The sequence below is a fragment of the Sander lucioperca genome, chromosome 15 (assembly GCF_008315115.2).
Source record: "Sander lucioperca isolate FBNREF2018 chromosome 15, SLUC_FBN_1.2, whole genome shotgun sequence".
Lineage (NCBI taxonomy): Eukaryota > Metazoa > Chordata > Actinopteri > Perciformes > Percidae > Sander > Sander lucioperca.
The window spans coordinates 27,211,561-27,283,649 of record NC_050187.1 but is presented as its reverse complement, the minus strand read 5'-3'; the positions used below and the strand labels follow the sequence as shown (position 1 = coordinate 27,283,649).

The 72,089-nt window shown below is 39.2% G+C and overlaps 1 protein-coding gene and 2 long non-coding RNA genes across 6 annotated transcripts in view; 2 read left to right on the top strand and 1 right to left on the bottom strand.

Moving 5' to 3' along the window:
• Nucleotides 1-2,070, top strand: part of LOC116061635 (bcl-2-like protein 11) — a 29,091-nt gene extending 27,021 nt beyond the window's left edge. For all 3 annotated transcript variants that reach the window (XM_031315942.2, XM_031315941.2, XM_031315940.2), the window contains one exon: nucleotides 1-2,070. This exon is cut by the window's left edge and continues 816 nt beyond it. The gene's annotated coding sequence lies outside the window, so the exon portion shown is untranslated.
• A 15,893-nt stretch (nucleotides 2,071-17,963) lies between these two features.
• LOC116061772 lies at nucleotides 17,964-21,772 on the top strand. The gene is made up of 5 exons (XR_004107809.2): nucleotides 17,964-18,071; nucleotides 20,935-21,014; nucleotides 21,241-21,311; nucleotides 21,461-21,543; nucleotides 21,654-21,772. It is a non-coding gene; the product is annotated as an uncharacterized LOC116061772 (long non-coding RNA).
• Nucleotides 21,773-55,518: 33,746 nt separating this feature from the next.
• The window catches only part of LOC116061688, an 85,440-nt gene continuing 68,869 nt past the window's right edge, over nucleotides 55,519-72,089 (bottom strand). Inside the window, exons 4-5 of one of the 2 annotated variants that reach the window (XR_004895188.1) lie at nucleotides 58,933-59,073; nucleotides 55,519-55,530 (exon numbers count right to left, since the gene is read on the bottom strand). This is a non-coding gene — a long non-coding RNA (uncharacterized LOC116061688). Of the gene's footprint in view, nucleotides 55,531-57,836; nucleotides 59,074-72,089 lie in introns of those variants that run through there. The other variant, XR_004107772.2, reaches the window with a different exon arrangement.

Below are 72,089 nucleotides of genomic sequence, written 5' to 3'. Positions count from 1 at the left end.
CTACATAGTAAGTTAATAAGAGTCCACTGTACACCAGGGTTTCCAGCCACAGAAATTAATTTTATCCTGATAATTTGAGAACTAAATGACACTGGAATCGACGTAAGAGATCATCAAATGTCATGACATGATTACTATTTCAGGGAGAGGTGAGGTGGGTAATAAAAAAGTTGCTGTTGTCCTCAGCAACAAAACACCTTGTTCTGGGTGGCAGTACAGCATTTGGATTGTAAAAGAGTGGAATGTTTTGAGGGAAAGTCATCATCAAGAAAAGCAGATCGTTGCTCGCAGACACAAGTATTTTGTACTGTTTGTACCAACACGTGGTAGGGGAAACAATGCACTCTGGACTGACGAGCACAAACAAGTAATTAAATTACCCAACTTTCCCTAAAGAAATCAATCCTGTCCGAATACAGTTTAATACTGCGTTTGTTTGCATTCATGAGCAAAGTGTCCATTTTGTTTTGTGTGTCATATTTCAATACCCTGGGTCAAGTTTAAGTAACAGTAGCTCCTCCCACCGGTTGGCTAATATGTAATCAGGTAATCTGTAATCAGGATTATGATCTCTTCAAAGGTACTTTCAATCGATGCACCAATCCTGCAGTTTAAAAAAGTGAGAACGCAGTTCTTTGAAATTTCCACTAGTTTTCTAAACATCTATAGACATTTCTTATCTTGGAATTGCAAAATTAATGTTTTATCTATGTATTTCATGACTACTTTAAAATTTTACAATTTACTGAACCTGCCCAGACAGATTTTAACCTCCGCATTGATCAGTTTTACACAAACAAAACCTCAAGCATTGATACTCGTAAGATGATACTGTACCAACTTTACCAAATGATACCATCCTCCCTCTGTACTGAAAGAACCTGTGTGTTTCTGTAACCCCTAGAGCCAGGTTGAATGGTGAAGACACGTCACTTCCTCCCTATTGATTTAAAATCTAACATGAGATAACCAAGCATTTTTATAATCATTTTTATCACCAAATACAGTCAGTATACATGGATTTACAGGATGGCTATAAATAACATAAAGCGTACTACTTTATATTTTCTACAGTCATCCTGTAAATCCATTCCCTCTTTGCTCTGATTGTTTTCAGCATTAAAACAAAGAGTTTACACAACAGCAGGAGCAGAATGCTTCAGCATTCTTACAATACTATGATTTGTAACTAATATGTTACTAAGCTGCCCGGTTAGTGAGTGGAACTCAAGAGCAAGATAATGAACAAAATAAATAATGGAATCATGTCAATCATTTAAACCATTAAACAGTGTCATTTCCTGCTGTCTTGTTTACTATTGTTCTGTTTGCATTGTTTTAATATTTAAAGCAATTTCCTGCAATACAGTGAGTGGTCTGTCACTGTTTTTTGTTTCAGCCTCTGGATTTAACATTAGCAACACAGACTGAATGTAGTTGGCAAGTATTGGTTTGTTGACAAGGTTATCCGTTTATTAGCCCAGTGATTCAGACCTGGCCAAGTCTCATCATGCCTGTCAGGTCATTAAACACAGAACAGATTTTTGGATGACAACCAAACACGGAATAATGCAGAGTCAAAGAGGGGTTTGTCACTGACTAGTTAGCCAACAGTAAGATATCAAACAGTGGTTATGCAGGCTTCAGATAAGGTCAATTTATTCTTATCTTTGAAATCTTTAGGCTTATTAAAACATATTGGTTCGGTTGTCATGTGAGGAACCAGCAAAAGAAGCTATTCTTTTTGTATGTTTTAGGTCTTGGCTTACTAAAATGCATGTTACCACTTACAACTGATTAAAACTGAACCGGAACAACTATATTACAGCCGAATAGCTTGCAAAGGTTTAAACGCCATTGCCAAACCAATCAGTTAATTGTCATCATTGAAGCCTTCTTTCTTTTAAAACCAAAACATACTATTTCAAAACACTTCCGATTAAGCAAAAATCTATGTGTGGCTTTGCCAAGTTTGTTCAATCAGTGTCAGAAAAGCTGTTTGACTGAGATCTGAATATAATAATGACCGCACTCACATTTAAAGCTTTAATCTTCAATGGAAGTTTGTCTGTTTCAAGTGAGTGTTAGCAGCATTGCATATAATGTGTTGTTATGTGTGTTACATGTGTTGAATTTAATCTTCTAAAACAAATTAGTTCACTGTTGCTCGCTCCCTGTGAGGTTATTCGACAGCAATTCAGAGCAGCAACAGAAGTTGGTTGTAATACACTTGATTTCATCTGAGTCTGTTTTTGAGTCATGCTGATGTTTGCACAGCTGTGTCAACACGAATGCAAATCAGATAAAGTGTGATCCTGGCTGTCATCATCCTTAAACTCTCATTTCAGCAACTCTCACATCTGTTTAATCTCATGTTTTAATAGTGTTAAATTAGTGGTTCCGCCACAAAGTTTCATTTTCAAACAATGAGGCTGTCTTTTCTGTTACTGTAGCTTGTTGACATTTGTTTTTACACACCACACTGAATCAAGACTTTTTTCTGTTTCTTCCTCATCCTAATCCTGTCTTCCTGGAAATGCACATGTCTCAGGCTCATCTTCCTGTGTGCCAAAGTTATCCACTTTGCTTTTCCTCCGCTGTGACTGCATTTTGATTTCTGATATTGTGCCATGTGAAACCTAAGACCTCATTTTGAAGTACTGTATTACAGCTGGAGTGTGAGAGGAGAGCATGGCAGGAAGGAAACCGAAAGATGAATTACCGTCTTCTGAAACTGATATGGAAACCTGGTGATAAGTTGATTCACCGCCTATCATTGAAGGTGTTACAGTTCAGAAACGGTTGTGTGACATTCAGGGTTTTACTGACAAAATCATATTGCATAAATATGTGTGTTTGAGCTTTTAGGATAATAACAACAGAAAAATCACTCAATATCAATGATCTATTAACAGTTTTTTTTTTTTTTTTTTTAATTGGAATTGTTAAAAAGATAAAACATAAAATATGGGGAACCCAGAGACACTGTGGTGTGTTGTGCTTCGCTGCAATTGCTGTACAGAAATGCATCTCTTGGAGCCTGTTTGTGCAGAAATGGAAACAAACTAATCTGAATGACTCCAAATGACCCAGTACAACTGTAGCAACATGTTGTCTTTTTTTGTTTATACTGTTATTGTACACTGAAAATATTGTAATTATACTGTTTTGATTGCTTTAAAATGCGTTAAACTGTTGTAAATAAAGCTTTTATCTTTTCAAAATTGCATGAGTGGTTTATAAATTGCTTTTTTTTTCAACAGAAACATTATTGTATTCATTAGTACTGTACTTATGTACAATTTTAATATAGTGGAGTATTCCCATTTCGTGCTACTTTGTACTTCTACTCCACTACTTTCCAGAGGGAAATATTGTACCTCACAACATTTTTACGACACATTGATGAAACCACTAAACAGTGATTAAAGTAGTTGAAATTAAAACTACTTAAGGTTGATACCTTAAACAGCTACAACTGTTTCCCTTAAGCCAATTCAATATCAATATTAAAAAAAAAGGTTAAATTTAAAAACACAAGTTGACCTGCTGCCTGAAAAATGTGAGTGAACTTTGTCGTTATGAATTTTGAAAATGCCAATTGAGTTAACTGATATTAAGAAAACAAGTTAAAAAAGTAAGTTCAATCAACAACTCCTCAGTCATACTGACATTACATATTACATTACAGACAGATTTGCTTACCTCATCGTCACTCATCTTCAACTGCTTATCCTCAACCGTTTAGTTGCAAGGCAACAGAGATTGGCTTACCATTTTACATTTTCACAGTTGGAGGAGTCTTCATTCATAAAGGCTTTACAATGCTTTAAGTTTGCCAATATGCTGATAATGCTTCCATCCATCCATCTTCGTCCGCTTATCCGGGGTCGGGTCGCGGGGGCAGCAGCTCCAGCAGGGGACCCCAAACTTCCCTTTCCCGAGCCACATTAACCGTGACGGGGGATCCCGAGGCGTTCCCAGGCCAGGTTGGAGATATAATCCACCTAGTCCTGGGTCTTCCCCAAGGCCTCCTCCCAGCTGGACGTGCCTGGAACACCTCCCTAGTAGGGTTGGGTATCGTTTGGGTTTTTCCCGACTGGTGCCTGACGAAAATCTTTAAATCTTTAAACTGACCTATGTCGATCTGAAATGAAGACAGATTCAGCAACTGCATGGCCTATTTCTCGCTTAAAAGAAACACGTTTTGGTGAACTATCTTCGTAAAATATGAGATTGTATTCCGAACGAAGCCGCCATTATGCTCGGTTGTAAAATCCGGGAGCAGCCAGACCCACGTGACGCGTTCGTCCAATCAGCTGCCGGTTTTCTTTTTTTGGGCGACAATACAGATTAGCGCCACCTGCTGTTATTGAGACGTATTACGTCTCGCGCACGCGCAGAACGTACGCTCAAGTCAGCGTCGCTTCGGTGTGTTCTGACTCTGAGGCACTTTTTTGACCAACTCGGGAAGGCAGTCAGTCCGACTGCCTTTTCTGCCGAAGGTTGGCCGTCGGGTTGGTGTGTCAGAGCCTTAAGGGAGATGCTAGCCAAACCATTTCGGCCGCTTGTACCCTGGATCTCGTTCTTTCGGTCATGACCCAGCCTTCATGACCATAGGTGAGGGAATGAAAATTGACCAGTAGATCGGGAGCTTTGCCTTCTGGCTCAGTTCTCTTTTCGTCACAACAGTGCGATAAATTGAATGTAATACCGCCTCGCTGCGCCGATTCTCCAACCAATCTCCCACTCCATTGTCCCCACAATCGCGAACAAGGCCCCAAGGTATTTGAACTCCTTCACTTGGGATGATAATGCTGTAAAAACTTCATTTAACGAGTTGACTGAACTCTCAGCAGTAGATTCCCTCAACTCAAATCAAAAGACTACAAGTTAGAAGAGTTGTCAAAAACTGTCCAAAAATTTAAAAAGATTTGAGCGATGACGCCATCTCCGCTGCCCTCCACCCAGCGCTCACCCACCTGGAGACTAAAGGCTCCTATGTCAGAATGCTGTTCATCAACTTCAGCTCAGCATTCAACACTCAAACACCTCCCTGTGCAACTGGCTGGTGGACTTCCTGACAGGGAGACCACAGGCAGTTCGGGTCGGCAGCAACACCTCCAGCACCATCACACTGAACACAAGGGCCCCCCAAGGATGTGTGCTGAGCCCCCTCCTCTTCACTCTGCTGACTCATGACTGCACACCATCATTCAGCTCCAACCTCTTTATTAAGTTTGCGGATGACACAACTGTGGTGGGTTCCATCAACAACGGCGATGAGACAAACTACAGAAGTGAGGTGAGCAGGCTGGTCACGTGGTGCAAGGTCAACAATCTCCACCTGAACGTGGAGAAGACGAAGGAGATTGTTGTGGACTTCAGGAGAGTGCACACCCAGCATACTCCACTAACCATCAACGGTGCTGCAGTGGAGAAGGTGAGCAGCACCAAGTTCCTGGGTGTGCACATCTCTGAAGACCTGTCCTGGAGCCACAACACGGCATCACTGGCCAAAAAAGCTCAACAGCGCCTGTACTTTCTGCGCAAACTGAGAAGAGCAGGAGCCCCGTCCCCCATTATGCACACCTTCTACAGAGGCACCATTGAGAGCATCTTGACAAGCTGCATCACTGTGTGGTACAGTGCCTGCACCGTGTCCTGCCGCAAGACTCTGCAGCGCATAGTGAGAGCAGCTGAGAAGATCATTGGTGTCTCCCCCCCTTTCGGACATCTATAACACCCGCCTCACCAGCAAAGCAACCAGGATTGCAGATGACCCCACCCACCCATCTCACAGCCTCTTCAGCCTGCTGCCATCAGGGAGGAGACTGTGCAGTCTCCGGGCCAAATCCAGCAGGCTCAAAGATGGCAGGCTCAGGCTTTTTTCCACCAGGCTGTCAGGAGAATCAACTCCCTCCCTGCTCTACCGTCACTCCCTCCCTACTCACTCCCTCCTCTGCCCACCCTCCCCCCTCTGCCCTCTGCCACAGACTAGGACTGCACCCCCCCACCTCCCCCCCCAATACCACTCACACACTCTGTACTCAGGGACTGCACATTTCACTTTCCCCTGTATATATTTGCACTACACCGCTCTACCTCACCTGTTAAAATACTTTAAATACTTTTTATTTATCCTATTTTATTTCGTCATGTAAATACTCAAGTGCCTTGATTGTGATTCTGATTGTTGATTGTTTATTGTATGTCTTGTTGATAGTTGATTGTTTATTTTTATGCCTTGTTAAATTGTTGATTGTTCATTTTTATGTCATATTAAACTGTTGGTTGTTTATTCTATGTCTTTTCTATTCATAGAAAACTTTTTTAAATTTTTTTTTATTGCATTTTGCACCGTGGGTCCGAGAGGACTGAAATTTCATTTGTGCCGTATGTCATGCATGTATAGCACATCTGACAATAAAGCTGACTTGACTTAACTTGACTTGATTTAATTTGAATTAACTTGAAATCAATAAAACCAATGTTAAGTTAATGAGAAAATATTATTTAATTCCATTAAATTCCTGTATAAAAACAAAACATACTATAACAAATACACTATACCATAAACTAAATGTCCTTAGTTTTGAGCCTCAAACAGATATTGGTAAAAAAAAAATGTTTAAAATCAATAGTTTTATTCATATGTTTAAAGAAAAAAGAATGCAATCAACACATTATAGGAAGAAACAAACATATTTGTATCTTTTTTAAATCTATGTATGGCCCAGCACCAGCGTTGGTTCAAGTTAGGTCATTGTACTTTGTTGGAATACAAGTTTATTTAGGTGAAATGAGGACAGATTTTCTTTTTCTTTTTTTACTCTGTCTGAGACCGACTCTCCCTTATTTTTTTTCTTCCTCTTGTCCTCTATGCATCTGTTTGTGTGTGTGTGTGTGTGTGTGTGTGTGTGTGTATATATGTGTGCGTACGTGTGTGTGTGTGTGTGTGTGTGTGCGTGTGTGTGTGTGTGTGTGTGTGTGTGTGTGTGTGTGTGTGTGTGTGTGTGTACTCGCTCATCTGCAGGACATGGAAAGTACGGTGCCTTCCACAGCTTGGCACAAACACATGCTCAGATAATTATGTCTTCCACACATAGTACACACACACACACACACACACACACACACACACACACACAACTCATTAACACATATACACATGATCACATGCATAAATGGCTCCTGCGTGTGCACACACACACACACTCACACATGTGCATGAGTCAAAGCAGCAGAGAAAGAGAGAAGTAACAGTTTTAACCCTTTGTGGTCTCAAGGTGAGAGGACAGAAAGACCCACACAGCAAGTTTGCTTTTGTAAAGGTAGTCTACTACAGTAAGTGTTTTCAGAAAATACTTGTTAGTAATTACCCTGGTGGAAAATATATAGGGTCAACATCGGCAGAGCATTCGAGTCATGGAGGGACCTTCGTTTGGTTTTTGGGATCAAAACTTTGTAACTTCTTTTCTTTTTATTTGACAGGTAAGCTAACATTACTAACATTACTAGAGAGCACTTGAAATATATCGTGGTTAGCTTGCCTACTAACGTCGACAAAATAGCAGCTAGCTTACCTAGCAAAATACTGTCTTGAGTGGATAACAGCAGCTAATTCATCCAGAATCCCAGGGCTGATCTGGCTGCTAAATTGGCTAGCTTGGCTACTTCATCAGCTAACTATACGAAGCAACAGCAGATCCATGCAGCTCTTAGCCTAGCTTAAGTTAAATTTCGCTAGTTGGCAGTAGAAGGTGACACGGGAATCAATTGTCGCTCCCATCCCATCCCGAGCCCACTAAAATACTCCCGTCATATCCCGATCACATGACTGCCCCAACCCCCCAAAAAAATCCTGTCCTGCAAAATCCCGAGAGAAAGACTCCCGAATCCCGTCCCACTCCCGTTTCATTCCCTATGTTGTCTAAAGTTATCAGACTCTGTTGCCCCCCGTAGCGGCTAGCAGACAGCAAGCATGTTTAGTTATGTCTGCTCCTCTCTGCCATTGTGGTTTTTCATAGAACCGGGCTGGTTAAAGTTAACTTAACTGACGTTATAGAGGTCCCCAAAAAACAAGCAGTAAAGTTAGTTAAATGTCAGCTATCGTAGCTAACGTTAGGCTGTGACAGCCAACGGCAGAGAGAAACAGACTTACTTTCTAATTGGGAGCTCCAGGTGAAGTCATGAAAGCCGTTGCTGTAGATGTAATGTTACGGTAAAGCCATAACATTTTTCTGTGCTGGTCAGCGTTCATCTTCTTCTCCAGCATTTAGCGGCAGACTAGAACACTTCTAGGCGTATAATGCCCCTGTCAGGTCCGGAAAAATTGCATTCCCCGCCGGTACCTAAGCATAGGCCTATATTCACCGCATTGCAGCGTCATTTTTTTATTTAATCTCCGGCTCCGTCCCGCTCCCGTTGATTTCTATGCTCTATTCCGTCCCCATCACGTTACCAACAGTGAAATTGACTCCTGTACCCCGGGACTCCCCTCAGACCGCGGAGTTAACACAACTGGTGGTAATATTATAATATTATATTAATATTATATTATATTATATTATATTAATATATAGTCATATAATATGGAAATCACCACGCCATGTGTTGATGCTTTGGACAACGATACAATATTTACTGATATCTTAAATAGGGATGCACCAAATCCAGATTTTTGGGGTTCGGCCGAATACTGAATCCACTGGTTAAGATTCTGAGTGATGCAAGGCAGGGGCGGCCAAGTTGGCCGCCCCTGCCTTGCATCACTCTTGGATTAGTAGAAAGCAATTGTTAGTTATAACGTTTTGTTTTTCACTGTTACATCATTTATTTTTGGATTAACATTAACACTGTTTGTCATATTACGCAAGTTAGTATCATGGATCGCGTTAGCTGATGAAATTATTTGGCAAGCTAGCCAACTAACATATCCAGTCATATTTTTGAGCGATAATGTTAGCAAGCAAGAAAGCTAAAGTTAGCCATCTAGCTGTAACTTAGGTACGCTGCATGGATCTTGCGTTAGTTGCTTCATAGTCTCACGTTGCAAGACCATCCGCACGCTGAGCGGAGGAGGGTCTGGCTACTCCACATAGCATTCCGGGATGGGAGAAAAATGTGCTCTGGGTTATTGGCATCTCTTTAAACCAATCACAATTGTCATGGGCAGTGCTAAGCTCCACAAGGAGCCGCTGTAAAATAGTTGTGCGAGAGAAAACTCAGATTGGACAGATAGTCTAGCTAGCTGTCTGGATTTACCATGCAGAGATCTGAGGAGCAGTCAACAATTATTCCTCATAAATCCATCGGAGTTTAAAATTCCAACACAAAGAAAGCGGAAGGAAATGGAAAATACATGCATCCGGCGGAATTTCCTGCGGCACCGGACTGATCCCGGAAGTGGAACGTCAGACTAGTTGCTACATAACGTTAATAGATAAACCAGAGACGGTTTATAACCGAGACACCCCAACTCTAACTGTTGGTTATTTTGTATTATATATTGTGTATTGTTTGTGTATATTATCTCTTTGATTTTGGACCTTGTTAAGCACTTTGGTCAACTATGGTTGTTTTTAAACGTGCTATATAAATAAAATTGAACTGAACTGAACTGAACTGAACTCTGAGTAGTTTCCTGTATCAGTGTCACGTGGGCTCCGCCACGTCTGGATCGATCGATGGCGGGGGGGTTATTGTTTGTTCAACAGTCTGATGGATGCTGGCACAAAGGTGGACATGGCTTGTTTGGATCATAGGGGAAGGGAACGGAATCTCCTCCCTGAAGGTAACAGATAGTACTGGTTGTTGAGGTTATGGGTGGGGTCAGATATGATGAGTTTACTTTTCCTGATGGCCTGTTTCTCAAATATCATTCATTTTTATGATTCTGTTGAGGGGACAATTTGTTCAACTCAGTCAGGGAACCAAACCATGCCAGTATGCTGAAGGTGAGGGTGGATTGGATGAAACAGTGTTGTTGACATTTCTTGAAGATTCGGTCGGTGTTACTTTTAAAAGTCAGCTTGTGGTCAATAATTAGACCAAGGTATTTATACTCTTCCAGTCTCTCTATTGTCTGGCCATCTACCTGAAGAGCAGGGGGGTTGGTGGAGTTGGTGGATGAGCGCCAGAAATCTATGAAATCTATGACCATCTCCTTGGTTTTAGAGATGTTCAGGGTTAGGTGGTTATCCCTGCACCAGAGAGAGAAGTTGTGCACCACAGACTGCAGTCGCTGCCCTGAGCTGGTGGTGTCCACGATGACTGTGTTATCAGAGTATTTCAGGTATACCATGTCTGGATTCTCACTTCTGCAGTCATTGGTGTATAGGGTGAACAAAACTGGGGAGATCACAGAACCTTGAGGACAACCTGTGGAGATGGTTCTGACTGAGCTGCAGTGGCCGTTAAATCTCACCAACTGCCGTCTGTCTGTGAGGAAGGAGAGAACCCACATAGTCACTGACACCCAGTTTCTGGCGCTTTTGGCCCAAGAGGTGACACTGCACTGTATTAAATGCACTTGAGAAGTCAATAAACACCAACCTGGCCAAGTTCCCTGGTTTCTCCAGGTGCATGTGGACATTGTGCAGCAGCGTCATAACTGCGTCATCAACGCCTCTGTCCTTCCTGTAGGCAAATTAAAGTGGGTCAGTAGTGAACGTGAACAAAGATTATGAACGATTCTTTCGCCCCATAGTCACCAAAGTATATTTTGGCCCATTTCTCAAAAGCCACATATCTCCAGGGCATTCTGACACTAAAATGGCATTTTTCAGACAGACATATCAGGAGAAAATTATCTTTGTTTGAGACCTGCTTCTGTGTCAGGACCAAACTCTCGTGAGATCTGGCAACACAGAGAAGCTTATCAGCTAACGTTCGTGAACGTCCTAAAAAAACTAATCTCTGTGATGCTAAATATGTCTTTTAGATTAAATATTATCTAAATATACGTTTAAATATCTAACGTTAGCAAAAGAACATACTAATAAATTATTTAAATATAACTTTTCATCCATCCACACGACGTTCACTACACGTTCAAACGAGGCCACATCCCTTTAGGAGACAGGAAGAGTGTACAGTTTCATACCATTGGTGCTGCTTGAAATGCGCTATCTTAAGTATAAAGGCTCTTTGAATAAACTAATTTGTAAACAGCAAGCTAGCCAATTTCGCAGCCAGATCAGCTTCGGGAGTCTGGATGAATTAGCTGATGTTATCCACTCAAGACATAGTCTCCCATTGCCAGACCTATCTTCACAGTGCTGTGTCAGCGCTGGAGTATGGTCTGGCTACAAGAGTTAACTTTTTTTTTATGGGAAAAAAATGCTCTGGGTTGTTTGTATTTCTTTAAACCAATCGCAATCATCTTTGGCGGTGATAAGCCCCAGATGCAGTGATAGTGCCCTTGCAAAAAAGATAGCAGAGATAGAGGAAGAAGAGGAGAATGCCTGACATGTCAGGCTTTATGCCCACACTGTACATCCGGTAAGCCAGACTACTCAAGACAGTATTTTGCTGCTATTTATTACATGTGTATGTACTGCTTATAAATGCTTAATAGGGGGGTGACGTACAGTTTCACCTCTTCTTCTCTATTTTAACAGCCCCTAATGTTTTACCTGTTCAATTTTTGCCATTGATGTACATCTCTGACAGTACAGTAAGTTGGGAAGATAAGCTGCCCAGCTCCAATCTACTGTAGTCCAGTGTGGGAGTGTGTCGTGTGCCCAGCAGAAGTCCTGCCTGTGGTGTAAAACTTAATAGTAAAACTAAGGCTACTGATTACACAGGAAGCACTTTTAATCATGGGTACACCGTGGTTTTCAATGGTTTGGTTGCAACCAATGCCTGTGTCCTCCAAACTATTGCTACCTACTGTGTAAAACAGAGCAGGATCCAGGTGTGCACATCATTTCCTGACTGACCTTTCACTCTCAACTTCTCCCTGTCACTCTCTGTCTCTACCCCCCCCCCCACACACACACACACATACATGCACAGTATGTGAACCGCCCACCGGCTGTGTGTTTAGTGTGTTGGGGCCAAGAGGAGACATATTCAGGATGCTGTGGTCGGAGACCTCCAGTCTATTCTCTTCCTCTATTGATTGCCGTTTGTGTGTGTGTGTGTGTGTGTGTGTGTGTGTGTGTGTGTGTGTGTGTGTGTGTGTGTGTGTGTGTGTGTGTGTGTGTGTGTGTGTGTGTGTGTGTGAGCCACAAATCGTGTAGGAAGTATTCAGATTCTTTACTTGAATAAAAGTACAAATACCATGATGTAAAAATAAACCTGCATTTACAAGTGCAAATAGTATGAAGTATGTATTATCAGCAAGAACACAAGTAAAAGTACTCACTTTGAGGAATGGCCTATTAGCATTTTGTTGTCATAATGAGGTGGAGCTAATCCTAAATACTTTTAGACGTTTCATCTATTATAATGCATCTATATAATGGACAATGGTGGCTAGAATACAACATAATGACAATAAAAGGCCGTCCAGTAAAACGTGCCGCTGATCATGATAACAAACACCCACACACTGACCTTTCTTGTGCCTTATGATATACGGTCTGACTTGTAACAAACATCTTAGCAATCCTGACACATCAGATAGTATCTTTTACTGGATATTTCACTCCACACGGCTGCAAGCATCACAGAGTTATCAGATCTCCTGTTGACAACCATATATTAAAAAGCAGATGTTGTGAAAGGCTTATGGAAATGCAAAATAGATGTTTGGCTTTTGTTCACAGGCAAATCACATGGTTTAGATTAAAATGTATGGACAGGTCAGTATTATCAGCTGCTATCATCACAGATATTGTAAATCAGGATCAGTGTATTTGTTGGCAGTAGTGTTGCAGAGTAAGTCAAATTTGAGGTACTTGAGTATTTCCATTTTATGTTACTAGTTACTTTATATGTTTAGCCCACTTCAGCGGCAAATATTGTGCTTTTGTTCACAGCTGTAACTTGTTGAATGATACATGTTTTATAGGCTGCAGGACATATTAAATTTTATATTTCAAGTTTAGATTATTTTTAATAGTATACTATTATTAATAATTTGATTCCAGTGTAGTCTATTTACTGTTACTGTCATCTTTTACAGTAATGTTTATTGTTCAGCTATCCTGCCTCAGTAACACTTATTTGTGTTTGCATCCCAACTCAAACAAAATAGAGACACAAAAGGAAGAAGAAACCAAACAGGTTAAGAAAACAAGTCTAGACATACAATTTATTTAAAAAAAGTGGTTTACTGCAGAACAGAAAATAGCCAAAGAGATGAATTTAGCAAGATGATGGAAATTATAATAATAGATGAAGTTACTAGGACAGCACTCCAATGTAATATTATTATTGCCACATAACGGACGTTTCGGGCAGCGCCCTTCCGTGCACGGGGAATTACATACAATACTCCACGCATGGGTTTAATTATATGCAACATAGGTGAAGTTAATCATCCACAACTTGCACAACAATTGCAACTGAGGGAGCCACAACCAATCCAGATCAGGGTTAGGAAACACAAAGCAAAACATAAATAAGTAGTGAAAAACAATTTTGGTACTTGAAACAGAATAAAATCTTCAAGAAAAAGCAAACTGAAACTACACTACCACGCCAAAGAAACCAACAAAAATGATTGGAAATTGAATATTATAATAAAGCAGAAAAAACAGTTTTGAAACTGCTGCAGTAATGCACAAATATACTGTATATTAATAACACAGGAAATGAGTGTATGATGCTTACAATATGTGCCTTGTATTAACTCTTACAAGAGATTGTTTTATAGTAGTTCTGCTTTTTGGATGGCTTTTGTGGCAATGGGTGATGAGAGGGATGACATGGCAAAGGTCACAAGACAGATTTCAACATTTCACGTCATTCTTCTCTGTAGGAGAGTTGTACCTCTTTTAAAGCTATAGTGTGTATTTTCTGTGGAATGCTAAGTAATAAAACACTGTTGACGCGTCCACATGATACAAGCCTTCTGTGATCTCACACAGCCCTCCCCCCCCACACTCCTCCACACAGTTGCTACTAGCCAAGGAGGACACGGAGGATTAAAAAAACATGATGGAATCTTCCGAAGAGGTAATTATCTTTACTCAAGTTTCTGCGCTCGAAAGTCGCCGGACAACACAATCTTCTGAACATAGCCATACTGAGAAATACAGAGGGTTGTGTGGAGCTGACAATCTTAATTAGCTGTGCAGCAACTCATTTGGCAATGGCTTGAATGTAACAGACATTCATTAATTTTAAAAAGTGACGCGCGCTAAAGCTTTAAAGACACACTGAAATAAAGTGTATTATCCTGTGTGCCTGTGTAAATTGTAAATTTTTTTTTTTCATTTTTGTGATGACTCATCCTACAGTCAGAGGCATAAACGTATCCAGTCAAATGTGTTACACCTCTGATCTTTTAAAACCATTCTTGACCGGTGAATGAACCATGAATCCCTCTATTTTGTCTTCCTGTAAAAAATTGTAAGTTTGGTTATTCATCTAGAACTCGGGCTGTATATATATATATATATATAGCCATACATTTATCCAAATAAATGAGATTAAGGGTGCCTAGCCAATCCCGCCTGTCAAATAAAACCACACCGTTAGCTTGTAGTAGCTAGCAGAGCACAATCATAGTAGAAGGTGTGTGTTTGCAGAGCATACATTACTTATTTCTCCCTCATCCTCTTTCTCCTGATCTAACAACATAAGTAAGGAAGGTGTGGGTTGAGGCCAGCAGTCATCAACTCCATAACTCACTACAGCTCTGTATCATGCTGTATTTGCTAAGCCACACCCACTTTAGTGATCCAATCAAATTTGAAAGATTTGATTTAAATTTCCATGTTAAAGTTTACCCAGGGGTGTGATTCTTCCGGATATATCCGGAATTCCGGCTTTTCCGACCTGAAAATGAGGTTCTCGTAAATCATGCAAATCCCAAAAAAAATTTAAAGGTGTGGGGGGGGGGGGGTGTTGCGGGTTCGCAAGGCACGGTTCTAAATGACCGCTCACCGCTGTCAACGTTTTGTGTGCCTCTGATTCATTCACTCCGCAAGTAGTCCATTTATTTGTCACGATGGAACTTCATTCAAAGCAGAGCTCCATCAAAGAGCCTGCAATCGTTGCGGAAGGTTATCTTATGTGTTCTATTTATTTCTTAGCTGAAGTCGACAACGGGACAAAATAAATGTAAAAAGAGACATAGTGGAGTTCCTATTTTCGTTTTGACAAGTATAATAAATTCTGTAGTGATGTAGCTACATGGATTCAGGTAGCAGTTGACAAGACGACAAACACGGATGATTCAGGTAGGCAAAGCCAATATTGTCTTTCCTTTTTATCTACTTAAACTTAAACAAGTGATCCATTGAACATTATTGCCATTAACATTAATGTAAAACGATTCTGGGCTAGCAAAGTAACGTTAAACCATGCAAGCTACGTTGGTTATTGCTTAGCTAGAAGCTAGCTATGCTAAATGGTAACCAGCATTACTTGAAGTTCAAGGAAGCCAACTTAGAAACATTTGCTTTATGGATGGTCTCTGTTGCTGTGAAATTGTTTTACATATATCATCCATGTATAGGTAGAATGGGAGAAGTGGCATATTGTTTGTTAAGTCTAGCTTTACTGCTAATGGCACAACAATGGCTAGCTGGTTTATAACCATAGCTGGGTTAAAAAACATTTTCTGAAGCCAACCAACACACTGAAATATGGCGTGACAGTGTTTCCCACAGATTAGAAAGCAATTTGTGGGGGGGATTCCTCCGTTAATAATTCGTTACACAGACGTTAACTCTAACTTATAACTAATCCCCAACACTAGCCTTTTTCAGTCGCGGAAAATACTTTTCAATACTCATCTGGATTGGAGCAGCAAACATTCAGCGTAAGAGTAAAAAAAATGACATAACATTAATTATAATAAGTTTATTTGATTCACAGCTGATACATATGGTGTTTTGACCTTGACAACCCAACTGCATTTTACCGCAAAATTGCGACTAGTTAACTTTCTAAAGCAGGCGTAATCGTGTATGTGTGTGTGTATGATTGGGGGGGTCGCGTGAGGCAGAGGGAGTGAGTGTGTGTCGCGTGAGGCAGAGGGGAGTGAGTGTGTGTCGCGTGAGGCAGAGGGGAGTGAGTGTGTGTCGCGTGAGGCAGAGGGGAGTGAGTGTGTGTCGCGTGAGGCAGAGGGAGTGAGTGTGTGTCGCGAGGCAGAGGGAGTGAGTGTGTGTCGCGTGAGGCAGAAGGACCCTACAGTCACATTAGCGACAAAAGAGAGCGACATGCACTCGCTTGTGGGCTCTCCTGGGCGTGCCTAGCTTACTCCTGGTTGCTTGGCAACAGTAAACAGAAATTCTCTGGTGCTACCTTCAACCACATCTTACAAGTCACTTCAGAGGTATTGTCAAGTCACAAGAACAATGTTTTTGGATTTAAAAGTATTTATTTATCGATAAAAGTAACAAAATATATGAGATAAAATGCCAAACATATCAGATATATATCATGTAAGACTCAATTTCTCCATTTCTTTGCACAAAACTCTCCAGAAAGTGCCATTTAATGGTTTATTTTTCAAAAATAATTCCTGGGGGGGCATACCCCCGGACCCCCCTAGGGAGAGCCCCCCCACATAACAAATCACAATTTAACCCCTGCATACAATGTTCTATGCAAGTAATATATTAATGATTACTTTCATTGAATTTTGGGTGTTTCATTCAATTTTATAGCATTTGGCATTTGGGGGGTGCTCTCGCATTGTCATGGGTTTGGCGTATAGTTTCCTGCTTTTTTGTCCGTTGCCAATCACACCTGTGTTTACCAAAGTTCATGGCAATTCCATTTAAAGGAATTGATATTGCTTTATTAAATGCTGGTGTGACATTAAGCTACAGCAGTGGTTCCCAAAGTGGGTCCTTGAGTGTGTTCCAGGGGGTCCCCATGCAGCAAACTATATATGATATAATTCTATCCATAAGTAACACAGTGACAGAATGTATGACTAATTTGGTCATGTGTTTCATACACTTTCTGTAATAACGCAAAAATCCTATCAGATGGGGGACCCTGGGACAAAATCTTATCAAATGGGGGTCCGTGGTCTAATTTGTGTAAGTTTAGGGGTCCTTGATGTAAAAAAAAACTTTGGAACCACTGAACTACAGGACAGGTGTGCAGTTGCTTTCTGGGAGATAATGGGGTAATGAGGGGCAGGCGTGTAAGCCATAGACAGTATATAAGAGTGGACCAACAGATCCCGTTGCTCTGGACGGAGACCAGTGAAGGCCGTTAGAAGCACTTTTCCGGTGAGCGCCAAGCGTTACTGCGCAGCCTCAAACTGAGAGAGACGACGTAAATGTGACGTGAGCAACCTGTCTGAAAGTTGTATGTCTTCTGATAGCTGTGCCAAGAGATTTCTCAATAATTCCCAATCTTGCAGAGAAGGAGAGCGTAGGTATATGTAAGGAGATAACATGGACACAGGCTAAATATTGCTAACTAAAATGCTAGTTAACATTAGTAATTAAACTTAAACAGCTAATGTGAGACGAAACTGTCTGCAAGCTTCTCCTGTACTATACGGTAATTCCTCTATGATGCGACAGTAAGTCCCGTGGTTATGACACAATCGTTAGCCTATTTTTACAAAAACGTCTGCTATGGAGCCATAACGTGAGATACAAGGTAATGGAGCCTTTATACATTGTTGTGTTTCTTTAGAAATAAACAATGGACTTTGAGTCTTTAAACGCTTCAGATGTAAAGTTATTCGCTGTCAAAGTGACGTCAAAATGAATGGCAGTCAATGGAATGCTAACGGGGGGGTGAGTGCTTATTAGCATCAAAATGGCGCCATAGGAGGTTCGGGTTGTGAGGAGACGCTTACCCCCTTGGTGTAAGCAGGTGGAGGATCAAATGATTGGCAGAAGCAGGAACACACTGAGGACTGGTCTGAAATGGCAGCTGAAGCAAATCAAGAGCCAACCACCACCTACCCACCCAAGAAAGTAAGGAACCCACATCCACCATATACACATGTAACATATGACACAACTTTCTACCCTAATTATGAGAAAACATAGCTACAATACAGTGCTTCGTCATACAACGGTATATATCCGTATATCTGGCACCAGAGAGAAAAGCAGAAAGAATAAAAGAAAAATAAATAAAGAGATATTTTATTATCTGTGTACTGTGAACATTTTAGGTGAGGGAGAGCCAGTCTCCTTTTTGAGGAAGTTGTCCTTTCTCTGTCTTGGGCCTCATCAACAGGCTGTTAGCGTAAGTGGAAATACCCCGCACGTCACCTACCCACAGATTCAAAAGCAGAACGTGGCCCAATGCTAAAATATAGTTTGAGTTGTTTGTAGGGAAGCTGGTTATTTGCATTTCTCCTTCAATATTCTTTATCTATGCCTCACACAGAATCTATTTCCTCACACAGAATGTGACCTTACGCCTTTCCTTTTTAAAATGATATTCAAATCTCCTCATTAAAATGGATTTCCTATGATATTTGCTGTCCCTTTGATGAGTGCTGCAAGAAAAAAGGCTTCAGAAGGCTGAGAGAATCTCTGTGTGTGCGTGTCCATGCACAAACAGTATATGAGCCTGTTTTTGTCCTGTATCAAAGCATCTCTATATGTGAGCTGCACTGCAGTGTCAGGCGCAGCATTGCAGCTCTTTGGCTCAGGGTTGCATCAGCCTCAGTGAAGCAGGTATGCAGCTCTGCAGCAGTTCAGACTGATGTTATAAAACTAGAGTCATGGAGGCAAATCAAGCCAGCCACTCCAGAGTCAACCTCACAAATCCAAGCTAAAGAGGGGACAAACCACAAGTGAACCAAAGTGAAGGAAATAAAACCAACTTAAACAACCCACAGCAAAGTGGAAATACAAGAGAACAGACAGACAAACACAACCAATTTAACTCAAACTAGTCCAAACTAATATGACCATGCGGCTTCATGAGACTAATCACAACAGTACCAAGCAAATGTGGTCAGGACAAAACATGTAAATCAAACTAAACCAAATCACATAACACTCATTGCCATAGAGCCCAAACAGGATCCAATTTAAAACAGCCAAATCAAAACACCCAACCTGGGCAATATACTGTAATCATGGTAAGATAGGCTAACCATAAAACATATACAGGCCAGCGGATTGAATTAATCCACGCAAACCAAATCAACCAACCACCAATTAGTCAACCATTCAAATGAGCCAACCACCCAGCCATCCAAATTGAGCAAAATACAGTAACTAATCTACTGACTTTCCAGCTAGTCAGCTTAAAGGAATAGTTTGATACTTTGGGGGAAATAATGTATGCTTATTTGCTTTCTTGCCAAGAGTTAGATGAGAAGATTGACACCACTTTAATGTCTGTGCAGTAAATATGAAACTGCAGCCAGCAGCCAGTTTCCTTAGCTGAGCACAAAGACAGGAAACAGGGGAAATCAGTCTGGCTCCGTCCCAAGGTGACAAAATCTGCCTTCCAACACCTCTAAAGAGCACTAATCACATTGTTACATTGGCTGTAGTTTTGTATTTAATGTACAAATATGAGAGTGGTATCAAACGTCTCATCTAACTCTTGGCAGGAAAAGGATATACACGTTCAAATAATTACACCAAACTCATCCTGCCACTCACTAATTAACTAACCAGACTAAAGGACTAAGCATACTAAGTCTGGTTGGTTCTTCCAAGTCTTTTCTGTATTCCAATTTCAAATTGTTCTTTTAATGATATCCTCTATGTTACTAACATAGGAACTTGGGACTCTGGATATTGCAACAATCCTAAAGGTTCAGTTATGGCCATCAGTTTTAATAATTTTAATTCAGTCTCTGAGAAATCCTGTTTTGACAGTTTAGCATGGCGGACGGGTCAAAATACCACAATACCCAACCTGACGTTGCCCAGGAGTAGAGGCCATTCGGAGACACAAATCGGAGCGTTTTTTGGAACAAAATACAACGCCACAATTCATAAATTAATTTTAAATTAAGCCAAGTAAATTCATGCACCACATCATCATCTTTGGCTTCTACCTGTCGTTAACAGCACATGGGACAGCGTTGTTAGGTTGGTGATTGGATGTTGCACCTTGGGAGACGCAGTTAACTAACTACCCCAATTTTTTTATGTTCACAGGCTTGTACCTTTCAAAGTTTTATCATAGCGTAGTTGTGAATCCTTTGTAAACGGGACAATTTCATGCTGATCTGAGCCATAGAAGTGCTCAAACTGTGAGTCATGTTACAAAAATCAATGAAACATCTACTCCATTCATTTCATTACTTTTCTTATCATCAGTAAATTCCACATATGTGTATTAATCTGTGGGTAAAGAAAATCCCCAACAAATGCACGTTTTACTACTGTTTGAGTTATGTTTGCTTAAACTACAGTGCTAAGACATTTTATAAAAGTAACTAACCATGACTTGTTTTTAAAGATTTACGTTTGAACCAATCGACTTGGAGTTGAGAGTCAAAGTCAAACACAAAATTGGATGAAAGTTGAAAAGTCATTATTCATTTGGTTTAAACAAATAAGGGATGATAAGTTAAATTGGATGGATTTATCTGATGTGTCTAGTTCATGAAAAAGTGACTGAGCCCTGAGAGAAAATGGTCAGAATTACCTATTCAAACTGTGTTTCATTAGCACTATTAAACAAAATGGAAACAACAACCTGCATTTTTTCTTTAAAGTGCTGCCCATTGTGTCTGCATACTTGCAACTTACTGTAAAAGGCAACAAACTGAACTGAGTTATTGGAAATGATAAATTGTGTTTGACTGATGCACTTCCTGTACTGGCTCACATGCTCAACTTTTCTTCCTGTTTACAGCTCCAACATCCCACAAACCCTTGCTCCTCTTATAGGAAATGCTACACACAGGCCCAAAGCCTGCAGCCAGCATAGTTTCAGTAAGTTACTTAGAGATTACTGTCATGGCATTTCTGTTTTACTGTGAAAACTGTGATTGAAGTATGGATGTTTGCACAGTATCTCACTTTAGTTTGGGTTGAAAAGGCCAACAATGAGTGCCCTAGTATGATTTGTATGTATGCTATTTTGCTTAAAACTACTGTCAGCAGCATTGTCATATAGCCTTAAAAGTATGATTTTGTTCATATTAATGTTCCTTTATAGGATGAGAAGCTTGTATAATCTTGAGGATCATGAAATCCTCAAGAACAACTGGATAAAAAGGACCATATACAGTATGTAAAACTGAAGACAACACACTGTTTTCTTTCTTTCTTTCTTGTCTTATAAACGTACCTACATTTTTGACTCTTGGATAAATGTACTGACGTGTTCAAACTCTTCCTGTAAAGATTCCCCTCCTGCCTTTATTTATTTATGACAGGAGGAAGACCATGCATGAATGCTAAAACAGTTGCACAGGATCTTTTGTCTTCAACAGAAAACAGCACATGGGGAATTTGCACGGTAAGATTTATATTTTTACTTACAAACACAGTTTCAAAATAACAGTCAGCCGCTGCAATGGTTTCAAATCACTATAGGCGTCCCTGGGTCATATCTGTCTGTGCCAACAGGGTGTTAGCTGCAAATGAACTGACATTACAAAGATAATAGAGACTATACAAGTGCTTTCTGCTCAGGCTTTAATGTACTTGAACTACTGATGTTATTGTTATTTTTAGCATGTACTGTACATGCTAAATATCTTAGCTTATCTGCCCTTTCTTACTACATATCCTGTGCCTCTTTTTTCACAGTAAATGTGACATGTAAGTGTGACAAATGTCATGCGACTCTGTGAGAGCAAAAGTTCTTGCATACAGTTTAGGAAGTCCATCAGTTCACATCTGAAATGTTGCTTATGAATGCTTTAAGTTTGTAATTTCTTACAAAAGATTAAGACACATTGATTTATGTTTAAGTTTTGATGTCACTCAAAGAAGACTGTAGAAAATATTGGAATAGTTTTGACTTTGTTCAGGGAAGTTTGGCGCTCAGCCTGTGCTGCTGCCTCTGTGCCCTCTGGGTTAATGACAGGTTTGTCTCACACAACATATAATCGCTGGCAGTTCGCAGAGCAAACGCGTCATTCAGTGACTCAGAGTGAAATTTTGTGTTCATCCGTCTCCCCTAGACAAAAGAAGCTGTTATTCCCCTTTGGTGTGAGAAAAGTTAAATGCCTCTTATTCAACCCTTTCCAGGAGTTTGATCTCTGATGCATACTGGATTAGGATGAAGATGTGTGATGTTTTACAGAGAAATAAAGTTTGCTCAAAATTGAATTACTTACTTGGAGAGAATGTCAAGACAATGTACAACATCAGATCTCTGACTGTCTAACTGCAGCAGCTCTTCATAAACTGGATGCAGGCTACGCTTAGCCTGTATGTATATGTATTTTGGTGGTTTGTGGGCTTTTATAATCTACAATTAAAACCTACACATGGTGGGTATTTTAGGGGCAGATTCTACTATTTCCAGATTCGTTTTAAAGCGACCACTACTAAAGTGGCCAACTAAAATAAATAAATTAAGAATTGTTTCCCAATCTCAGAATAGTATTCCGTGTGGAGAAAGGTTGGAAACAGCATTTATACTTTCACATTGTTAAATAAAATGTACAGAACATGTTCATAATTTGACAGTTCAGTAACTAAATAAAATATAAAAAAAGGTTACATTGGGTGGACTCAGACCTCAGCATATATTAAGCCCTGGCCATACGGCCCTGATAATATAGTGCACTGAGTGCTGTTCCAGACAAGTGGTGTTGTTGCTATTATTGTTGTTGAGTGATTTTCAGGTGACATTGAGAATAAGGGTTTAAAAATGTGTTTAATAGTGAAAGATCCACCCCATGTTGTATTGATAGCTTTTGCAAAACAGAGTTTTAATGGCTTCTGGTACTAAGCCATTGTACTAAATGTTGCAAAATGATGCCATAAATCATGGCACACCGTGAGGAGGACACATGATGTTTAACCAGAGAGACACTGCAAACTGTTGGAAATATTTTTCATTGAATGCACCCTTGCTGAATGGAGCCATTCCAGTTTAAATGCTGCTCTGCTTGGATATGAGTCAGTGATTTTTTTTAATGAAAGGGAGTCAAACTAGATCAAGTCCAGATGTGATGCATTTACTAGTTTATGTTTATCTGAAACTGATGTTAATATGAAATAACTTTAATTTTATCACAAAATAAAATGTTAACTGTCTATGGTAATGTTAAATCATGTTAAGGAAAGTGTGAAGATCCTGTAACAGGGCAGCTTTATTGGATGCAAATGAAAAACAGTAGAATGTATTAACAGCCTCACACTACATTTAAAGCTCTGGTTTAGCTTTAACACACATTAGAGTTTTCCATCACAAGATTCCCTCCTTTCCTGCCATGTGCCTCATCACGCCCATGTAATATTTCATCAGCCGTTTGACTCACTGTAAAACTGCAGACAAACAAATCTAATCTCCGTGAAAGACATTTTAAACCCCAGTTAAGTTAAATCAGGTGTTGTTGCAGAAAGTACCACAGGTTTCAGAATCAAAAGGTTTCACATCTTCCAAAACAAAGGTATCAAAGCTGCTCCATCTCCTCGGGCAACTAAACAGCCTCACGCTCCCAAAATGGATTTTTCTCACTGAACTCCGGGGAAAATGATGTGAGATGCACCTGACTAAAGTGAAAAGTTGAAAGGCTCGTGCAACATCCTCAATAAGACTTTTATTTACTTTGTGATAGCTACACAGTGTTGCTTTGAAGGTCTGTGTTACATAGCGTTGCGTTTCATTGTGCTGTTTTGTTTTTGTAATCTTGCTGTGTTGCTGCATCTCATTTGGTAACTTTCTGTTGCATTGTGTTGTGCTATAATGTGCTGTGATAAAATGCATAAAACTTTGAGGTAAATTCATTCAGGGAACAATAATTATAGAAAGGGACACTACACAGATTTCACTCATCAAGTTCAGTTTACTTGTCACAAGGAGCACAGTTTTATAATGTCTAGTGTTGTTCTGGAGGAGCATTCCAAAGATTTGGAGACTGTACATTTTTATCAGAAAGCCTGGCTCACAAACTGTGGGTGTGGACTTTGAAAGACACGGGTATTCACCAAGAAGGGAGATTCTGATGAAATACCTTACTGTGTTGCATTAGAATTCTTAGAATAGCTCTGATGGAGCTCAGCGCAAATTCTTTCAGGAAGACTTCTAAAACATAATCACTTTCTCTCTCCTCTAAATGGATCAGCTGTAGAGGTGTTCACTTTTATCTTAACCAATCAGAAGCGGCCATGAAAATCACGACCCAATCACTGCATGACATTCCTGTTTTAAACCTGTCTCTCTCTGCTGCTCAGTTGTCATTTCAGGATAAGAGCACAACCCTCCTCCTCCCCTTGCTCCTCCGGTCTTCATCACACACGGCTCCTGGGTCCTCATCCGGCAGGCCGCTACCGACGGCGCTTCAGTTTTGGTTTCCAGGCTCCTCGCACCACCATCAGTGTCTAGACTCCATCGGGGGATTATCTTTTGGCTTTCTACCCCTTTAAAAATTTTATATTTTTAAATAACGATGGAGTCTAATCTCCAAAGACTGTACATTTCAAATCATGCATATGTACAATAAGTCTTTGCATATCTGCAACGAAGTCTCTCCTGATTGAAATGCTTTGACAATCTTTTTCTGTCTCCTGTCATGGTAGTACAATACTAAATCACTATCTTTTTACATTAATTTTAACTAATGCTTTGTAAGCATGGTGTACTCATCTGGATCAGTGAGTCAGTTGCTGTGGGGATGACTTCACAAGGATATGAAACAGGAAATGCACTGACTCAGATCAGCAGGCTATACTCAGCACTAATATAGAACTATATTAATTAAAAATAGATGCTCAGAGAGGTCTCTCTATCAACCTTTAAATTCACAGAAATTAATTTAGGATGAGATATCTGCTTTATTTTCTTTTAACTGTCACTTACAGCATGTTCAACTCTTAACTTAATTCTGATTGTTATCTGTCAGACTGATCTCATGAAATGGCGTATGTATGACACGCCAATTCGTATGGCATTATTGGCGTGTTATAAAGACGCATACTCGCTTTTTAGCGTGTTTATCAACGCCGTTTGGCCTCCATTGACTTACATTACCTTGCGTTTGCGTGTGAATTTACGCCGTAGGCAGTAGTATGAAAGGGCGAAAATTCGCGTAGGGAGGTTTGTTGGGGTGGCAGACAGGACTTTCACCCAGGACAGCGGGGATCGCGTCCCACTTGTGGCGTTTCCTCGCTCAGTTTTTTTCCTAAACCTAACTGGTTCTTCTTTTCCTAAACTCCTAACCGTAGCTTTCTTTTTGTGTTATCGCGAGAAGAAATCTAATAACACGTCAAGACGGTGATAACATGCCACGTGGCGTGTATGTTTACGTCCGCTGTATACAGCGTAGACATACATGTGGATAGCTCAAAATGCGTACACGCCACTTGGCTTAAGAAAGTCGCCGTGTATGTTTACGCGAAGTCATGATGTCATGTTGCATCTGTTGAGAGCAAAGGAGGAAATGGTGTGATGTAGTTATAGAACCACACAGTCCACAGAGGCAGGAGGTCGTAGTGGTTGTATTAGACACAGGAGACCAATGTTTGCTTCCTGTTGTAGTGCCAAAGCTGCACTCATTGTTGGTTGCTTTTAATCATTTGCCATTCTTCTCCAACCCTAATCAAGCAAATGAAGCTCAGCGTAAATTCTTTCAGGAAGACTTCTAAACTTCATCCACCTCTCTCTCTTCCTAAAACTGAACAGCTGTTTTGAGGCATTAACTTTTCAGTTAAACCAACCAGAATTGGCCATGAATTTCACGAGCCAATCACAGCATGACATCCCTGCTTTAAATCTGTTCTTCTCTCTGCTGCTGTCAGTTGTCATTTCAGGCAAAGAGTGCAACCCTCTTCCTCCCCTTCCACCTCCAGTCATCGTCACCCACGGCACCCTGGGTCTTCCTCCGGCAGACCGCTCACGTTGACTCCTTCGGTCCAGTCTTCGGGCTCCTTCACCACCAACACCAGTGTCTAGACTCCATCGGGGGGGATATGTCTTGGCTTCTCTACCCCTTTTAAACAATTATTTTTTACGATGAAGTCTAATCTCCAAAGACTAGCTGTTTCTCCATCTTCGGCCTATACAAGGCAGGATTAGCCGGGAGACGTCTTGTAAACAAGGGCGCACTTCCAACTTTGCATGGAATACCTGCAGAACAGGGACATGTAAGTAGTTCTACACAATTTATTTTGTATATTAGGGTGAATTTGTGTGTGTTGTAGCAGTGTTGCCATTGAGAACGAGCTAGCATGCTACCGGTTAGCCCCCTAGCCCCCTCGTTTCGGCTAGTTACGTAGAAAGCCGTGCAGATTTTGAACAGCTCACCTGGAGACTGAAGGCAGGACACATTCAGAAACCCGTATCTCACTCAAAACAGCATGGATGTTTTTTTTTTTTCAAAGTTTGTATGCGTGTGGAAGCACTAGAGACACAAAATAACACCCCAAATCCCAGAAAAAAGTGATTTTTTTTTCATAATATGGGCACTTTAAAAGTTTTAACAAGAAGTTTCCTACTTCACTGAAAAGTCAATTCATGTGGGCTGGAGGCTTCAAGTTTTCACCTAACACTTGTGTAAGTTGTTGGACGATGACTGCTACTTAAACTATAGTTGCATGTGACCAAACTCAGATTTCAGTTGAGAACTCTCCTCCTTTTAAGAAAATTTCTGAGTGGAAGGGGAAATTAAACACAGCTGTGCCAGATCAGAAAACCAACAAGTCCTCCAAACCATAACGACGATAGGTAATTTATTCCTACCCTCTAATACAACCCATAGGAGCATTTAATAAATAAGCGCCCCCTAGTGTAGGATTGGGCATCAAGAACCGGTTCCATCTTGAAATCGTTACAAAAATTACGATTCCAATGGAATCGGTTTTTTTTATTGGAATCGTTTAAAATCCGATCATCGGTTCCAAATTTAACAAGTGCAAGTTTTCTTTTCCGTAGCGGCCGCCATACTTCCAGGCGCTTGTTGTGTTGCAGCCATGGAGCACAGTAAGTAACGCTCTGAAGTGTGGCTTTATTTTGAAAAAGCCTGGTAAAACTGTAAATCCCCATTGAATCTAAATCTTAACTTATCAGTGAAATAAGCATGTGACCCGTTTTAACTCAAAGAATTGGAATCAAGAATCGATTAGAACCAGAATCGAAAGAAGAATTGGAATCAGAATTGTTAAAATCAAAAGGATGCCCAACCCTACTAGCGGTGGCAGAAAATATGACCCACAGACGCGTTTTCCGCCCTCAGCAAACGTAACGGTTGCCGTTTAAACACGTCGTCCAACGGTATGAAACGGTCGCAGTTTGGTTAGGTTTAGGCACAAAAACTACTTAGGGCGTTTTCACACATATCTCATTTGGTCCGGACTTTCGAACTTTTCAGTTTGATCCGAACCAAAATTAGAGGTGTGAAACCTCCCCCGGACCACGGTCCGGATCAAAAGACCAAATTTTGGTCCGACCAAAAGAGGTGGTCTCAGTCCGGACCAAACTGAACCATGGTCCGGTTCGTTTACAGTGTGAAAGCATTTTTTGGATGGTTCGGACTTTCGGACCAAATACAAGAAGCTCTGGCAGGCTCTCCTTGTGTTACAAGACCGGGGAATAGCTCCTTTAAGGAATAACTTGGTGCTTAGTGTGTAGGCAACATGAGAGAGTGAGAGTGACGGTGAATGCGCTCAGAGCAGACAGCTGTTGGCTATCAGAGCAGAGAATACATCAGCAGTTTATTTGTTAAGTGGTAGTAAATGTACAGTGTAGGTTTCCGTTTGTCTCTGAATAAATTCTCCAGAAAGTTCCAGTGTCTTGCTTCTCAACATCACAACAAAACAAAAAGAGCCGCGGCAGTAAGGGAGAGCAGCAGTCAGCTGAAAAAACTCCGACACAGAGAGAAGAGACGAGAGGACGGGGAAGCCTGTCTACAAACCAATCAATTATAAGTATCTGGAGACGCAGCTCACGTATGTGATGACGGCAGGACGTAGTTTTCTCACGTATAGATCTTTAGTGCGCTTGCATAACTGCAGTATGAAACCAAAACTTACCGGATCAAATGTTTACAATGTAACAAAAACATGAACCTTGGTCCGGACCTTGGTTCGGACTTTCATGTGTGAAAACGCCCTTAGTTAATTTTAGAAAAACATTGTGTTTTGGGTTAACATCAGTACATCTGTTACGTCACTTTACTTCCTATCAGAAAATGCTTGTGTGTTTCTTTCTGAAGGTCAATTAACAACAGTGTATTTTGTTGTTTAATTTGGAGTCCCTGTTGGTTTTAGGTCCTCAATCTTTTTTTTAGCCAAGGACCCCTTACAAGATATACCGGGGACTCCATCAGGTGTGTAATTTGACGTAGCCTATTTTCTTACACTATAGTTTTAGTTATGTTGTGTGAAAAAAACAACACAAGATAAATGAAATACAAAAGCTATTAGACATGTTGTAAACATATTTGCAGATTCTGGGAGCTATAGATTTGTTAGATTAGAAAGTAATCTATGAACTATTTCAGATTTGAAACCCCACTTTGAGAATCACTGGTTTATATCACACCTATTGATTGTAGGACAAACTAAATTAGATTAGATTAGAATTAGATTCCTACGTTACAAACATACTGGAACTTAATTTTAAACAAGGAGTTTTCAAGGAGAAAAAGGAACTAAACAGGAAAACTTCCACCACAGTGTAAAAAAACATGTTGCTTGGGTGGCTCACCTGGTAGAGCAGGCGCCCATATAGAGGTTTACTCCTCTGGTTCAACTCCGATCTGCGGCCCTTTGCTGCATGTCATTCCCCCTCTCTCTCCCCTTTCATGTCTTCAGCTGTTCTCTATAAATAAAGGCTTAAAAATGCCCCAAAAAATAATCTTTAAAAAACATGTTGCTAATGCTCATGGTGCCCTCTGAGATACCTTTATTTCCCAGAAATGTAAACCAAGATAGTACAAATGAGGAAGTGGTGTTTATCACGTTGTGCGTTGTTGTAAACTCATACATTAGAATTCAGCTTATGACACATGCTCAACCACAAACTGACTGTAACTGGGCTACTCATGTAAATGTGTGAAAATCTTTTCTGAAGAAAACAGTGGCCGGATATACAGTAATACATCTGTCAAAACAATATAGCAGGTTTCTCGTGGTCTCATCCAGATGACCTGTACATGCTCTCTTACCATGGAGCTCCAATGCAGAAGTTGAGAGTGAAGTACCTTGTTACACATTCTTTAAGAGAGACAAATCTTTTTCACAATCCTCATGAATGTGAATGAGACTGTTTGTTTTCTTTTGCCCGTAATAATTCTCATCATATGAGTCATGCCCTGTGATAGACTGGCCACCTGTCCAGGGTGTATACCTTGCTGGAGACAGATATATGGATAAGTCACCATCTAAGTATGTAGTAGTCACAATGGGTAAGGTAATGTTTTTCTCACAGATTCCAGCACACTTCTGAAACTACTTCTTACAACTTTTTTATTAACAAGTCATTTAAAGAAAAAGTACTATGATGAAATATATTCTGCTTAAATATTATTGTAGCTGAACTTGTGCTGAATACAAAAAAGTGGTACTTTGAAAATCCTGCTTACATTTGTTCAATTTGACAACAATATCAGAGCATGCCAAAATCATCTGTTTGTCTGAAAATACCCTCGGAGCCCAGGTTAACAGACTTCCACTACCTTTTCTCGATGAATTCATTGGGAAACGGCTGTGTTTAAGGGAGTGTGAAGCACTTCCTAAAGTTGACTAAATTCAGTGATTGTTAGAGGGGGGAACACCTCTTTTTTTTGTGACTAATCAAGAAGAGTTCATGTTTGATTCTACAAAGGCAGATGGACAGTTGTCAAGAGCATGAACAAGGATTACAGGAGGACAGTTTAAAGTTTTGGAGAGTTTCTACTATTTATGAGCTGGACACTGATGACTGCACAAAATACCGCTGAGACACACTCCTACTGTACAAATGTCCATTTAGTCACTAATTAAAGGTGATGATGCGTGTAGTGTTTTCTAACATCTCAATATCATCTCACAATATCATTTTTCAGCCAAATAACTTTTTCATGATATGATATCTAATCAGGACTAGCACTTTGGTCAACGTTGGTTGTTTTAAAGTACTCTATAAATAAAGTTTGATTGATTGATTGAAATCAAATTAAATTGTCTCAAACTTACTTTTCTACTAAAAAGAATCATTGTGCCTTTCTTAATGAGCCTGTGCCAGTATGGCATATACTGTATGTGTTACTGAGTGTGAGTGCTTTTTCATTCATTAAACACACGGTATGTCATGCAACAAGCTCCTCTATAGCCGTAGATCAGGTAATTGTTCTTATTAGATAAGGGAGATTAAGACACACCTTAAGCAATAAAGTTTACTGGAATCACTGCAGAGCACACACACACACACACACACACACACACACACACACACACACACACACACACACACACACACACACACATACACACACACAGCTGAATATACTTGACCCTGTCTTGACACTCAAAAATCTTCAGGTACTTTCTATATGGATCTGTCCCTATTTACCAGTAGTCACACCATGCTGCAAGTCCCGCCTTCATTTGTCTTTGCACCAATCAGTTATTTGTCTGAGGCTGAAGTTAATCTGTGATCTCCTCTGGGAGAGCAGCAAGTTCCTCCTCTGGCCAAACTACTTGCAGAGTAAAAGCAAAACTGAAAATTAATTCAGAACCAGTAGTATAAGTCTGAGCCCAAAACTGTACTGTACTGTACACCCATACTGCACATCATCAGACAAAAACAATCTCATGTTCAAATTGGCTGATTACATATCAGTCTTTTTTCTGATTCATAACAACTTCTGGTGATCTCTGGCAGAGGTTCTTAATTTCTTTTCACCAAAGGACCCCTTACAAGATAGAGAATACACCGGGGACCCCCATAATAAATTCTTCACTTATTCAATAATAATGTTTTTGGTGACTGCCCAAAATAACACTGAGACACACTCCTACTGTACAAATGTCCATTTAGTCACTAATTAAAGGTGATGATGCGTGTAGTGTTTTCTAACATCTCAATATCATCTCACAATATAATTTTTCAGCCAAATAACTTTTTCATGATATGATATCCAATCAGGACTAGCACTTTGGTCAACGTTGGTTGTTTTAAAGTGCTCTATAAATAAAGTTTGATTGATTGATTGAAATCAAAACCAGTTTTTTTCCCGCGTGATGGAAAAAAGCTCTTAACACGTGTTTGGATTATACAGTAAAAGTTTACTTACTTTCCATCCAGCCATTACATTTTCATTTATTACTGTAGTGTATGTAATTCACCTTTAAACCTGAGACAAAAACTTATATTTGAGTTCATTAAAAAATGTAATTAACTTCATTAATCATCATTATCCAGGGTTTAGCAGAATCACCCAATATCAACGCTCTTGTCTGATTAATTTACTGCTAAACGGTTCTTCTAAAGTTTTGCACTGCATTGGAAAAAAAGTGGCACAGATACAAATAGTTTGGCCTCATGTGCATTTTATAGTGTTCCTATGTAGAGTTGCAAAATATGGGAGGAAATTTATACAAATAGCCACTGCACCTGATTTATCATTGATTGACAGCTGCATTTGAACAAATAGAGTCTCAAATTTAATGTTTGGGAAAAGCAGGTGTAAAACACATGGCAGTGTTTTATCTGAGGGAGAGATGGACAAATTGTCATGACACAAATCATGTGCTCTGCAACAACCGTATAGTTACCAGTGACAAGGACTACAGTGTATAAGGAAAATTGGAAGGATAATGGGGGGAATTTTTTTAGGGTAATTTTTACAAATATTAGTACTTTAATTTGCACCAGGTAGAATAACACAACCACTCCTGTCCTTCCCTGCTATTTACAGCCAAATTAGACAAAAATGTATTCAACACAATCAAAAGTTATTATTTTGTTATTTTTGCTGTTATAGCACACATTATGTCAATTCAAGTTGTTTTGATGTGGACACGGTACTGCTCAGAGTCAGGGCAACCACATCTAAAGGCCTCCTGGAGGTTCATGGAAAACATGTGTCACTGAGCCAAACCTGCTGGAGAGACTTTGTTTGTGTCTGTCTGTCTGTCTGTCTGTCTGTCTGTCTGTACGTCTGTACGTCTGTCTGTCTGTCTATCTGTTTGTACATCTGTTTGTCTGTACGTTTGTCTGTCTGTATGTCAGTTTGTACGTTTGTCTGTCTGTCTGTACGTCTGTCTATCTGTCTGTACGTCTGTCTGTCTGTCTGTCTGTCTGTCTCTTTCTCTCTGTCTTCTCACTTCCTATTCTCTCTGTCTCTTTTATTAAATCAGTGAATGCATTACATGATAAAAATCAATCTTTCAGGTTTTGTCTCAAACTTACTTTTCTACTAAAAAGAATCATTGTGCCTTTCTTAATGAGCCTGTGCCAGTATGGCATATACTGTATGTGTGACTGAGTGTGAGTGCTTTTTCATTCATTAAACACACGGTATGTCATGCAACAAGGTCCTCTATAGCCGTAGATCAGGTAATTGTTCTTATTAGATAAGGGAGATTAAGACACACCTTTCCTTTGTAAACAGAGCAATAAAGTTTACTGGAATCACTGCAGAGCAAGCGCACACACACACACACACACACACACACACACACACACACACACACACACACAGAGACAGAGTTGAATACACTTGACCCTGTCTTGACACTCAAAAATCTTCAGGTACTTTCTATATGGATCTGTCCCTATTTACCAGTAGTCACACCATGCTGCAAGTCCCGCCTTCATTTCTCTTTGCACCAATCAGTTATTTGTCTGAGGCTGAAGTTAATCTGTGATCTCCTCTGGGAGAGCAGCAAGTTCCTCCTCTGGCCGAACTACTTGCAGAGTAAAAGCAAAACTGAAAATTAATTCAGAACCAGTAGTATAAGTCTGAGCCCAAAACTGTACTCACTATACACCCATACTGCACATCATCAGACAAAAACAATCTCATGTTCAAATTGGCTGATTACATATCAGTCTTTTTTCTGATTCATAACAACTTCTGGTGATCTCTGGCAGAGGTTCTTAATTTCTTTTCACCAAAGGACCCCTTACAAGATAAAGAATACACCGGGGACCCCCATAATAAATTCTTCACTTATTCAATAATAATTTGACGTAACCTATTTTTACACTTCTATAGTCTTAGTTATGTGAATGAACAACAGAGAAATATTTTGGAAAGATATTAGATATGTATTTAACATATTTGCAGATTCTGAGAGTCATACATTTGTTAGATTAGAAAATAATCAATGAACTATTATAGATTTCAAAACTAAAATATTATTTGTTGAACTATGAAGCATTGTAACGGACCCCTTTGCAGAGTGACACGGACCCCACTTTAAGAATCACTGATCTACGGAGAGAAGATCATCCTAAACGACTGTCCTCCTTAGAAAAAGGCTGCGTCTCCTCTTGTTTTTTCTAGTGTGAGTCTAAAATGCAGAAATGTACAATTCAGTGTAATTTAGGACAAAAGAAAGCAACAAATTCTCACAACTGGGAAGCTGGAATCATCACATGCATTTTTTTAAGCGATTACAAATATAGTTACAGTTATAGATCAGAATACTTCTGTCAAGAAATCAAATTCTATGTATTAAAAAAAAATGCAGTATTGTATATATTGTGTATTTTGCATTCTGCATGACATCTCTCACCTCAGTATTTATTTTGAGTCTAATGTCATTAAACTTTGCTATTTTATATTTTGTGCACCAAGGTAAATTCCTGTCTAGTAGTAGCTGGCAGCTAAGCCACTTCTAATACACATTCAACTGAAGGGAATTAACTACTTGTTTTAAAACATGCATACACTTGATTGGTATTCATTTTCTTTAACCAAAAAGCCAATTTATTAATTGTTTAAGGAACAATAAGGCTTTAGTCGAGCACCTTAACACGTGAAATGCGTGTGTGTGCAGGCCTTTAATTTACTGTGAGATTTTTGCATTTTGCCCATTTTGTTTCAATTTACTGCATCTTTTGATGATGTGTCATACTCACAATGTGTGTGGCCTTGTGACACATATGCCTAAGAATGTGTCATCTTTTGTGAAAATGTTTAGTTTCACTTTCTCTAGGCGGTGAACATCACTTTTGTGTAGTTTAGAAAAGCTTTTAACCATAACAGTAACGGTAATAAACTGCATGCTCTAAAACATGCATACACATGCTTGTACTGTGTGTACGTTAAGTTTATAATCATCTATCTGTGAAATACCTTTTTTTCTTTACCTCTTGTCTTTATCTGCTCTGCACTTCCCAGAAATGTCCTCTCATGCTCATAACGTGTGTGTGTGTGTGTGTGTGTGTGTGTGTGTGTGTGTGTGTGTGTGTGTGTGTGTCGTCATTGTCTGTAACTTCCTTGGAATTTCTCTCAGTGAAGTTTCAGTTTCTGCCGACGTTCATTCCTTTTCCGCTCAGCCTTTAGTGGATAATGCTAATGTAATTACCAATTTCTTCTTCTCTTTAGTCTTTCTTTTTAACTTTTTCTCTCAAATTTAACTAAAATGTTAAGTGGACAAATTGAAAAACCTTCATTTTCTAAGCAAAAGTTCAACATTTCGGAATTTCACTTATATGATACCACTGTTACTGTAAGTCTGTGCAGTAAATATAATGCTACAACCAGCAGCCTGTTAGCTTAGCCTAAAGACTGGAAACAGAGGGAAACTTACTGCTAGTCTGGTTCTGTCCAAAGCAGAAAAATCCACCTACCAACACACCTTAACATCACTATTAACACATTCAGTGTTGCCAACTTGGCGACTTTCTCGCTAGATTAAGCAACTTTTCAGACCATTTTAGCAACTTTATTATTATTCCAAAAAGCAACAAGCGACAAATTAAGCAACTTTTTTCATCAGGGAAAAGGGGAGAAATATCTTTAAATAACAGTATCGTAATTTATTCCAATGTATGCTATAAGTAATCACAGTCCATGGCTCTTCTGCCAACAGTGTATGTGCCGGACGATTTCTTGGCTTTGAGCTATTGCCAGGCAAGAAGCCAAGAAATAATCCAGCACACAATAATCTGGGTCACAAAGTGAAAGAGCACACTTCTAAAAATGCCTGGATCGTCTAGTAGTATAGCACATGCCCTTCTATAGAGGCTCAGTCCTCGACGCTGAGGTCAGGGGTTCGGTTCCGACCTGCCTCCCTCTCCATCCTTCATGTATAAGCTGTCACAACGAAGGCCTAAATGCCAAATAAATTAAAATCTTTACAGAGTTTATCTGGGATGCAGTGGAAATAAAACTAAAATAAGTTTTACCACCATTGAATTTGCAGAGTAGAAAATAATTTGCAGTGAACATTTATCAGATTGACCTGAAGTAAACTACATGTACCTCTTTAATGAGTTTGGATTGTTGTAAGAAAAAGTCCCAAAATGAACATGATTAGTTTGCCTTCTTTTAGTCGCTTAAATCGGCAGTTTATTTTTTCTACTTAAGTTGACAGCTTCTGCACTCCAAATACTTTTATTCCGCCTCAAACTGTTAAACTTATTACACTGACTTAATATTATTTGTTTGTACTTCATTTACCCAATATTGTAAATATGTCACGCCCTCACCTGCCGTGACTTCCGCACGGTGACAGTCAGGTGTGGGTGTGAATGAGTTTTGGTTTATTTTTTCATTTTGTGATGCCTGCGGTGTGCTTGGTGTGTTTTGGTTTTTAGTCGGTCTGTCTGTGTTTTTGTTTCCGCCTGCATGTTCCACAGAGTGTGGACACGCACCCCCCTACTGACTCTCCCCACACCTGGCACCAATTCCAATCAGCGCACCTGAGCCTCATCCTGCTCCATCATCTGCCTTCAAATACCAGTCTGACTTTCCTCTCCCTGCCAGATTGTGGCTTACCACTGAGCATGCTTATTCACAAGCCTTCAATATTTGTACCTAGCCTAGTTTCTTGTCTCTGTACTTACCTGTCTGCCCTGTTAGCTGACGTGACTAACTGAAAGAGCTCTGTCCTTCGGAAACATCTGCCACCAATCAGCCACGCCACGCTCTGGATCATCGAGTCTGCAGCCGCACTGAGGAACACATCCCAGACCCCAAGCCATCTTCGGACCCAGCACCCCTACTGCCAGTTGCACTCTCACTCTCACTCTCGTTTCAAATAAATAAGATTCTTTACCACCGACTCCAGTCTGCGCCTGAGTTCTGTTCCCAAACCTGACAAAATAGTACCACCTGTCTGTCCATATTACTATTTTACTGCTATTTATTTACACTCTGTATATAGCCTACCACATCGATTTATTTTTTTATTTGAATGACAATTGACTTGACATTGTGTAACTTGGTCAGGGAGAGAAGCAATAGACACATGTTTACTCATTAAGTCCTGTTAAACAACTTTTAAAAAAAAGTACAATGACTTGATTTCAGTGCTAACAAGTCTAATTTGCTGTTTAAATCCAAAATTGCATTCTTCCTTTTCTTATTTTTATTGAGATCCCCCCCCATACTTTTTACCACCAAAACCAAAATCAAACGGAGGGGAGAAAGCCTGGAAGGCTCATTAGCTACCTCTTTGGATGAGAGGTTAGAGTTTATTCAAAACCACATTGTTTAACGGAAACTTTAGCATATACAGTAACTGAAAACGTCTGCTGGATAAAAATGAGTAATCCCATCTGGTGTTGGGCAAAGTGGGCGGAATAATGAACGGGTTAGCTTTTGTTCACCAGGTGCCTTCAGTGTCGAGAGGGAGTCTGAAAGTTGAGTCAACACTCGTGGGAGCCTGGACGTTGTAAAGGGGTTGTGATTGGCAGGTTGTGGGCTTATGCTGTAAATCCTAGTCTAAGTGGGTAAAATCTAGGCAAGGAAAATGGAAAACAGAGATGAATTGGAGAGCTGTTGATGTTGGGCATGGCAGTCCCAAATGTTTTTACATGATTGTGAAGTGCTGTGGTAGAGTTTAGATTCTCTGCCCGAGCCCGAGCCCAAACTTGACGGGCCGTTATTTCCCGACACTATCCTCGGGCCGGGCCCTTGATCAATCATTTGTGTTTTTTTAATCATTACTTTATTAGCCTAATTGGGTGGGGAGAAAGCTATGCCATAATCAGAAATATTATATATATTTGTAGGCAACAAATGTGTACAAAGTTGCACAAGTTAGGCTACAAAGTTACAAAATGCAACGCGTGTCATGTGCAGCGTCTCCTCCACTTGCATGCATCACACCGGGCCTGCTGTGCTGTATTGTGTAGCTTAAGTGCAACATGGAGCTTGAAGATGTAAAGAAAAAAATGTAAACAGGAGAATTAAGTTTTGAGGAAAGTCGGAGGTATGGAACCATTTTAAACAAGTTGTGGGCAGTTTCAACATATGTGTTGGCTTTGTTGAGTGCATTAAGTGCGGCACGCTGATCGCCTATGACAGCAAAAAAACGGTGACTTTGACGATGAATAGACACATGAAGCAGGCTTGCAATGGCAGAAAAGATGATAGATACTTACTTTTGTTACTTCTCCAAGCATACCCCGGAGGGCGAGGCAAGCCCTCACAGAGAAATGCGTTGAGTTTTTTTTAACGTTTCTTCATTCGGATCCATTTGCGAGCCGTTCCATTCTGAATAAACAAACAACGCAGTTTACATGCTCCGTCCTTGTTGCATTATTCATTAAGATAATTCTAAACAGATTTCTGTAGTTCAAACAACTCAGAATTGTAGTTGAGAACGTCAATTATAACCGCCCACGTATTAAAACATTGTCGGGTTTAAATCGGACTCGGGCGCATAATTACAGTTAATGTGTCGGACCGGGCCAGGCTCGGACACAACGTGCACGGGCTCGGGTAGGGTGGAGCTTGATTTTTTGGGCCCGATCTAAGCTCTACGCTGCGGTAAGGTGGGTGATCACGCATGAGTTGTTACCCAAATTTCAAATCCAAAATCAGATGTGTGATCTTGCCAACAGAGATCCATATATGTGGCCTCGTGCAAATAACAGTAATTTAAATCTTATCTGGACTTATGCGGGTAAGAGGTACTAAAACACCTAAGTCTAAATTGGGCCAAAGAGCCAGACAAGGACTCTTCAACATAGATTAACAGATTAAATCTCTATTCCCATAAAGTCAGTTGAAATAGAATAATAAAAAGTATTGTTATACCTGTAATTTATAAGCAACCCTAAACTCTTATTTGCCTTGAATATTTGTCACTTTGTGACAGCATGAATTCTTTTTCATGCCTGTATATGTAACATGCTTTATACACTGTCAATCCACTGCTGAATTACTAACTAACTAACTAACTAACTTTGAGCTCCACTTTTTAAAGTGTAAGTAAACCATTCATTTTCCCCCTCCTAAACTGGTTTCTTACTTGTCATTGGTTTCCACCAATGAGGAACTGTTGCCTGGTGACTCAGAACTCTTCCCACCAATCAGATTTCTGCCCCTATTTAGCCACTGTGACTCATCCCTATAACATTAATGTGACAGCTGATTGGGTGATGACTCAGTGTACCTGTAACTGTTGTCTCATGTGATTGGCTGGGCTATTCTTGTACAGATATATAAACAGCAGACATTTAGTGGCTGTGCTTAGATACAGGGAGAGAGGGAGGCTACACGTTGGTAATGGGAAAAAAAAAATAAACTCAATTTGGCACATCTGGTGTCATCTTGAAGGTCAACTAGATAATTGGTTGTGTGAAAAGCATGTTTAAATGTAACAACCAGATAAGAACATAAAATATAAAATACTGTGGCAGCTATAGGTACATCAAGTTTTGATAATGATTATGGTAATGAATGCCAATTTAATGTATTCATTTTAAGGTCTCTTTCTAAAAAAAATATATTTCATGTCTTCAATTTATTTCCAAAGATTACATTTTTAGCTTAAGAAGTAATCTATTGTATTCATTGATTTCATGGTTAAGATTTTAATGGAATTGTTTTAAGTGTGAATCTTGCAAAACCATGCTCACATAATTTGTCTGTAAACTACTCCATGTTTTTGGCAGAAGTAAATAAAACACCATTACTGCAGTGGCATCAAACTTGTAAATCAGAGAAATTTAAATGATTTGTTTCCAGGGGACACTAAAAATGTATTCATACAGCTTGTTGTTGCCATGGCTTTTGGCTTATGAAGTTCTGTCAGTTTTGTTTGAAAATGTGCTAAAATGTAGGTATGTTTTTTTTCATTGTGATGGTATGATTTAGATATTATTGCAAACATCTGCTGTTAACCTAGTAGAAGCATTTTGCTTAATATTAACCTGCCAATTCAAATAATCTGATGAAATACACACAATTGATTCAATTGATTGTGAAACAGGCTAACGTTCTGTTTGGACGTGAGCTGGGCCAGGTCCAAATTCTATTCAGTTTCATTGGAAAGAGTCCTGTTATCAGTTGTTGCCTCATAATCATCGCAGGAAAAGGTATTTTGATAGACCTAGACCTATGGTTATGTGCAGGAAGCACAACTTGTATTGATGCTCTTTTTCACTGCTCATTAATTGGTGGTGCATCATTCTGCTGTCCGTGTTGCTCTTCTCTTTCTATTTGGATTGACCACATTTTGGATCAGATCTAATTATCTTCAGGTCTATGTGGATTGGGTCTGATTGTCCTCAGGTTCCTTCTTTGATGCATGCCAGGTTCTACCGGTCCATTTCATTGAAGACCTCTGAAAAAACAAACTAGTTTACTTCCTTGTGTCCCTGCAGGCACACACAATATATACATGTACAACATCATGGAAGTCCAATTCATAAAATGCCATCCAGTTCAATACAAGAGCACCACAAATGACACCTGCAAGAAGAGTCACCTCTTCCCTGACAGTCTTTTTGTTTAAGGTGTATTGTATTGGATATCATTATATTGTTTAAGTACATTGTGACCACCCATTCAGCCTACTAAACAGCAAATACTATGACTTGGTGCAACATATTTCATATTGAACTTATAAAATATGACTGTAAATCCATGTACAATAGTGAATCACTCTTCTCCCTCCCCTTATACTACTTTGAAAGTGTCAGCAGCATCTGTTTTCACAACACACTAATTACTCTGTCCCATGGTACTGCTTTCATTGCTTAAATTATGCTTTTATAGCTCATTCATGTATTGTCTGCTCATATTTCCATTTTATTTTCCCCACAGGGATCCTAAATGTTTTTTTCTTGTATGAGCAGTATTCAAGATCAGACCTTTCTGCAAATGCCCCAAAAACAGACTTCTAAATCATAAATAATGAGGGCACACCAACTTCCAGTGTTGATGCTCTTGTACCAGTTCAGTATAAGTAGTCATCTGAAGCAGCGTATTTTGTGTGAAGTAGAGATAATTATCTTCCTGCACTTTACATGTCGAAAGCCCCTCTTCGTGTGCCACAGTATCAATTATTAAATCATATCTTTTGTGCTCATTTGGTCTGATGAACATAAATCTTAAAGAAATAAAAAAAATAATTGAGTTGTAAGTGGCCTTTTCATAAACACAGACAATAAAGTCCTTATTTTTAAACATTTTCACATAATCATCTAACACACAAATGTACCTAGTGTTAATGTGCAAGTAATGTTGAATTCACAAAACATCAGAGCGTGATTTGGAACTTTATTACCAATATTAAGTAAACAAATAAATGCACATAGCAGTATCACATACTCAGGGATGAAATACAATACTTTCAACACATCCCGATGATATTATACGTGACTACGTCAGTTTGACAATGACTGTGCAGTTTCACATTTCAACATGTCCGCTTGATGTCCGGTTTGTCTGAACAAGTAAGACAGCGTGTTCCCGAGACTCAGCAGCAACTAACCCCTGTGTGTGTGTGTGTGTGTGTGTGTGTGTGTGTGTGTGTGTGTGTGTGTGTGTGTATGTGTGTGTGTGTGTGTGTGTGTGTGTGTGTGTGTGTGTGTGTGTGTGCGTGTGCGTGTGCGTGTGCGTGTGCATGTGCTTCTCCATTTTAACCAAAGCTCACTCTTAACCCTTCATGTGTAGCTACACAAGAGTGTTCCTTTTGTTTATTTATGTATTTTATTAATTAGTTTTAATAAGTGACAAAAACACTTCCTTTTTCAGGATAAAACCATTTATTTATAATATCAGTACTGCACTCATTTGTATTTACCAGACATAACATGTAATCTTCCAGATTCATTGGTACATCAAAGTGAAGAGGATATTTTAAGGTAGACAATATATAATTAAAATAAATTATTTGTTTATACAATTTTTAATGAAACCCGTCCTCGCTTGACTTTTACGTCACAAAAAGCATAAATAAGACATAACTTTGTGTAAAACAACAACATACAGTAACAAGAATAGATTGGCATTTAACATTTGCAGTTGCCACACTATATGCCCCACACCACTGATGCAAATCTTATCTACTCAGCTACTTTCAAAATAGCACATTGTGTCACGTGTGTGTGTGTGTGTGTGTGTGTGTTTGTGTGTGTGTGTGTGTGTGTGTGTGTGTCTGTCTGTCTGTCTGTCTGTGTGGTTTCATGTCAGGGCAGGATTAGACTAACTTTTTATTGAATTAATGTAATAAATGGGTTCTGTGCACAACTTTCATTTTTAACAGTTTAATTGACAAATGGTCACGACTGGAAAATTATTTTCCCACAAGAAGCAAATGCATTACAATTTATCCCATGCTGAACTGCACTCTGAAACTGACTATTTGGTGTATCATTCAATTCTAACAGCCAATTTGGCAGGTAACCATCCATCATCGGCCAGCATTATTCTAGAGAAATATTACAATAAGTTAAAAAATATACATTCTAATGCTGTTGGGAATTCTGGATTTACAAACCCCTGTGGTCTGAAGCAGTTTTCCTTTCATGCAAAGAGGCCACGTGCAGTGCCAGTGGTTACTCCTAAGCCATAACTCTTCCTCTTTGTGTTCTGTACGTTTCGCTCAACCACTAGTGTCAACATTGAGAAAGGGAATGTCTTCAGAAATAAGGTCTGATTAGTTCACAAGGACTAATCTACTAAACTAAGGACATTCACAACATGGCAGAGAGCCTGAGGGAATCTACTCTATGTATTATTGACCTTTAGAGGATAATTCTAGTTTGATCCAATTTTGATTTTATTCTCTTAGTTCTAGCCATCACTCCTATTGGTACCAACAACGCTTTACTCACCATGTCAATATCTGAGATCTGAGAATGTAGCAACATTGCTAAAAAGAAGTCCAATAGGGCAAGACACACAAGCAGGCAGACAGATTTTAACAGCCCAATATAATATATATATATATATATATATATATATATATATATATATATATATATATATATATAATATATATGTTGGATGATTCCACCGGTCACAATTTAAAGTGACTATATGTAACTTTTTAATGTTTCTGAAGCTCTGTCATTTTTCATATAATGGTCTTAAAAGACCTGTAACAGCAAACAAAACTAACAGTGAAAAGAACGCAATTTTTATATAGTTTTTAGTAAGGCCTCTGCCCGGGTTTGATTTTTCCTGCAAAGTCACAGAATAATTTGGGGCAGGTAGACGGCGCTACAGTTTACACATTCTGATGGGTCACAGATTTCTTTGTAACACTGGAAAAGCCTGTGTTAGCATATGCCAGCGGAGCCAGGTAAAAGGAAGCAGGAGATTTCTTTATATAGGCCTAATGGTATTTTAATGTTATTTTAAAAGTTATCTGTTGTAGTTATGGCTAATACTGGGACAGGGCCATCACAGAAAAGAAGGAAAGTAAACAAAGAACAACTAAAAGTTAAAAGGGAAAGTGAAAGACAATGGGCGATAATGTGAGTCACACTTGGTCAGGCTTTTAACAGATGGAGACAATTAAGGGATTGTAAATGATTCAAAACCCACCAAAATTGGTCCTCAGGTTTCTTTCCCCTTGTCCCCCTGTACTTTTGTAAAGTGTCTGCGGGTTTCATTAAATGCACTATATTAAGTTATTATTAGGTTGGTTGCTTCAACAAACTCCTAAGTCGTTGGCTCGTGACACAGTGACAGTGGTTTATCTCCCAAGACATCTAAGTTACCGTATGCAACACTTGAAATGCAACGATGCATTTGTAATGTATTCTCTTATTATAAATTAATGATTTTCTGGTTGAGCAAAATATTCGGCGCAACTACATGACCTCCCCGTAACGCTAACTCAGTAATATACAGTGGGTAACACAGCACCGTAAAGAAAAGACCTTTACGACAGCAGGTGTGGTAAAAACACTACAGCTTTTGTCCAAAGCGGCCGCTGGAATCAACATAAACTGAAAGTTAAATAGCCCCTTGAAGTAGTAGAAGTAGTGTCCATCGCTACCTCTTAGAAATTATATTTACATGCTACAAATTTGCAACAGAAAATATGTTTTAGTGGAAACATAATGTTTCCTCAATTATGTTTCAACAATCTAGGAAACGTTATTTACCTTATCTGGAAAGTTCAAACATGTTTGTACTGATTTTCTCATCCAGTTGGTCTTTATTGTAGCAATGTTGCTGTGTATCCAGATCTTAATTATGGACTGAATATAAAGATGAACAAGGTGTCTCCACTTCCTCCCACTGTACAAAAGTGAAGCTTAAATATCCTGGATACGGGTGCTGCCATCTTGTAATTTTGGAGCCAGAGTCTGCGCAGTCAGTCACAGCTGTCAATCATGACGTTTCACCCCGTTTTTATAGCATCCATTAACTAATAAAAACCAAACCTATCACAAAAATGAACACTTGAACAAACATCAACGTAATAAGGTCTGCCTAAAATAAAAGAAACCTTTGGGAAAAATGTATTGGATGTGTACTTGTGTACAGGCCCGGATTGGCTAATTGGGAGCACTGGGAGAATTCCTGGTGGGCTGGTCTGCTTTTTTGGTCACTAGGGCCGGCGGTGTTCAGTCACGGTACTGGGTTGGAATCATAGTTGACATCATGGATGCTGTCCTTAGGCAGCCCACTCTTTTTATTTACAGTATTTATTTATTTTTCTTGCAGCCCACCATCTACATTAATGCAGCCCACTCGCAGAGTGCCGTCTGGTTATTATGACATAGTTTGGTTTTGACTCCTGCGAGGCGGCATCTTGCTCAAACAAACAAACCATCACCTCGTAACGTTACACTTTAGTCAGTGGTGCTTGTTAGAGGATGCGATCCGCGAGTAAAAAAGCTATAGGAAAATAGTTCATAATTAGCGCAAAAACAGCGCTGAAAGCGACAATTAAAAAAAGGAACGCTTTAGAAAGTTACAGGGCCAAATGATCTAAACTCAGCAACTTTTTCATTGAAACCAGCAAGAGTATTTTACAAAACTGCACTGAATTACAAGGCTGTGGAGAACAGTGTACTATTGCAGAATACAGACCTATAGACCCTTTGCACGTGATGTCACGCTCCACTTGCGCGAATTATGAACGCCATGACGGACGGTGGAAGAGCTATGCTGTAGACGTACTGCAAGCTAAACGCATACATTTTCGTTCGTGTTTGTGTTCTCACATTCACAATCTGCAGAGTAATCCTCACCAACACAAGCATGTGTATGTATTGCCTTTCTGTTTTAAATGAGTGATAAATAAAATTATCCTCAACCAGCTAGCTAGCTGCCGTGCTAACCAGCTGTTCCTGTTAACAGGTCCAACCCGATGATGACCCACATAACTAGCTAACATCAGTTATTCACTGACCTAGCTAGCTACATATCCAAAAAAGAAAGGCGTTCCCTGGATCATTTAACTTTAAATTTAAAAAAAATATTGGTTAAATTAAAGATGACATGGCACGGAAACTAGCTTCAAAAAGGCCAAAAAAACGAGTTAAATGCAGGTCTGCAGAGCTCCTACCCTGGCTAGCTGACGAGCTAGCTGCAGCTAGCTTTGGACTGCTCGCTAGCTGCTGCCCATCGCATCGTAATATCCACCGGTCAAATCTTAATAGGCTACAGCGAATATAATCACAGCTAAGAAGATGGCTAGATGTTACAATTATGTGTGGTTACTACTGATCATAGACACTCCATGATTTACTGCATGGATTAACGTGTGATAGATAATTAATGACTGCACTTCCCAGAGCTGGGATGCGTTCAGGCATCCATTAGGAAGTTGCATTGGCACACCCAGTGAACAACGGTATGTGGGTAGCTACGATCGACCATGTCCTCTAAAAACATGGGCTACGTGTTATATAAATCTTTACTTAAGTAAAGAATAGATGTTAATACAAAATAAACCCTAGATTGATGTCTTATCTTTGCCATTATGAGGTAACTCCCCCCGCCGTTAGCGTAGCATCGCGTACCTGTAACAAGCCAGCTACAAAGAACTGGTAAGCATCCAGACTTTTAAAAGCTTTGAGATCAGCACCAGTATATGGGGATACCTTGTTTACCACATAGTGGTACAGATCGTGTGGACTGAAGTCGGGCAGACTCGGCGATTTATTGAGGTCCGTGAAAACGGAGTAAGAATTAAGGGTCGGTATCCAATCCTGCTATCTCCAACTTCTCCAAATACTGCTCTTTGTGAGCACCTACCAGATGCCCTACCTCGACCGATAACGGTACGGCAACTTGTTGTTCAATAGAAGAAGCCATAAAGCCATAAATACAGTTTATTTAGTGTTATGTATTTCAAACTGATTGAAACTATGAAACTTTACGCTCGTCTACTACTGTTTGGCCTGTGCTTCCGCCGTCCGTCATGGCGTCGTCACGTGGTCGTGGTCACATGGTCGTGGTCACGTGTTTGCAAAGGGTCTATACTAAGCTTTTAATTACATTATTTAAATATAGTCAGTCGTCAAGTAAAGTGGGCCGGTCGAAGGCATAAAAACTCCAGGGCTGAAAATGAGTCCCACTCCGGCCCTGCTTGTGTACATGGAAGGGGCGGGATTTAACCCTTGTGTTGTCCTTCGGGTCCCTGGGACCCATTCAGTTTGACATTTTTGCATTGGCCTGGCGTTGAGCTTTGGGACCCCCGGTGACCGTGTACTATGTGATGTCATTTCATGTGAACTGGCACGGGAGGTCCCAGAGACCCGTGCTGCGATCAAACGCGTTTGGACAGGCTAATACAAAATGTAAATAAACTAACCAAGTCCCCATGACACAAAGGACAATACAAGGGTTAAGACATGCTGTATACTGCAGGCAGCCACCAGGGAGTGATCAATATGTTATATGCTTATACAGTATATGCATCAACCCCTGATTTCAAATCATCAAACTAACAAAGAAGACTTAAACAAGAAATCACTTCCCTGAGTTTTTCAATGCGATTTTAATATTACGTAGATGACAATGGAGATCTACAGACTTTGTTAGACTTAGTTACACAGACAATACTAATCCCATTTTAAACTTTTCAAACCAGTTTCAGTTCTTTCACCCTTTCTTTCAGTTTTTATTATCTGTGAATGTGATACTATCATTTCCCAACTATCGTCGTTCCCTCTCTTCAGCTGACTCATGACCAGTTGACAATCACTGTCATCCATGCAAATATGCTTCTTCAGACTGATGAAACACAAACGCATCACAGCCCTGTGATTGTCTGAGTGGATGAATCTAATGTGAATCACCACTTTTGTTACCAGGTGTGTCTGCCGGTTGGTATGGACACAATCGTGCTGCTGTTATTACTAATGCATTGTGAATTTGGTGAAAACCGGTTTGCGGAGATTTGTGTAAAGTACCGGATTCATTGATTTGATATTTGGATTGTGAGGTCATGACAGGATGAAAAGGCTTTGCTCTTTGAGGAAGCTGCCAAATAATCTAAGCAGCTACTCTATGTGTACATCGCAATTTCCTTAATCCCTTGCATCTTTTCCTTGAACGTTATCCCTCCCACCAAAGATGCGAGGAGAGATGCAAGGAAAATGTGCAAGGAGAGAGGAATAAAAGGTTTAACAAACATCTTCACATCATTATTCTGTATTTTGTGTGCCGTGTGTAAATGAAGTTCACTGTGCAGACACTGATACACATGAACCATTTCTACTGGCAGCAACATGTTTTTTTGAATTGTAAATGTAAGCAATCAACCACACCCTGAATGCAGTTGTTTTTCTGTTTCCTTAGATTTAAAAACATCATCTGTGAATGCAACGATACAAATTCACACACATATTTTGTAAAGAAGATTTCTGTTGATGGGTCCTTGAGCAAAGCTCTTCACTTTCTCGTGCTCAGTCAGTCTAGCATTAGCTACTGCAGGAAGGTCAATGGGAATACAAACATGTTCCACTTTTACCTTATTTCTCGTTTTCTTTTCCTAGCACTTCCCTTTCACATGATCACTCTGTGATGTGTTGTTGGCAGCTCTGAACTTTGACCATACTAAAGGCCACCTGTAATACTGATGAGCTATGAACTGCATCTTATATCGACACAGAAAGCCATGTACTGGACAGTGAAGGGCTTATATTTGATTTATTGCTTTTGCCCTGGAATAAAACTTACAGTAACTTAATAGTAATTTTAAAGGGTAGGCTCACCCGAATAAAAAAACAACAACATATTTACTCACTTACTCTTCATACCTGTAGTTCAGTTCCTTTGGTCTAGTTGCCTTTTATTCCTGGTTCAGATCGTCTTCTCACGGCTTTTTTAGAAACCAATAAAATATCTCACAAAGAAATTATTGATTGACTCCTTTTCACACCTCATATGTCAGACAAATAGCCTGACAAGCCAGACCCACATCAAGATGTTGGGTCTGGGAACTCACCATTGGCAGGGCTCAATCCGAGGGGCGGGATAAACGGTTGTCTTTCAAATTCCCTCTGCACTCATAGCCAACCAGAGCAACACTAGTTGATAGATTAAACTTTTGCCGTATCCAGTCAGCAAAACTCCAAACACATCTTCCTTTTTTAAGAATGACTTCAGTGCTTAATTCCAAGTCTTCCAGATTCGTGGCAAAAGCCAATTCGAAAGACCACTGTTTGCCAGCAGCAGCAGCAGCCATCTTCTTTGTTTTCAAGTAGCAGGGAATTCAAGCGGAACCATCGCAACTCTGCCATCCTTATGTTAAGACCGTCCACCGACTCTATACACAATGTGATTGGCCTGACCAGAATTTGGTTTTTCCAGTTCGCAAGCCAACAGAGAGTTGCTAGGGTCTGTCTAGATTTCTAGGCTATCAGACAAATACATACAGGATGAAAAAGCCCCGTCTTCTTCTACTGTGTGGTCATTACGAGTAAAACATAAGCTTAACACACAGCTGTTTTAACTGTTTTTCACTGATTAATCAGGGGAAATCCTTGCACTCACATGCTGATCCACATCCATGTTACCATTACCAAATGATCTTGCCTAATTACTGTATACAAATGGATTCATTGACCGTTCCTGTATTTAGCAGATGGATTTATTAGTAGTAGTTTTAGAATTTGTGTCAAACAGGTGATTCAAAACTACACGTTGACTATCACGCAGTCCTATGGCAGGTCGGCTTTGCTTTCACACCACAAATTAACCTAACCAGAGTTTGATTTGAACCAGACAGAGACCTTCATTTTCAGGAGGTCTCAGTTTGGTTGTTTAGTCCGCACCAGGGTTTGATAGATGGCTTTCATGTCAGCCCAAACAAATCGAACCAAACGGGCAAATGCACCAGAGTTTGTTCGAACCAAACCAAACAGGTTAGATGTTAAACTAACTAGTTGTATCTAACCATGCAGATTGTTTGGGTTTTATTTTCCCAGCTTTTAAGATTTCCATCTGTGAGGTTTCTGCCACTAACCCCTTTAAGCATATATTTTAAAAGGGCAGTTTGTACACACAATTTCACTCAATTCTGCCTTGCAACTGTAGGTGTCATTGAGGTCATTGGTTGTTGTTAATTTTACCAGAACAGTAAGTCCATGGTGTCAGAGTGAGGCTGAACCCAGGACTGTCTGCCTTATCTGGGCTGTAAACCAGCTGAGCAGCTGGCTTTAACCACAGTGCATGACTGTGTGTGTTTATGGAAGCTTGTGGCACGTTCTGTGTAAGTGTGTGTATCTCAGCAGCATGTAGATTTGTGTGTGTGCGTGTGTGTGTGTGTGTGTGTTGGTTGCTCTTAGACATGTCTGGGCGTATTCTCAGTCAGTGCTGCACAGAGGCCTGAGGCATTGCATTGACTGAGACACACACACACACACACACACACACACACACACACATATAGGACAGCCTTCACGTACTGTAATTTGTATTGTCCGGTGAAGCATACATGCAAACTAATATAATTCTCAAAATTTTTTTCACTAAAAGGAAAATTAATTAATTGTTCATGAGTGACTCAGACACAAGGTGAATCATTGTCTCCATTTACTCTGCAGTGTTTCTAACCATCAGTCCTGTTTGTGATCCTCCGTGCGTGTTTAACCTCAAATTGGCTGTCATCACAGTGTCAAAAATGATCCAACAGGCTATTTGTTTTCTGTGTTTATGTAACACTGTCTTTGTGATGAATACTGCAGTCTGGTTCAGTAGTTCTTATCTAACAAACAACAAGACAAGACTTTGTACGGCAGCTTGGCACAGTTACATCACAATTAGTCAGCTCGCCCGCTGATAAAAACAAAACCGAGTATTTACTGTAGTCTGTCACGTTGAGAAATACAGTGAATAGACAATCTAACTGAACAGTTGACAGTTAATTAAATGTTTAGAAAATCCAAATGATTAAAGACATTTTCTCAATCACTGATATTGATACAGATACTTTAAATAACACACTTCTAATTAAAGCTTTAGTGCGTAACTTTTTGATATTAATAAACGTCCGTTACATTCAAGCCATTGCCAAATGAGTTGCTACAACGCTAATCAGCTCCACACAACTCTCTCTGTATTTCTCAGTATGACTATGTTCAGAAGATTGTGGCGTCCGGTGACTTTCCCGCGTAAAAACTCGAGTGAAGATAATCACCTCTTCTGAAGAGTCCATCATGTTTTTTTAAATCCTCCGTGTCCTCCTTGGCTACTAGCAACTGCCTGGAGGAGGGGTGGGGGCAAGTGCGCTATCCCGACAGTTTTGTTGTCATTACTTAGAATTCCTCAAGGCAGCGGGAGAAACTACGCACTATAGCTTTAATATATAATCGCTATTAATTACTTAATCACATGCATGTAAAAACAAAAGATTGAAGTCTGTCATGGTAAATGACAAATGTTTATTGTGTGAATTCTCTGAACAAAAAAAAGGCATCACTGTGAGCATGCACACAACAGCAGCAGAGACATTTTTTTTTTATTGATTGAATCAAATAAAGACTTGGTATCAGTAGTAGCAATAATTGACTGTTTATTTAAAAAAAAACGAGGCAATAACGCTCCGACTTGGAAGTTACAGAGGATAACAAGACAAGTTAACAGGTGACTAAGTCACCAATCCTGGTCTACAGCACACAGGTGCAACAGTAAAAAAACTTAATTAACAGGTAACATTGAAATTCCTGTTGAAACAGGTTGTTGGGGTGGAACAAAGTGTAGTTTGCGAGGTTGATTTGATAGGACAGGCAGGTAATAATTTTGATGTCTTTTGGTTGCAACATTTAGTTATGCCTACTAGTGCATCATGAGGTCACCACTGAAGACACACTTGTTGTTTCAAGTGCACATTTTATGGATTTCTAACGAGTGCAGTCTTTTTTAACATTTAAATGAGTACATTAAAGTGAAAAGGTAAGAGACAGAGGCAGTTTGAGTGAGTCATCACATTGAAGAAAACCATTTACACGCTGAGACGTCCAGGTGCCAGAGTACACATGAAGCACATCTTGAGGAATATCTGTTTATCTGTTTACGCTTCTCTTATCGTCTGACGTCTGCAGCAAGAACACTCTAATGACTCACTGTTATCAGGCTATTGTGTTACAGTAGGCTCACCCGGGTCATCTACCTGCCTGCCTGCATGTATGTCTCACTGCCTGGGCTGCACCTGGAATCATGTGAAAAATGCACTAATGACTTTGAATTTCCAGACAAATTGAGGCCGCTCTGGGAAAAACTGCAGAGAGTAAAAACCCAAATTCACATATTGACTCTACGCAGGTTTTAGTATATAGTGCGTTCACACTGGAAAACTGAAAGCACTACACTCAAAGCAGACAGTGCGCTGTTGACACACAATAAACAAAGGAAATACAATTACAGATTTTACATTTATCCCTGAAGGGCAATTCAGTTTCTACAGTCCACCGAAACATATAGCCTACACACATTCATACTAAAAGTATAAGATCCAGAAGTATGCAACAAGTATAATATTTGAAATAAGAATTGAATAAAGACGATGAAGTCTGATAAAGAGACAAAATAAAATAATGAAAATCGATAAAGTGCCGAGTGTATTGCGCATAGCCTACATAACAATTTACAATCCACCAATTTTGAAAAAAAGAAAACATAAGGTTTGTGCAAAAAAAATGGAGAAGCTGCTGCACAGCTGGAAAATACTTAAAATAAATTGTGGTGAAACGGCTCCAGAAAGATCTTAGAAAACTAAAATAAGTAATACATCTTAAGAAAGACATTTTGTTTTCTATTTGTGATGTTTACATTGTTAACTTGACTCAAAATTCACACCAAGTTGACTGTAAATTGGCTAAATAAAGGCTTACATAAGTATTTCAAGGTTTGTTGATTTGTTTGTATACTAACTGCTAAAACAGTATACTATACTATTAGCATGTAGTACATATTTTGTAGAATTAGTATGTAGTATGGAATTGGGACACAGCTTAAAATTCTACAGCCATGCTAGCAGTTCTGTGAGGCTGACAGATACATGCTAACATCAGTATGCTAACATGCTCTTAATGAAAATGCTGACATACTGATGTCCGAGATTTCCATTCAGGTGCATCCAAAAGTATTTACACTGTACATGTAGCCTGTACAGGCTGTGTATGTAGAAGGTAACTTTTTCCACATGATGTGTCTTTACAAATAGCTGTGCACTGATAACTGTGCAGACATTCACACAGCTCTTGGTGTGTGTTGTGTGGGTGCCCTCACCTGACCTGATCAAAATGTCAAAATTCAACCTCTTCTGTCACATATAATCTCTGTTTAGGTCATCTAATCAAACCAAAGCCACAGACAAACATTGTTCCAGCCTGCCATGTAAAGCTGAGCACTGAGCTGCCAAAACTTGACTCACTTAATGGAATGTGTGGGTATGATTATACTGTATCTGATATGTACTGTAGAAAATGCCAGAATTTACTGGGACTTTGTTGCCTTGAATTGTAAATGCTTGGGTTTTTTTTTTTTTGCATTTTCAATATTTTTTACATCCTTGGATTTTCTTTTGATCAGCAGATACTACAGTCTAGTTCATTTCCAGTGTTAATAAAATAAGTGTGGATATGTCTATGTTAAAATCAAAGAAGGCTGAATACTTGACCATCTTTGGTCTTATCTTTTATAAGCTTGATTTTTCAATTTGAGGGGTTGCCAGCCTTTTGTTTTTGCTGTTAGAGAAAAGTGTAGAGCCACAGATTATTCCCTTTTTGTTTAAAAATAGTCGGTGGCATTGTTTTTTCAGCATTCAAAAAGACAGATTATGAGACAAAATGTTAAATATATACACATCGCTGTTTTTGAGTGAGACAACTGTAGTAATTACTTAGTGGTTTCTAATCAAGATCTAAAGAACATGTGTATATAAAAAAGGATATAACCCTTCAATTTCAACTCTGCAGAAAAAACAGACTTTCATCAACTTTTGTTTGTTTACATTTATGACTTTTCTAATCCCATACGGTCATGAACTCTCAGTAGAAGTAATTCCATCCTTACTGAGCACCATCTACATGCCGTCCCCACGTTACCCTTCCATCTGTGAAATCTGTAAATCACTTTGACCGTAAATGAAAGTTTACTGTAGTTCAGAAGAGAAATTGGCAACACTTTATAATAAGGGTACAAATAATATAATTAAGTAATGCTCAACTAATGCATGATTCATGATGATTTAATGCATTGCTCAGCCTCTCTGAAAGCAGACTTGCATTCTCAGAGAGAAGATTTTTTTCCAGTCCATTCTCCTCTAATCTGTCAATTTGCAAACAATTAATAATTACTATTATAATCATAACTATAATAACACTAATGTTCGACCCCTTAGGTTATAAACATGGCATAAATACCATTGGATCATGCGGCAACATGTAAAGGTTTGCATCTAACGACCAGTTTGAAAAATAAAAAATAAAAATAGCTCTTTGCACTTCTCTTTTTCGTTGCAGATGGGTTTGGGGGGTTGCGAACACCAGCCTCATTATTCTGGGGGTCACGACTCAAAAAGGTTGAGAACCCCTGGTCTAGGCTATTGGTGACGTAGATGATCACTTTGATCTTGTCCCCACCGGGGATACAAATAATTCAGCAGAGGCAGGGACATGTAGACCAGAAAGGGGGAAATCCCACGTATCCCCCCTGGCAAATCGCACCCTGGCTTGGTATCAAACCGTTCATCTAACTCTTCGTCAAAAGGTAAATAGCAGGGCGCCGGGATAGCTCAGTTGGTAGAGCGGGCGCCCATATATAGAGGTTTATGCCTCGATGCAGTGGGACTCTGACCTGCGGCCCTTTGCTGCATGTCATTCCCCCTCTCTCTCCCCTTTCATTTATTCAGCTGTCCTGTCAATAAAGGTCTAAAAATGCCCAAAAAATAATCTTAAAAAAAAAATAAAAAAAAAAAGGTAAATAGTGCATTTTTTCAAAATGTCCAACTGTGCCTTTGATACCAGGCTAAAAAGCAGTGTTTCACTGCCCTCTCTGGTTGAACGTTTAAAGTCTTGCACCTCTGCTGGGTGTGGTTAGAACGTTACACATCCTCAAATACACTTCCACATCATTGTAGGAAGGTAAGAAGCAAAACCAATGCAGGTCAGCAAAAAAAAAAAAGATTTCCAGCCAGTGCTAAGTTACTTTTCATAATGGAAAAAGGATTTCTAAAAAAGTAAAGAAGTAAGTGAAAAATAAAATGTGCAAAACAAAAGAAAACTGCATGTTACATATTACATACATTGAGTTATTGACATTTGATGAAAGGCCGTTATTAACCAGATATACTGATCCTAATGAAATCAATACAATTCCTTTGCTCAAAAATAAATAACTATCATTTAAAAAGTGATTGAATCTGAACCAAGATATGGTTCCATTAAGATATACTGTTATTAAATGTCAATTCAACTTGCAAAGTGATTTTTTGTACAGTTTAAATGTACAGTTAGTACATTTAACTACCAGTCAAGTGTGAGCAAGCCCATGTTGTTTTTTTGTGTCAATCAAACGTGAAATTAGGTTTCACATTCCAACCGAGAGTTGTAAATATGACGATAAATAATGTAGAGTACAGTTTTGGTCACTTGCTGTCTGCTGTCGTTATCACTTTGCAGCGTTGTTGAAAACAAAAAGTGTTCAGTTTTGAATAATTCTCGCCAGTGGGTGTCGAAGCAAACATGTATGGGAACATGTTCTAAATGTACTTCACAGAAACGTGAACTGTAGTTCTCCTTCAAACACACCAACAACAACAGATCGCTTCCTCGGTCTGAGATGTTTTATTGGTGTATTGTCATCAGATTCTTACAGACAGGATTCACTTCTGCTAAACTTTGACAGGCCTGATATCCCAAACAAGCTTTATAGGCAGACAAATATATTTCCCCTCCTCAATCTTTCTCTCCTCTGACTCACACCGTCTTGCTCTCTTTCACACGCACTCTTTCCTGTTCGCTCTTTGTCCCTCACTTCCTATAGTTCACACACTCTCTTTGAAACACTATGGCCCTGACACACCAACCCGACGGCTGACCGTCGGCAGAAAAGGCAGTCGGACTGATCAGTCATCATTCATTTCAGATCGACAAAGGTCAGTTTAAAAGATTTTCGTCAGATTTTGAGAGGCGTTCGTCACTCATCCCGCTCGCCATTTCCAGGTTAGCACTCCACCAATCACATTGAGTCCGACTGCCTGCCCTCCGACCCAGCAAGTCAGGTCGGTCAAAATGAAGGCCGACGGCCCCTCCGACGGACGACGGCACACACCAAACAGACTCAAGTCACCGACCTCGCCAGACTGTCCGACGGCCGATTATCGGGTTGGTGTGTCAGGGCCTTAACACACCCACACAGGATCTGCCTTTCTTCCTTTTTTTTTTAAATCAGCATTTTTATCTCACTTTTGATCTCTTGTCTCTGCTGCTGCGGATGTGAGTTTTGAAACAACAGCACAATGTCTGAAAATAAAAAGAAAAAAAGCACAATGATTATTATGAATTAGGAGTAAATGGAATGCTGGTCTTTCTAGGTGGTGTTGTGAACGCTAATATACAGTGGGGGTAAAATGTATCTGCTGGCGGTTTTAGGTATAAATTATCATATTTTTATTTTATTTTTATACCGCACCCCCCATAACTCACTAGATGATTAGTAAACCCATTTTAGGAAAAGTAACAGACTGAGAGATGAAGGGGTTTTATATTAACAGAGTTACATGCATTTAAAAATGCCATGCGGGTAAATACAGTACTAGTCAAAAGTTTGGACACGCTTTCCCATTCAAGTGAATGAGAAAGCGTGCCCAAACTTTTGACTGGTATATATATATATATATATATATATATATATATATTTCTACTTTTGGCCCTCTCCAAAGGGTCTAAAAGAAATCTCAGGGGTCATGAGATAATTAATCAGGTAGAAGAGAAGAAAAAACAACTTTTGATACACAAATCCACGTTATGTTTTAAACTATTCTATTATCTTTGCTTTATTTTGTGAAATAATGGACCACAATTACCTTTTCGGGCCTCCAACAATTAATAAAACAAATATAAAGTTTAGAGGGAAAATGTTTTTACCAATGCTTTGTATTTGAGTAGGTTTTATGATTCCCAATGTAAAATCTTGATATAAAAAAATAACTAGTAACTAAAGCTGTCAGATGAAATAAAAAATAAAAAATTCCCTCTGAAACTTAAGAGAGTAGAAGTATGAAGTATCATAAAATGGAATTACTCAAGTAAAGTACAACTACCACAAAATAATTCATTATATAATACAATTCATTCTTCTTCTTTTTAGACCCTTTGGAGAGGGCCAAAAGTAGAAATTAAAAGTAGCTCCATCTCAACCATGTAGTCACAACAGTCAAATGCAGCTTACACTTTTACTCTTACAAAGTTACTTATACATTTTCCTGCAGAACAAGTACTTGTACTTAGGCTATGTAAGATTTTATATGCAGGAATTGTAGGCCTATACTGTACTTGTAGTGGAGTATTTGTACATTGTGGTATTGGTACTTATATTGAAGTAGAGTACTTTTTCCATCACTTGGATTTGCAAATAGGTGAGGTGACAAAGTATAAGCAGGTTGGGATTATGGGGTGGTGGAGTGTCAAAGAAACAGGAATTTTAGACCTTAGTCCGTGATGCAATGAGGTCTGTTACGTCACCTTAAGTCATTCATTGCCGTTACCTGTTTTTACCTTTTTTATATTAAATTCCAAAACAACATCTAATAGAATAGATTTATTTGATGTAGATACAGGCAATGTATATTATCTGTAACACAGAGAGGAAGAACAAATTAATTTAGTCATCAGACGATGTTTAGTAGAATAGGAGAAAACCTGTAAATACACTCAGTTATACAAACAACATAACAGCATACTGTACTTAAAGTGCCCATATTATGAAAAAAATCACTTTTTCTGGGATTTGGGGTGTTCTTTTGTGTCTCTGGTGCTTCCACACACATACAAACTTTGAAAAAAATCCATCCATGCTGTTTAGAGTGAGATACAGTTTCTGAATGTGTCCTGCCTTCAGTCTCTGGGTGAGCCGTTCAAAATCGGCACGGCTTGTGACGTCACAAACCGAAACGAGCAGGCTAACCGCAACCATTAGCTCGTAGCGTTAGCATGCTAATGCTAATGCTAACGCTAGCATGCTAACGCTAGCATGCTACCTCGTTCTCAATAGCAAAGCACTGCTACAACACACACAAGTTCACCATAATCTACAAAAGAACTACTTCCATGTGCGCCCTCATTTAGAAGTCTCCCAACTAATCCTGCCTTGTAACTGAACGAAGTTGTAGAAACAGCCTTTCTTTTACTGTCTATGGAGCTAGCTAGCTGACATGATCTACATCTGAGCTACTGCGCATGTGCGAGTGCAATCAAAGATAGTACAGAAGAAGAAAAGAGGTCTCACTCTGTAGCTAAAACAGAGACCAGCTGAAAAGAGGATCTGCAGCAGTGAGAGAGAGCGGTGCAGTACAACAACAATATGGTGTTTTTTGAAAATTAAACCATGTAAACCTATTCTGGTACAACCTTAAAATACAATATGAACCTGAAAATGAGCATAATATGGCTGCTTTAAGAACTTGAGTCTATTAAGAACTGATAACTGAACCAACTTGTTCAAACAGAGAATACGTTTCATTTTTCCATATGGCTATACACCTGGTACTGAGAGTTGAGCATTTTCTTTTTTTAACCTTTATTTTATTATAATTGTATTACTATGTATATTTTGGCTGTACATTTATTTGTTTTCTAATTATTTCCATGTTATATTTGACTTAGGTAGATTTGAGTCAGGTGGAACTAATTTGGTTTTCTAAAGACAATGAAAAATGTAAGAAAAAGGAAGTAAGGTATACCAGAGAAATGAAACTGAACAGAACCTTTCATAAATGTATTTTCTATTAATTATATTTTCTATTATTCTTTCAAGTCAGTGGTTGTGTGTGTTTCTTGTGTCTTACTGCTCTTATGTGTCTGCTAGTGCCAATCTCCCTGCCAAACCTAGTGAATTTAGTGAACAAAGAACCAAACCTTGTAAGATATTTTGACTTTTGATTTCTTAGATAGTAAATCAGGACTAGCAGCATAGATTCCTCACGCAAGGAAAAGTTACATGCAAGGTTTCAGCACTAACTCATTTATTTCAAGTTAACAAAGTATAAAGCTGCCGTGAACCCAAATTACAAGAGAAATTACAGAGCTGCCAATAAAAATCGTTAGTGATCATCTTTTAAAATAAATCATTAGTGATTAAAAATATTATTATAGAACAGTTTATGGTTGTGAAAAAAGTGTTTCACAATTTATACACAACTGTAAGAAATAAAATGATATTAAAATCTATTTGATTAGATTTTATCCCAACTTATTTTAGTCCTTTTCATTGAAAGTCTATAGATGCCTGCAAATCACTAAAATATTAATAATTCAACACTTTCAACTGTTTTTTTTCAGCTTGTCTCTTCATGATATATATATATATATATATATATATATACATAGTACTAATTTACTTATGTGTTACTTGCTGTGTTCACCACCAGCTGGGATTTTAACAGCATCTGCATGACTTCACTTTGTCTGGGGATTTTGAGCCAAAACAGCCCACAAGCGAAACTAAAAGAAAAGGAAAGAGTTTGGAAAGCTAACACACCTCAGCACCTGGACAATTACAAACACTATCGACCTCCTGCAGGTGTTTTATGGTCATCTGGTGCAATGCAACAATAAAAATCGTACTTACTGCCCTTGCAAATCTCTTGAATTTGTTTTTGCTTTCAACAATTGAGCAAATTTTTCCCTGAGGCAACTCCACCACACGTTTTTTTGCCAAGAACCAGCAGCTGCAAACAAGGACATACAGCACCACGTCTTCTGTCGCTGCCTGTGGTCACCACTCAGCAGCCGCCCCATCTCATGATGATGATGTCATGACCCCAAACTGACTCAGCAATATGTCAACTGGAACACAACGAGAGAAAAACATTGTTAGGATGGAGGGAAAGAACACAAAACAACACAGTGAATGAACATAAATAGGGGGAAATGATGTTAAAAATATGAAAACATAAGGGGACACGTTATCGGGCATTATAGGCTGTGAGCAAATTAAACACAACAGGCTGGAACGGCACACAATCCAACAGAATAAACCATCAGATTTTATTGGCCACTATAAAAATGTGCTTTTTGCAGACCTGCAGAGAAGGAAACACATTTAATTTCCTTAAAAATAAATTTAACAACATGGGCAACGATTTATCAATATTCCTCCGATTGTCTACAGGTATTATATCAGGAATTGTAATATCCTATAATATACTATTTAATATAACAAAACCTGGCATTAAAAACAGTGCAGGGTTTATACTGTTAATGACAGGATATTATCTATTTTTTTCGATTGCTTAAGCACTATTTTGAAAGCAGGGACCGGTTTTTCAAAACACTACACACAATTAGCACAACCACACACCCAATTAGCAGAACACCTCAGACCCTTTGCAACATGAAACACTCTTGCAAAAACTATACACTAATTTATAAAAACCATATTTTGTTACCATATGAAATACAAATGTTTAATATGACTTAATTCTGCTTGAACCAGTTACACACTGCTGTTGCTAATCCAAAACATTTTTAGCAATTGTACTTCTCAGTGATTAGAGTACTGTAAATGAAGTACACAGAGAAAGTGCAAATATACAATAAGTTCACCAAACACTACACAAGACCAATGCTGCAGACTGAGGAAAATATTATTTATTTCTCTCCATATACCCAAATCAGTCAACATGGAGAATCAACAACAAAACATGTCCCAGTTTTCATGCTACTACAGTAGTGTGCATAACACTGTTAGCTCAACAAACAACAGACAAACATAAAATACTGTTTCCAGTACAGGTTACAATTACAGAAAACAAAACAACAAACAAAAAAAAAAGATCTGAAAAAGTACAGAAAAAATTAGACATTATCTCTTCGCCTAGCTGGATCCGGCCTGGTTGAAGGCAGGTGAACTCACCTGCTGCATTTTTATAGTGCGTAAACCTGAATGGTGTGTCTACAATTAAGCAATGTGTGTGTTTGCGCACCTGATGGCTGTGTTTCACCGATTGGCTGATAGGTGTGGTCATTTGACAGTCAGTGCTTTGGAATTGCAAGGAAGTGACATCATGATATACTTCTGTGTCTAATGAATACAAGTGTGTTTAGTGTTTTGCAAATCACTGTGTGTATTTTTTTGCAAAAAGTGTGAAGCTGACATTGTGCTTATAGTGGTGCACATCTGGGCCAATGTTTTGCTCCTTGAGTGTAAGGTTTTTATTGTGTAATACTTTTGATTTCAGTGTGTAAGCAATCGTCAAAAACTGTAAGTAATAACCGGCTTGCTCTGTAATGGCTACTGGCACCACTGATGTGTTTATAACAAGCAGATGCATCAGAATCTGGAGTGTGTTATTGGTTTTACACATTTTACTCTGCTTCTTTTCTGGTAACTCTTGGGAGATTCTTTTTTTTTTTATACAATTGGAGTTCTCAGATGGTATTCTATTATAGGGTAGCTGTGTTTAACAGCCTGTTATTTATATCACACATGCTGCTGTTGTTCTGTAAGTCTTCTGCTTTTTTTTCTGTATCACAATTAAAAAGAAAATGAAGTAACAACAATGTCATTAGAGTTCCTTTAAACCTTTCTTCATCATATTTATGATTAGAGTAACAATCAATGTTTGATTTTTAAGATAATATTACGAATATTAGCGAACAAGTAGTATATCAAACTGAGTGTGCCTTTAACACTTAAGCTGCCAAATGTTCCTTCTTAATCTCAATGATTTATTAAATTAGGGCCTACTAACATAATACATGTATTTTTAATACAAGTGTCCTCCGTGAAGTTCTCATAGTTTAGGAGACTTAACTTTATCTAATTATAGTAAAAACCCACTTCCATAATTACTGCCTTCACAAACATAAATACAAGTCTAGACAAAAAGCAGTTTGGCAAATGTAAATATGTTATTTACTACAACACTTGTATTTGATAAACATCTGTGTACAATGTTTGTCTTTGCAGCTTCCTGCTTTCCTTCCAGACTTTCTGTCCGGTTTCTGAATCAGACTGTTGAGCGCACGCACGTAGCACACACACACACACACACACACACACACACACACACAGCAGCAGCATTGATGAAAACAAAGGAAATATCGGGCTATGATTTTGACTAAAAATACACAGTAAGTCACAATCCAGAGATAATCTTCCCGCTCTTATTAAACCAGAATTTAATTTCTTTTTCCTTCAACATTTTGGTCGCAGATGGAGGTTCAACAATAAAAGAAATTACATTTAGGCACAAAAGTGAAAAGAAAAAATAAACAGCAAGGGACCAGCTTTTGAAAGCAATCCACATGTGTTGGCTAATCCTTTGTGTTGCATTTGTGGCATCACTTGGTGAATGTGTACTGTTATATTTTATGCATCTTTATTATGCTACACATTGCACATATCTTCCGCCACAGGCTAAAAACACATCTCTTCCGACTGCACCTTGGATAAAAAAAATAAAAAATAAAAACATACTTGCACTTACATGTGACTCTTTGTAGTTTGGCTTATTTGAACCCAATGTGCTTGCACTTGATTCTTGCTGTCCGGAGTTTACCTTTATGGTTGAAAGCACTTAATTGGAAGTTTCTTTGGATAAAAGCGTTTGACATGTAATGTAATGTAATCTGGCCAGGGACAACTGATGAGACAACCTGACTTTTGATAACAATTTCATGACATATAGACTTTAAATATACCTTTACATGTATGCAGCATGTCTGTATTCAGTTTTATACTGTCTTCTAAAAGCTGCATTTACTTTTCTGTTGTGTGTAAAATTTAAAAGTTTAAAAACCTGGCAGATTAGTGAGCTACCTTTACCCTGACCATTCAGCCTCAACACCACCATCAGAGGCTACATGCACAGAAAACCTACTTTGTAGCACAGTTCAGTTCATTTAAACTTGATATGCAGTCAGGAGTGCAAGATAAAAAGAAACACATTCAAACAACAGACAAATAAACAAGACAACAATACAAAGACATGAGTACAAAAATATTTCCCGTATGTAATACACACAACACAATTTATCACCGCTGAAGGAATCTCTAAATGTGCAAATTAAGCCGAGTTATTGCACGTGGGACAAAGGAGTTTTTTACTCCTATTGCTCTTGAACCGGGGTACTCTAAGGGGCCATCCACACGGAGACGCTTTTTGATGCAAACGCACATGTTTTGCATCGTTTGGGCGACCGTCCAAATGAATTCTGTAAACGTACTGCCTAAAAACGCACTTTTTTGAAACCTGGTCTCAGAAAACGGCTCTCGTTTGGCTTCGTTTGGATGGCGAATACGAATACTTCCTAATCGATGATGTCATTGCCACACCCCTCGACCTCTAGTGCACGGCCACACACGACTTCACTCACTGTGGTGAAGCTAAGCGAGCATATCCCATCTCCATGGTCAAACCAGCTTACTTCATCTAGCTAAATAGTTTGTCTCTGCTCCCTGACACTTCCCTCTGCCGGTCCTGGATTCTACACAAGATATATTGCTAACGTTATGTAGCTAACGATAAACATCGCTAAAGTAGCTGACCGCTAAAGTAGCTGACTGCTACAGCAGCGACGTAACATTAACGTTAGCTGCTATGGTTAGCTGTTTATAAAGTGGAAGTAGACAACTTATCAACTAGTTAGCTAATCTGTCTGCTTATGAACTCCTTGAACGGATTATAGTAACCTTTACCACGGCTTATTGTAGAAAGGCTACCGCAAGAAAACTTGTATATTATCAAAAAGACATTGGTTCATTGATGTGTGTTTGACTGCCGATGTTAGCTAGCAGAGCTAACTTAGCGCGCTAATGTTAGTTCTGCTAGCTAGCGTGCTGCAATCATGTCCGATGGCAGACAGAATTGCAAAATAAAAAGCAATCCAACAGCACATTATACAATGTAAACAAAGACACGTTTTCTTGTGGCGGCCTTTATAAAATGAGCAGTGGTAAAAGTTATTATAGTCCATGGATGTATTAGGAGAACGTTAGTCTAGCTAGTCATGTTATGATGGGAAGTGGAAGTTAACTATGCTCTTCTCTGTTTTTTGGTGAATTTCTGTAGCAGAAACAGCGCCGCGTATAGGCCTGGAATATGAAGTAGCGTGTTGAGTCTTTTACAAATGGTTTTGTTTGGACGCAAACATTCTTGAAACGAATCCAGGGAAGACGGGTAAAAAAAAGATTGTTTTGGTACGTGTGGACGTGGCCTAAATCATCGACCTGAGGGGAGTGTTACAAACTGTTGTTACAAACTCCCTGCTGTCACAGACTTGATTAGAACAATATAAATGCTTATCTCTGTAAGACTGAATGGAATTGACCCCCACATGATATTCTTTGATCTGTGTCCGGGAAGAATCACCAGTGTGCATGTTAGAGGTGTGGCCATCTCACCTAAGGAAATTAAGAAAGCCAATGAGATGCGCCCAACACATCGATGCCAACGACAGGCCAATGGGAATGGGTTTAATACACGTGTGGAATAGAATCGCCCCCCAGGTGCAGGGAATAAATGGGTGATCCTGAGAAAGATTCGGGACTGATTTATGTGACTCCATCAGGGAGAAGCATAGATCCAGTCCACTGTCAGCTGCAGTGTAACATTTGCATTTTGTCATGTCATTTTCATCATTCTGTTTAATTAAATCTTTTGTTTAATCTTTATTGGACCAAGCCTTGCGCCTTCCTCAGAAATTAACAAACACGTCTTTTAGAATTTTCTAACAGAACTCAGAGTGAAGGAGGTGGTTTGTGCAGTCAAATATAGGCCGGGCCTTGCAGAGTACTTGCTGGTCAAAGACACAAAGGCACATTCAACTAAAGCTATTAGTCGACTGTATAGCCTATGTATATAAATAAATGTATAAAAGCAAGCGAGGCAACACAATTCCTAGCCTCCTATGCCTTAACACCACAGACAAGAAGAAGAAGTGTGTTTGGAGACTGCCTAAGTCTCCTACTGTACACAGATACTGTTCATGTTTTCTGCAGAGGAAATGGACAATATTTTCAACATAAACATAGTCTGCACCACAGACATGCCTTAATTAGTTTCTCATTGTTATAGACACACTAAAGCAAAGGCAATCCTCCTCCTGTTAGCCAAAAAGCAACTACAGGTCATTGTCAAGGATGTACGTATTGTGCACATACAGCAGCATGATAGAGTAAATTATACTGTAATTTATTGCAGAGCCTGAAGACATGCACTAAAAGTAAAATCATCATGCCAACTCTTATTAACTTTGTATTGATTGTTTTTTATATATTCACAAATATGTGAGCAAAGTCTTATTTACTTTAAAGACAAATAATTAGGGTCGCTTTGATTTGACCACGCTTTGTTGAGTCATGACACAAAGTCCTTTGAAGCTTTGTCTCACTGGTATAAAAAAAGTGCCTTGCACTTTTGGCTTTACAACAGACAACAGTACCTCCTCCCCAGTGCTTTGTGCATCAGTGGAAACAATGAGGCAGAAAGCTGTTTGCAGACATTTACTCTCCAGACTGTTGTTTTAGCAGATGATACTCTGGAACGCCTATAGCGACTAGAGTGGGTAAACCCAGTCTGATCTGCCGGCGATTTGATTTCGCCCTGCATCTCAGGCTGGAAACCTGTACATTTTTCTATCCTGCTTCTGTTACAAATCTGCGGGGACCAATCATAAACTGGCTTATCCACCTGGCACGCTGTTGGCAGGTTTAACACGATGACGATAGAGAAGCGACGGCAAGCAGCTTTTTGTTTACATTCAACATGGCGGCCACCGAAGGGCAGCAACCCATTGATGCCGCTGTTGCTGCTGTTTTAAAAGATTTCAAAGGCAAGTTTTCTCTGAAAACGGAACAGAAACTTGCCCTGGAACAACAATTACTACAAAAGAAAGATGTGTTTGCCGACCAGCTTTGGTAAAAGCCTAATTTACCAGCTAGCTCCGAATGGAGCTCAGCTCAAACCCTGTTGTTGCGTAGTACGTCACCTGGATCATTGGTCTGATTGGTTGAAGGACTATCCAATTGCGTACAGAGTCATTTGAACTATGCCCGTTGATCACGCCTCTTCTGCAGTAGAAAATACAGAGCAGACTCCCCAGACTAATGTTCAATCTTAAAGGCATACTATGTAACTTTTCCCTCTTCGGTCCAACCAGACAACCTGTAGGGGGATTGAAGAGGGAAACGTTACATAAGCCGCTTTCCGACCGGAGGGATTTTTGCAGTTCCTAGAACATAAAATTCCTAGAACCCTTTTTTTCTCATTTTCCAACTGGACCAATTTGGGGATTTTTAAGTTCCTCTGGCCGCAGTTCCGACAGCCAGCAGGTGCCTGCCCCGGCCGCTAGCTCGTCGCTCAGCCAGTCATGCTCAGAGACCCCGCTGTAAGCTGGAGGTCTCTCAGACCAGTCTCGTAAATAGTCTGGTGACCAAACCTAACTCCTACTCTCCTGCAGCATTTTAAATGCATACCGTATGTCTAGTTGTGATGAAATTTTTTCAGCACGTTGATAATTATGATTCATAATTTGTGCTCTGTGAGCATGTGCAGTTGTTTTCGATTGAAAACTTTATTTCAAATTTGGTAAAGACTATATAATTGCAGTCTGTTACAGTGCGCTGTTAAAATTATTATCTAATCAAGCCATTTTTGTAAATTATTGAGTGTTTAAAGTCTTATTTTCTCAAAACACGTGATACAATTTTAAATTATTTCAACCAACGTTCTCATAGCAACTTACATTTTTCAAGAATTTGTGATTTTCATGATTCCAGTGCAGTTACTAACCCATTTTTTTCCCCCACTTATTTTGAGAAAGGGGGGATTTAATAGCTCTAAATAGACAAACATTACTTGTTAAGATAAAGATGATACGTACACACACACACACACACACACACACACACACACACATCCTGTACCCTTTGGTAGACACAATAACAATCCCAAGAAACCGGGCTATTTTATGTAAATACACATGATACTCATATACACAACCATTTTTATTAAGACCGATCTCTTTAGTTATCTACTGACTGACAGGCTCTTCTCCTGAGGATGAATGTCTTAAAGTCCCAAAGGTGGACACTGTGATTAAAGACCTTGTAAAGAAGTACAACAAAGATAAATTACAGTCTTCCATTTATAAACAAGCCTCTTTCCGCACACCGTGGCCATTACACCGACCGCAGGCCAGGGAGTTTGAAATTTCTCAGCTTCGGTGACGCTGTTAATCATTCTGTTAAGGGCTGAGGAGATGAATTAGTCGTTTGACCTTTTTAAGTGGAGCACCACTTAGTTATAGACTCAACAAATAGCTATCAGATGTTTCAGTACCAGTCAATTTCTGTACAAGTGTTAGAAATCATTGCATCAACAACAGTGCGTCTGCAGTAAATCAGATTATCAGGACATGAACCACATATTTCAGAGATCAATAATAAAAAATACAAAAAGAAAACTACAGATGTTTGACAAATTCAAAGGCCTAAAAGCGCAATATTTTGCAGAGAAACACTTGCAGCAACATTCAATCCATAATCACAATCATTTTCTCTTTAAAAGTAAACTGGGGCCGTCTATATACAGGACGTCAAGCAAAAAGGGATTAACCCTCTGAGGTCTAAGGGCATTTTCTCGATTTTTACATATCTTCTTAAATTATCTTTTTAAGAGTATTTCCATATAACTGATCCCCATGTGTTGCATATCAAAATGTTTAGATCAACCTCAGCTATCTGTATAGTGGGGCCCAAATTTGTCCGAGAGCAATGTGTAAGGAGATAATTTGACCCTAAAGCCGAAAAAGTAAATGTTCGTTCTTTGGAATTCCTCAAATCTCGTGAAGATGATAACATACCTTTACTCATGTAGACAAATTGTTTTGTTGCTTGAAATGAGTTTCCCAATGTGTTAGGTTCACAAAAGTAGTGTAATATATGAATTCAATAGTATAAGTGAGATTTTGTAACACTGCTTTTTGAATAGGACGCTCCAGCTCGTCCTTTGCCCTCAGAGGGTTAAACAGGGGTGCCCATTCACTCCAGTGATCTTTTTCACTCAGGACAAAGACGTATAACTATGATGAATAATTTACTGAAGGGACAGGACCTGATTAACCAGTCTGATGGATTACTCTGCGCTTTGTCTTCCCTGCCTGATAAAATGGATTTAGCTCTCTCGGGCAGCTTTAAATACTGCCGAGTACATTTATTGGGGGGTGGTGTGTGTGTTGGGGGGGGGGGTTAAAAGCTTGGAGAAAAAGCATCTCATCTCTGGCTACACCTGCCTTCATGTAGAAGTGGATTTATTTAGAGAACTTAGTAAAAAATGCCCTGTCCAGAATGCCCTGATATGTCAGAGAAATATTCTGCTACAGTTTAAATTTTAAATGTGACAAAAATGAGGGTGGGGGAATGATTTAAGGCTGACGTGTGAATGTTTCATAAAGGAAAAAGAAAAGTTTGATGGGCCTTGAATCAGGGGGAGGGATTTGTTTTGAAAAGGTGGATTAAGTTAATATATGTTATTAAGTAAAGTGATGATCTGTTGACAACCAAAAGCATTCCTATTAAATTGTTAAACAAAGTCAAATTTTAAAGCTGTGTTAATTAACAGTCAATGCCTTAGTTAAAGATAATTTCCCCATTGCTGACCAAAAACAATATTACATATTTGTAGAAATTTATTTACAAGTGAAACTAAATATCAAATAGCTCATTTTTATTAGCTGTATTGATTGCATTAGGATTAATATGGCATTTTATTTAGATACATTTTGCCACCAGTTTGTTGTCATTTCTATAGTTTTATTTTTCACCAAGTGAGAGATTTTGTAGTTATTTCTAATGTCAAATAATTACAACTTGGAGAGTGATGTGAGCATTTTTACCTTACCTGTCTACTTGTTGTTAGAGTCTGAAAAAAATGACATTAATGCAGCATTAGTATATAGCCTACGAGCCCACAAGCCCCTCCTAACGCATATAACTTCAAATGAAAATTGTGTTATGCTGGAGCTCCTATCTGACACTCAGTCACTATACGCGGCCTGTAAGTGTGAATACAAATCACAATTCGTTCGGAGATCAGGGGTTACGCCATGGGTTTTCTCCACTTAATGAATCAGTCCATTTATTATTGGTGAAAGGAGATTAACCAGTTTGATGGATGAGTAGATGTTTTGTCTTGATGCCCCTTTTGATAAAGTGGAAACCTGCATCAGCGTTAAGCAGGTTTAAGAGTTAACACCAGCTGTATGTATTGGCTGGAGATCAAAGGTGAAGGCGAGGGAGTTGTGCAGTAGATAAGTCATCTTCCTTACAATCCTCTATTGAACTGTACTGAATGTTACAGTTATTGCGGATTAGCTACATACTATATATTCTCCACTGCCAGTTTATTGGTAAATCTAGCAAAAAATAATGCAATACATCTGACCTTTATAAATGTTAAAATGTTAAAAATGTTAAGAGAGCTGTTGATTTAACCTAATGGTCATTTTGGAGGATGAAGTTTGTGGTGCCGTTAAATTGTGTTGCATAGACTATATAATATAAGACCCTCGGTATACCAGTGATAACCTTCCAGATAGTACCATTTATTGCAGGAGTGTTGTATTAGACTGCTTTAGTTTAAGCTAAGTGTACCTAAAGAACTGGCAGTATGTTTTTTATGAATTTGTACATAAATATATTTGTCATATGTGACTATTAAAATAAATTTTTATTAAGTAACTTTTTAATGAAGGTGCATTAATGGAAGGTGAATCTATGTAAAATAGTATTATAGATATATATATGTATATATATATATATATATATGTATATTCTGAACTTTAACGGGTTGCTACAGTAATGCTAACCATACACTCCATATGTGTATAGTTAAAAAAAAAAAAATCAAAAATGCAATTAGTTAAATGATAAAACTGGCAAAATGAGAGGCAAGGTATATTTGCTAAATAAGTCAACCAATTAGTCAACAGGTGTAAGAAGTATACAGTATTATTAATAATTCTTTATGGGTGAACATCTGGGTATTTCTTCACAAATATCTATGTTGACTCTACAGAGTGTAAACACAGATACAAATGTGAGTTTGTGACTTGTTTATATTAAAAAGCTACTGATGTGATGATGACTACACACTAACACACTGTTTAGTTTCTAGAGCTCAGAGAAGCTCATTTGAACATTTAAAACTGACTAATCCTTTGTGATCAAACAGAATAAAAAGCCTCCTACAACAGCACAGAGAAACCACACAGAACATGTAACATGGTTTGTTCATCAAAGGTTAAAAAACAGCCACTCGCATTAAAAAAGCCTGTTTGCATCGTGCCTGTGTTTTTAGTTACATCATTTATCTGCTGTTGCCTTGTAGTTACATTTGCAAAATATCTCCTGGTTGCTCTGAAGCTGAATTTTGTTGGAACAGGTTTCAAAGGTTGAAGACCAAGTTAGTTGTGTTTTTGAATGTAGTCCAAACAATGCATGTTCTCGTACCTGCCACACATATCTATAGTACATACCAGTAGCCTATGTGAAGTACTGTCGTGCAGCTTGACTTGACACTGTGTGTGTGTGTGTGTGTGTGTGTGTGTGTGTGTGTGTGTGTGTGTGTGTGTGTGTGTGTGTGTGTGCTCATCAGCAGGGGCATGGCTCTACAGTCATTACCAGGCACACCTGACTTCCATTTACCATCAAGCTCAGTATAAGAAACCCGGCTCTCCACTCAGTAATCGCCAGATTGTTTTCCGCTCTCTATGTGGTAACTCTTCAGGCTTAAAACTCCAGTGAAGAATAACCTCACCCGTGTCTCTTCCGTCTCCAGCACCTGCCTAAGCTGAGCCTGCCTTCCTGCTGATCCTCTGCCATTGCCTGCCACAAATTCCCCACCACCAGACACCATCTGCTTTCACCAGGATTGCCACCTCACCACCTTGTTTTACTCTCTTACTTGCAAGTACTGAGATAAATTAAAACTACTAACTCCAATCCATTGTGCCTGAGTCTGAATCTGCTTCTGGTGGTCCAAACTAGGAGCAAATCATAACAAGCAGTCTCTGCTTGGATGCAAAAAAACATTTATTTACTGGTCTTTATAATTTTGCAATTCAAATATGGAAAGAGTTGTCAAAAGAAGGCACTTATAGCAAAGGGCACTATGACTTCCTGCAGCCATTGAACTCTTTTACAGTTTAATATTATATACACTGGGTACATCTTAACAGACTGAAAATTGTCCAAAATATATTGATGCAAATTTGACAGATGCCACAACTTTGCTACCTCAGTCATGTGTTTTCATTTTAGGAAGTATTGGGGCCGGGGACTCTGTCTAAAACAAATACAGCTGATAGCTTTTCACATCGTTTATACACGTCTTTTCTTTGTTGCAAATCTCCCACCATCCCTTTTGATAATTTGCCCACAGCAACCGGTAACTCTATTATTAGGCTTTTTTTTAATAATCTAAGTAATCATTGCTGAATTACATTTTGCTGCTTCAGTTTCAGGGTCACACTTTCACAAGAACACTTGACAAGAATGGAGCCATTGTTATGTTAATATGATGCTTTTTGTACTATAACGGCTCAAAATGTCTGCTGTGAAAAAGACTTTGGAAAAAATACGAACCAATGTTTTTTGAGGTGAACAATGTTAGCAGGAAAACCCAAGTGACTTTAGAGTTGAAGTGAGTGATTTACTCTTCGTTGGACTCTCATTTAATCTGCTCTTGCTTTTACATTTCATGGGAGAAGGAGCTCATTTGCTGACTGGGGAGATGGATGTGGAGATAAAATGGCCAGATTTACCACAAATTGTGATCCACCCACACCCACACCCACACCCACACACACACACACACACACACACATTCCCCCCTTAAGTCGAAGAGCCTCTATTCCTTCACTTGTTTTGACAGCTGTGTGTGTGTAGCAGCAACTAACCACTATGTGTGTGTGTGTGTGTGTGTGTGTGTAGGGAGACTGGTCTCTGCAGTATACTCTCGTAAAGCCCCTGCCTACTTTATTAACTGACCATGGGACGCGCTCCTATCCTCAGATGGCTTCAATCTGCAGTGGCAACTCATTTGCCATAACATGAAACTATCTTCCACCAACCCCAATGATAAAATTAGTATTCATTTAGATTTCATACGTAGAACATACTTCACTTCTCGCACATTGAATAAAAGAAGGTTACCAAACTGCAACCTGCGCACACAAAAATTAAATAAGTCTGCCGATTTCTGGAAGAAAGTTTAAGAGATGCTGCCAGACATACTGTCCAAACCAATGTCTAATAGTTCGACATTTTGGGTAACGTGTGTCGATTTATGCCGAGTTAGATGAGAAGATCAATACCACTCATGTTTGTATGGTAAATATGTAACCAGCATCCAGTTAGCTTATCTTAGCATACAAAAATAAAAAGGGGGAAACGGCTACCCTGGTTCTGTCTGAACTGTCCGAAACAGCATGTCCAAAGCTCACAAATAAACATGCTACACCTTGTTTGTTTAATCTGTACAAAAAAGAAAACTGTTTAAATGACAGTTTGTCAGGTACTTTTAATTAAATGACAAAATTTGTTGTTTGTAACTGCCCTTTAGAATGACAAAAAGCTTTTTTATGATCTGACGCCCCTAGGGCGGGAGGACATTGTTTGTCGGCGCCTTCCAAAACCGTTCCAAATCACTGTTGAAAAGGTAATCTGTTTCATGATGTGACAACACTATGGTTACGGTTTGGTTAGGTTTAGACACAAACACAACTTGGTAGGGAAAGAGCATGGTTTGTGTTGAAATAAGTAGTTGGTTGGGTTAGAAAACAATCATGTTTGGGTT